At 43.2% G+C, this 68,491-nt stretch overlaps 2 protein-coding genes across 2 annotated transcripts in view; one reads left to right on the top strand and one right to left on the bottom strand.

The window, feature by feature from the left end:
- The window catches only part of BTBD10 (BTB domain containing 10), an 81,744-nt gene extending 75,906 nt beyond the window's left edge, over positions 1–5,838 (top strand). The window contains exon 8 of the mRNA XM_007955340.2: positions 5,528–5,838. Coding sequence (XP_007953531.1) covers positions 5,528–5,838 — 311 coding nt within the window. The remainder of the gene's footprint in view (positions 1–5,527) is intronic.
- A 2,015-nt stretch (positions 5,839–7,853) lies between these two features.
- ARNTL (aryl hydrocarbon receptor nuclear translocator like) lies at positions 7,854–42,170 on the bottom strand. Its single transcript, XM_042782829.1, has 17 exons — positions 42,031–42,170; positions 41,444–41,464; positions 39,788–39,826; positions 39,441–39,482; positions 37,358–37,515; positions 35,537–35,616; positions 30,378–30,470; positions 29,072–29,189; positions 25,159–25,308; positions 22,541–22,787; positions 20,437–20,543; positions 18,692–18,842; positions 17,702–17,790; positions 16,347–16,455; positions 13,603–13,696; positions 8,809–8,911; positions 7,854–8,014 (listed from the first exon to the last, which is right to left on the bottom strand). The coding sequence occupies exons 1-17, from the start codon at positions 42,168–42,170 to the stop codon at positions 7,854–7,856; spliced, it is 1,902 nt and encodes a 633-aa protein (XP_042638763.1).
- Between the last annotated feature and the right edge of the window lie 26,321 nt (positions 42,171–68,491).

Below are 68,491 nucleotides of genomic sequence, written 5' to 3'. Positions count from 1 at the left end.
TCTCAATCCTTTGAAGATACCTAAAGATAATTCTTTTGAATTCCTTAGCAGAGAGTTCCAGTGCTGCTTCTTCCTCAGAGATGTGTTCTGGGTCTGTATCCTGCTCCCTTGTTTCTACCACTTTGTCCTGCTTCATTGTGTGGACTGTGATGGTCTGTTGTCTCCAAGGCATCATGGCATTATTTTATTTAGATCTCTGTTAACTTTTTGTGAAGAACAGCCAAGGGTGATTCAGTCTCTTGTTGGTGGTTTTTTATTGTTGGCCCGTTGGTGGAGAAGGAGGGTAGTGGCTCTCTCTCAGTAAGTGAAGTTGCAGGAGGTGTGGGTGTAGTTGTGTCGTATGGGGACTGTTGTTGTCTCCCACTCAATTAGACACAGATTACAATTGAATAACAATCAAAAAACTAAAAACACATAGACAAAATACACACCGTGTAATCACACAGGAACAGTAGCCAAAAAGGGAAAAAGAAGCAGAAAAAACAAGAAAACCTGTAATATCTGGGGATAGGACACTAAGAGAAAAAAAAGTAGAGAGGGAGAGTAATGAAGGAAAAAAATGGGAAAAATGCAAAAGGAAAAACAATGAATGAGGTTAACCACAAGACTAAAGGCGGGGGGAACACCTTAAATTTAAAAAAATAAATAAGAATAAATTTCAACCAGGACCAGGGTAAAGAAAAATTGCAAAAAACTAGGACCTGGTAGGGGAAGATTAAGAATAATATTAAGAAGGACAAATGTATTAATAATAATAGTTGTTTTAAAACAGACAAATATAACCAGACTAATCACCAGAAAAAAGCAAGCAAAAAAGAAAAAAATACAAAAAGAATCAGTGGAGGACAGGGTAGGGCACCCAGGCTTCATCTGAGCACACAGACTGACTGTGATGGAGTTTCTGTGGGCCCAGAATGCAGGTGGTAGTGGGTGATAGCTGCACTTCTGTTCACCAAGCGGGTGTGGGGTATAAAAGTAACAAGAGGAATGTTGTACCTTTTCAGTCTTGTGGGTCTGGAGTGTCCTTGGGGTTGCTGGAAAGCAGAATGTGTTCTCAAGCCCCAGGAATCTGCCAGAACGCTGTCTCTTTAAATATCCAAAATAGTCACGCCGTTTTTAATCCTTCAAAATGGCGGCATCCTCCTGATGGGTAAAAGTCCACAGCTCAGCCCGCCATTCTCTTCATCTTCTCTGTTTTTTCCTTAGCCACTGTGCACAGTCCTCCTTGCAGTCCCTGGCTAGCAGGGCTGATTTTTTGGTTAATTCTTAGGTCTTACCACCACTCAGCAATCTCCAAGCTGTCTGTGCCGTCAGGATCGCTCAGAATCGCTGCCAGACCGCAGCTCCGTATGTCTCCTTTTTTGGTATTGTCATGTAAATTCTTCTGCTCTTTGGGGTTTAGTCCACTTCTATATCCTTCCCTTCAAGGCTGAGGGCTCCAGGATTATCTTCTGTATCTGTGTTAATTGGTTTCCTGTTCTTTGTTGAAGAGGGTCTGTGCAGTCTTTCTGCCTAGTCCGCCATCTTGCCAGTACTTGAAATGTTCTTTTTGACAGTAAATGTGATACCATTCCTCTTCGATTTGTCCTTCCTGGCATAGTAAACCATATGATTGTCTGAGTCAAATACCAGTTTCAATTAATGCCTAGGATATTTCATTTTTGACAACTTCTAATTTTCCTAGATTCATATTTTGTACATTCCATGTTCTGATTATTAAGGAATGTTTGCAGCTTTTTCTTCCCATTTTGAGTCATGCCCCATCAGCACATGTAGTTCTTGAAACCTTTACTCTATCCATGTCATTAAGGTTGACTCTACTTTGAAGAACAGGTCTTCCCCAATCGTATTTTGAGTACCTTCCAACCTGAGGGGCTCATCTTCCAGCACTACATCAGACAATGTTTCACTGCTATTCATGAAGCTTTCCAGTAGTATATCAGACAGTATTTCACTGTTATTCATAAGATTTTCAGTGTCCAGTTTTTTCAGAAGTAGATGGGCCCCATCCTTCCAAGTCTGTCTTAGTCTGGAAACCCTGCTGAAACCTGTCCACCATGGGTAACCTGCTGATATTTGAAATACCGGTGGCATATCTTCCAACATCACAGCAACACACAAGCTGCCACAGTATGACAAAATAATTTCTCTTGAGACTTGATAAATTCATTTTATCTTCTAGTTCATTTATTTTGTCTTCTGACTGTTGTTGTTTCCTTTGCCTTTTCTACTTCAGATGTTTTTTTTTTCCTCTGATGTTTTCAGTTTCTATATTATGTTTCTCATTTTGTTCCTCCATTTGTTTACTGAATTCTGCTAATTTGTTTTCTGTGTGTGATTTGCTTTCTTTAAATATATTTAGTACTTTAGTCTGAAAATTATCAATGCTTTGCATTATTCTGGTTTATAGGAGAGATTTCCTTTTCTTCATGTTTTGCTTTTGATTGTTCCTTTTTCTGATTCTTATGTTTTGCTAACTTTTTGTGGACGTGGGCCATTTTGTTACTGTTTTTTCCTTCTAGTTTTATATTCTATTTGGAAGAATTTTCTGATTGGGTGCTTTGGTGGTACAGCAGCCAACCACCCAGCTGCCACCCAAAAGGCTGGGGCCTACACTCACCACCAGCTAGCTCTGTGGGAGAAAGATGTAGTAGAACACTTCTACGACTCATAGCTCTGAACACCCCGTGAGGTAGTCTCCCTCAGCTCTGCAGGTTTTCTGAGTCAGAACAACTCAATGGCAGCAGCCTTAGTATCTTCTCCTGACAAGCACTAGATGGCACTCTTACCCTTAGGGTTTTATTTATTTTTTTCCCAGTGCTGGTTCAGGAACTGTATGCTTAGTCTCTGGAATTTAATATGTTATGTACGGGAGTGAGGTGTTAGTTTTTCAGACACACTGCCATAAGCAGTGGAGCTCAGCTTTCCTGTTGCACAGTGGGGCTTTCTCCGTCTTTCCCTCACTAGCACCCCTGCACAGACACTCTCATGGTGTCCTGCTGTATGAGTTGTATCCTTTATCTGTCTAAAGTATTGCTGTTCTGCTGCCTGTGTGGTTCCTTCTGGTCCTAGTGTCTGTCCATCACAGGCCTCAGCAAGATTCAACAGCACTCTGATGCAGCACCACAATTTCCCTTTGCCCCATCACAGTTGTGCAGTGATCAAACTCCCACAACCAGTTTGCACTACCTTAGGTGGTGGTGGTTCTTATGTGCCGTCGAGTCAGACCCGACTCATAGTGACCACTCCTTGGGTTTCTGAGGCAGTATTACTCCGGAAATAGATTGCCCCATCTTCCTTCCAAGGAGTGGCTGGTGGGTTTGAACTGCCAGCCTTCTGGTTAGCAGTCAAGTGTCTTAGGCACTATGCTACCAGAGCTCCCACTACCTTAGGGGGAAAATGAAAAAAAATAAAAATAAGCTAGGCTAGAGCATCCTCAGATTAGTTCCTTTTCTGTGTTTGTGCTGTTATCCAGATCTTTTCCAAAAATGGCTGTGATCAGCTCCCAATATTAGAGGATAGGATCTCCTGGCTTCTGTGCCAACCTCTCTTCCTCCTCTCCCATGCTTCTGGACTTACCCTGACTTTACAGTATCTCAGCTGCTGCCCAGAGTTCTGAGATCTCAGTGTGTGTTTGCTTTTATTTATTGTTCAGTGAGGTAGTTTCTGGGGAAATAAATGCCATCTTGCCCTGCTTCTATTTTTTTTCTGATTTTAACTACAGTCTAACCTTCTTGTTTTTATAAATGATGTCTTATTGGAACATAGACATGCATATTCATTACGTATTTCCTATGGCTGCTTTCATTTTACAGTGGCAGAGTTGAGTAGTTTTAATAGAAACCATATGGCTCACTAGCCTGAAATAATTACTATCTGGCCCTTTTCAAAAACCATTTGTTAGCTCCTGGTCTAAACTAGCAATTCTTGGTAGTTGGAAGGAAGGAGGAACATATAATAGTATATCTTAGGAGAAATTACCTTACTGGTAAATAACTGAAAATTTTCCAAGAAGAAGAATGTCCTTACTGATTATTATTTTTCAGGGTATGATCCAAAAGGAGGAAGGTGTAGTTATCAGAAAAAGCTGCTTTGAAATTCCCAATCTTAGTGAACTCCTTGATTGGGAGTAGTAATATAAAAATGATACAAGTGGTTAAAATACTGGCTTTGCTTACTTAGGTAGGGAAGTACCTAGAAGCAGTGAAACTGGACAGTTCTATAGATCTGTGCCTCGGAAACCCAAGGAGGGTTTCCTTTGAGTTGGAATTGACTCAACAGCAGTGAGGTTTTTTGTTTTGTTTTGTTTTTTCTAACCTCCAACCAAGGCTTTATTTTTCAACTACTGATCTAACTAGTTTCTAACTTTTGCATTCTAATCACCAGTAATTTATCAATGCATCTTGATTGGATATTTGACCACTTTCAGACTGCAGAATCTAGTGAAATCTTCAGTTTTTTCACCTTTGGCATTAGTGGCTGGTATATAAATTTGAGTAGTGTTGTTGTTATATGCCGTCTAGTCGGACCCAACTCATAGTGACCCCTCCTTGGGTTTCCGAGGCGGTATCACTACGGAAGTAGATTGCCCAACCTTCCTTCGGAGGAGTGGCTGTTGTGTTTGAACCGCCAGCCTTCTGGTTAGCAGTCAAGTGCCTTAGGCACTATGCTACCTGAGCTCCTATAAATTTGAGTAACAGTTTTATTAACTGGTTTTCCTTGTAGGCTTATAGATGTTACCCTATCATTTGACAGTGCTGCACTTCAGAATAGATCTTGAAATGTTCTGACAAGGAATGCAATGCCATTCCTCTTCAGTTTTATTCCTAGCATAGTAGACTATATGATTGTCTGATTCATAATGGCTGATACCAGTCCATTTCAGCTCACCAATGCCTAGCATATTGATCTCCAGGCATTTCATTTTTGACAGCTTCTAATTTTCCTAGATTCATATACTTTGTCATTCCATGTTTCAATTATTAATGGATGTTTGCAGCTGTTTTTTCTCATTTTGTGTCATGGCACATCAGCAAATGAAGGTCCTAAAAGCTTTACTCATCCACATCATTAAGGTCAACTACTTTGAAGAGGCACCTCTTCCCCAATTGTGTTTTAAGTGCCTTCCAATCTGAGGGGCTCATCTTCTGGAACCATCTAGGAGATAGTTCTGCTGTTATTTGTAAGGTTTTCAATTGGTTGGATTTTTTTAGAAGTAGATCACCTCGTCTTTCCTAGTTTATCTTGCTCTGGAAGCTTTGCTGAAACCTGCCTATCACGAGTGACCCTGATGGTATTTGAATACTTCCAGCATCACAGCAACATGTAAGCCACCACAGAATGACAAACTGACAGAGAAGTGGTGGAGATTAATGACTAGGTGGGGGGAATGTTGATTTTCTTTACTCAATTTAATTGCCACTTGTTAGGTATCTACAGTAGAAACACTCTCTTTAGGGTAAATTGGGTAAGAAATCTTGTGTTTTGTGCATGTGTCTTCAGTTTTTAAAACCTTTCTCTCTTCTAGGATATCCTACCTACAAAGAAAAAGTAAAGAAAAGGCCTGGGGGCCGCCCAGAAGTGATTTACAACTATGTCCAAAGACCCTTTATTCGAATGTCCTGGGAGAAGGAAGAAGGAAAAAGTCGGCATGTAGACTTTCAGTGTGTAAAGAGTAAATCTATCACTAACCTGGCAGCAGCTGCCGCAGATATTCCCCAGGACCAGCTGGTAGTCATGCACCCAACTCCACAAGTGGATGAGTTGGATATTCTCCCTATCCATCCCCCTTCTGGCAACAATGACCTCGATCCTGATGGACAGAATCCAATGCTGTGATGCTGATGTTTCTTGAAACCATAGCATGCTACTCTGCGCAGTGATGTTGTACTCTCCTCATTCTGCACTGCAAGGCCACTCTTCTTCATTGTGAGATGCACATAACAATGTTTAGGATATTGCAGTGTAGGCTTTTTTAAAGACCAAAGGTAGCTGAATGGTTTTTTTTTTTAAATGAGTACAGCTCTAGCATCCCGAGGTTCCAGTTATATAAATGTATTTGTTTACCAGTAGGTTTGTGAAATTGGTTCTTTGTATGGGGACAGTCCTTTTTCACACATCTAGATATTTTCAGAAGTGGTAGAAGTTGGCAGCTGGAGTACCTTCAGTCTAGATTGATACTGGTCACACCCCAGATAAAACGCCGAATATTACATAGTTGCACTTTATAAATGGTGGTTAAATGGAACTAACTATTCAGGCCATTTTTATAGTTGTCATGCACAACATAATTTAAATAAGTGCTTCTATCAAAAGTACCCCTCCAGTAGTAAGATCTGTATAGTTTGCTGCCCACTGATGAACACAAAATTTGAGTATTTTATCATTGGGCTTATTCGAATGATTGGGATGAGATTCCACACCCATACCATGTCAGTTCAGACATCTCCAGTGCCGTTTTCACCTTTTTAGAGTGGGTCACAAGAAGTGTGTACACCAGAGGTGGTTTATTATCTAGTCTGCCTTACCCTTAATCTGTTCACAGGTATTTATTTACTAATGAGTTTTTTTTCTTAAGAGTGGGACAGGAAACTGAAGTGTTTCGTCTTCATTTACTAAATGATTGTAAATTCGAGTTTTTCATCAAAATAAAATTCCATTGTTTTAATGCTTCTGACCAACTTTACACCTACCTCGAAATTTTCTGTTGGTGCAAGTGTAACTAGAAACCAAGTATCAGTTCAAGACTCCAATTTGGTGTATATGCGATGATGCACTTTGATTTCCTAGTAACTATAAAATATACTATATATCCAAAACAATGTTTGTTAGAAAGAATGTTTCTTAAAGAGAATGTTTTTCTAGTCCAACTTGACATGAAGGGCGAATGACTTTCCTAGGTCATGTGGTTTGAGTCATGCAAGTACTATTTTTTATGGTCTGTGGCCCAGTTTAATGAAGAACTATTTCGGTGCTTAGGGGCTGGGATCACTTACTGTTTGAAGTCATACAATTGCCAGCAATAGAGAGGCCAGTTCGTTGTATCTAAACTTGAATTTATAATTTCATAGGATTTAAAATTTGTGTATAAGTAATTACATTTTTTTCTCTCATCTCACATAAATTAAAACTGCAACAATTCTGAAATGAACTATTTTTTAACAGTACAGCTATATCAGTAGTACAGGGAAATTAGGCAAGTCCCAAAATTGTTATGAAGGCCAGAAAGGCACTGCAAATGTAACTGGTGTGGATTAACCTTTAACACCTACTGTAGAAAATGGATGATGCAGCTCTGTAGCATGTAGGATTTTTTTTTCTAATTATTTGCAATGTGAAGAGTATTTATAGAACAAGGGAAACATTTATTAAAAATATTTAACTGTCTAATACATTATACTTTAACCCATATTTATAGTAAAGGATTCTTACAAGGAAGAATTAACGGCTTTATGATACAATTAGTATAAGAAATATCCACATGGGGGACTTCTTTGTAGTGTAAAAACACCATACATTTGAAATGACCATTTGCATATAAAAGCTACCAATGATGCTTCTGTGCACAATGATTAAAAAATTCAACACAAACAGAATCCAAAATATACAATTAATGCAAGCTATCCACAGCTAGCCCAATAATCAATGATGAGGAGACACTGAAGCAGGCTTAGTTCCACTTTGTCTGAAGTTACATAGAGTGAGATTGACTTGTATCAATGGCTCTAAGATGGCTTTTATGAAGACAGTACATAAAAGCTGTTCTCTCCTTATCCAATAAGCTTCACAGACTGTAAAACTCCACCAGTAATGCACTTTGATACTGTAACTGTTGCCAGAGCAACATGTAGTGTTTACAGCGGCCACGGCAAGTCACTAAAGTCAACAGGGCCACCCAGTCCAGCATCTGCTTCCAAAAGGCTCATGATGACAGCCATTGCTGCTTCATCGTTGCTGGGACTACTTGAGCCTTGATCATTATCTATCATATCTATACCTATATGGGGGTTCTCACCTGTGGGAGAAGATAAAAGACTGATCAGTGATGAAAAGTATCAAAGCATGTTTAACTTTATTAAGCAATTCCTAACTGTGCTTTTGATAAGAGTTACATTTAACAGAGGCTGATTCTTAGGGCTATATTGCTTCCCCCTCCCCGCCCCGCCAACTTTAGCATTTTTCAGAAGAAAAGAACCAACTTTTAAAGAGTAAGAACAAAGTGCTTGAAATTCAGTTAATATTAAAAGTATCTGAGTTGACCTATTTAATATTCTGATAGAACCAGTTAAGGGGAGTGGGTCACAGAAAGACAAATAGAAAGGGTGGCATAAAGACAAGACCTGAGGGGGGGGGTCGCCATAAGTTGGATCCGACACGATGGCAGTGAGTTTGATTTTTTTGGTTTAGAAAGCCAAGTAAAGGGGAAAGATGGATGGGGTAGGGAAAAGCAAACTTTTCATCATTTAATGACTTAATTCCCTCTGAATGCTTATTAATCCTTCTAGGCTTTACCTTTGAATCTTCAGCAGCTCTGTTTCTGAAGAGATTACATCTCACATTGTGAGAGAAAGCCTGTCTAAACTGCTATCGTCTCCTGCTGAGGTCCAGGGACAAACTTGGACCCTTCCCCTAGAACTCAACCATTAAAGTCAACTTTGAAGTTGAGATTTACACAAATGTTAAAGCTCTGCTTTGTTCTTATCAAATATAATTAGTACTGGCTTCTTTGTATAAGTCAGTTCTTAAGCTGACTTTATGCGGGATGGTTTGCAAACACACTGCAATGAAATAAATAATGATGCCACTTACCAAGAATAGAGGAACTATCAGAATATGGATAACCTGGATTCTCCTGGGCCTGCCCTGGTAGTAGGCCACTGGAAGGAATGTCTGGTGTCCCTCCATTTAAAATCTGCAAACAAAAGGGGAAATGTTTGAAATTTCCCATTCATATAAATGTATTGTCAATAGGAATCATGTGCAATGTCACCAAGAAGACAAGCATGTGACAAGGAGAAAGGTGGGAGGAAAACTTCAAATAGCTTCAGTGGAAGATTTCAAACAAGGAATTGGGAATGGTCAGAGTAAGAAAATACCTCAAACTATTCTGTTAATTCAGTTCAACCCATACAAGCAATTTAAAGGCTGAATAAATCCTGACAGTATTACCAAATACCTTGGATTTATGCTGCCCACATGTTTCTTTAGGGCCAAGCACTAAACCTCAATGAGCCCAGCTGAGCAATTCCCCAGCAAGGGAGTAAAACATCTCACAGCAACAGATGTTCCAGAAGCAGCAGTGAGTGGGATGAGAGATACCACCCTACTGAAGGGTCAGAAATTAAGAAAACACTAGAAGCAGCTTTCTCATCATCAGGTATACTACAATAACCTGTGGCGCTTTTTTTATATAGGCCACTGAAAAGCATTGTTAACCATGCAGCAAATGCAGAACTCTAATTTTATCTCAAAAGATCCCGTTCCCTGCCTCCTCATTGCCAATCTCCACCCCTCTCCCTTCTTCAACTTCTCTCCCCGGGGCTGAGTCTCATTATAGAACATCCTTTAAGGATTATTTGGATATGGGTTAGGCTAGGGAACAGTTCTGTGGCCACTAGATTTCAGGAGAGTTGGTGATTTCAGGACTTGCCAGTAGGTGGCTTTACAACTTTTCTTTATCTCTGCAGTTCTCCAGGCCCCTTTAAAAAACAAAAAACAAACTCACTGCTGTTGAGTCGATTTCAACTCATAGTGACCCTTCCTTGGGTTTCCGAGGCAGTATCACTAGGGAAGTAGATTGCCCAACCTTCCTTCCAAGGAGTGGCTGGTGGGTTTGAACCGCCAGCCTTCTGTTTAGCAGTCAAGTGCCTTAGGCACTATGCCACCAGAGCTCCCCCAGACACCTTTACAGGATTAAAAATTATTGAGGACTACAAAGACCTTTTGTTTATGTAGTTTATATTCATCAATACTTACTATATTTGAAATTAAAATGAATACATTTAAAAAATAAGCACATTACATATTAACATAATTAACAAAAAATAACTTTTTTCCAAAGCAGATAAATTAGTGAAAAGATCATTGTTTCATATTTTTGCAAATCTGGCTTAATAGAGGACAGCTGGATTTTTCTATCTGCTTCTGAATTCAGTCTGTTGTGGTATGTTGTTTTGGTTGAAGTTACATGAAGAAAATCTGGCCTCCCACAGACACATATTTGGAAGAGAGAGGTGTATCTTAATAGCCTTTTCAGATAATGGTGGTATTCTTTACATCAAAACTCAGTAAGTGGAAGTAGCTCAAAGGTTAGTTACGATGTGGAATCAGAAACCTTATCACTGAATATTTTGTCATGTGTATGTTATAATTCATTGGTGTATCTTGGCACTTAGGATGGATCTTTTACCCTTGCATGATTTTGAAATGTCTTGCATTGGCTATTTGAAAAATGTTTGTTCACTAAGTTAGCAGATCTTCCAAATGTTAACACATTTCATTATACAACATCAAAACATCACTGCTGTTAATATCACCTATCTCTTCAGAAAAATCTTAAGTTTGGGGAAGCTTTTGAGCTCAAGACTGCAGTTACAATTTTTCTAAAGAATTCTAATTTTTGCTTGAAAGCTCAGATTTTATCATTGGCAAAAAAGACTTATTTTCCTTGAAGTGATATGTTCACTTCATTCATTTCCAAGAATATATTGAGTACCCAATTCTGAATAACCATAGTTTGCCATAGTAAAAATGATGTCCCATAAGAAAAACAACCAGTTCAGGTCACTAGGTAAACACCTGCACAGGTGTTTCATCATACTTCCCATTTTGCCACAGAGAATATTAAAAAGATGTGTACTCAAGGATTTTATGAAAGTAATGATTTTCACTGGTTCATCAAGAGCATTCTGAAATGAAACTGGTTTAAATATTTTTAATTTTCTAACGGCTAGTATGTAGCAGTGAAGACTACAACAACCACGAGTATGCTTGGTGCCACTGCCTTGATTTGTGCTGAAGCACCAACACTTTAATCCAAAATTGCTTTTGTACCATCAGTGCACATGTTTACACAGTGGGAAAATAATGTTACAATATTATTGGGAAAATAGTTTTCACTTTGCAGACCCCTGGAAGGGTTTTAGGGCCTACCCAGGAGACCATGTACCACACTTTGAGAATGGCTACTTTACCTGAACCTGCCTTAATGCTTTTGGATGGCCAGACTCCTGGGACTTAGTGAGACTTACCTGGCCTCCCCTTTTAGCTTTATCCTGACTGAAACAGCTGGCAGACTAAATGGTTCATTCTTGGACCTGCCAAATTTGAAAGTGACCAAGAAGAGGTAGCAGCATTGGGCCATCTTTCCTCTTGTGGGTCTGGTGCACCATTTAATTTTGCTTTCATGTTTAACTCTATCTTGTTTAGACTGCTTTTCCTATTAAATCCTGCTGCTAAAAACTCACAAGACAATATATCTAGAATTTCTTCTCCCAGACCCATTTTTATAAGCCCAAAGAAAAGGAAAAAAACATTCACAAATGTCTCAGAAATACCTGGGGTTTTGGCATGCAGAACACACTTCTGATTTTTTCACAACTGCCAGAGATTCAGAAGAGATCACATTGTAGTTTGTTACCTACACTTATTAACAAATGCTGGGCTAATCATTTTATGTTTGGGAGCCTCGATTTTCCCACCTATAAAATTGTGAGGATTAGGGAAGAGAATGCACATGGAAGTTTCTTGAGGCATATTCAAGCACTATACTGGAGTGATAACTTTTCAAGACAGAGTATAGGGAGTTCCCAACTTACGATGTGTTCATATTTGAGTTAGGATGAATTGCACTTATGACCATCTGTTTTTTGTTTTTTTGTATATATCCAACTCCATGGCAATGGTTGCCTTGCCTTTTATCATCAGTAGTATGTGCTACAGTGTTGCACTGTGCAATGTGCTGATGTTATCATTCTCAGATGTTCATTTGCAGATGTTCAAAGATCAGATTCACAAAGATACTGATAATAAATGGAAATAATAATGAAAACTTTAACAATAATAATAACAAAAAAGAGGTATTTGACGTAAGTCAGAACCACCTTGCAATGCAGTGAAACAAAACCTTACTTAAGTTAGGGACTACCTGCAGTAGGAGTCGTGGTAATACCAGGAAGTCAAAAGGCCTAAGAGTTGAGAAGCAGAGAAGGGGAAACCACCCTAAGATGATGAATTCAATATGAGAGGAAAGACCTAGGAGGACACAACAGGAGAAGAAAGTCTGCAAGCACTAGATAGAGATACCTAAGTCCAGGTTTCATCGAATGGTATTTTCTGGGTTGTTACTGGCCAGGCACTTTCATATACATATCTATAATGTCATTAATCCTTACTTAACCTTGGAGATAGGTACCATTAGCTCCATTATAAAGAAAACTAAGCCTCAAAACCTGTATGAGGTCACAAAGCTAGCACGTGGCAAAGCCAGGCTTCAAACCCAAGTCCATCTTACTTTGCTATGCTCTTATACATTAATTTATTGACTTTCAAACCTTCCAGGGGGAGCAAAACCCCTTTTCAAATAGGAGCTTATGCAGAAGACTCATATATAAAACAAACAAAGCTGCTCTGGTAGAAGCAGCCATCCTGATCTTACCCTTTCCTCTCGCCTGGTGCCTCTCCCCTCATTCTATCGCACAGCACCACAGGTCTGGTAAACTGAGTCTCTGAGGAGCCTGGGTTTGCAAACCTGTTCTGCATTTAATTTGATAACAGTTTGTGCCCTAGGAGCGCCACCTATGTAAATTACTAATATTCTCTGTATTCATTTTGGAAGATGGAGGAGGAGGACTTCCTGTGCAAAGATGCTGGCCCTTGGCTGCCCTAACCTATATTAACATTGGGTGCTATAAATAGATTTATGATTTACAATTAACACAGGCCTAGGCTTGTACATTCTCTGGCAAAGATGAAAATGTATATGGTTTCTAGACCTATTTATAGTCTAGTCTTCTAGCCAGTTTCTCATGAGGTCTGGCAACTGATAAACTACTGTGGCCCATGCCATCACATAACAGGAAACTCAGGTGTCAGATTCCCAAGTGATCCGACGTTGCAAAAGCATGGCCTAATGTCCAAAGCACTGCGAGTAGTAATGCTGTTTCCAGTGCCTGCCCTAGACATGAAGAATGTTTTCTCCCTTCAAAACTGCTGGCAGAGAACGAGATACCTCCCTGTGTGAAGTACTCACTAATCCTTCCCCCATGAGAGCTCCTGAATTGTTCCCTCAATGCAAGGGACTGACTGCTGCCCATTCTGTAAGGGTTTTCTCCTCCTCCTGCCTTTCCCCATTCACATGGACTAAATCTTCTGAGGATGTCAGCACACTGCCCTCATTCCAGCAATGTGCTTTGTACCCAGACTCACACAGATGCATGCATTCTTTTACTTCAAAGAAAACAGGGCCTAAGTTGTTCCAGCAGCAGCCTTCCACCTTTATCAGGGTTCAGTCACAACTGCAATCATCTGCTCTTCGCACATTCCAGAACTGGGCATGAGGCTCTCCATTAAGAAGGGCCTTCGCCTAGGAGTTAGCAGCCTTACCTTCTTGCCTCCTGGAGAAGAGGCATCAGGGGGAGGTGTACTTGTGATGTTCAATGGACTGGAGCCACAGCTAGAAGGTGATGACCCTCTTATCCTGTCAGAGAATAGAAAAGTTGTTACATTGTCTTTTCTGTTTCCAGTGGAATGTGTTTTGCCGATGAGTGGGATGAGGAGATCTAGAAAGGAGCTGGCAAACTTTTTCTGTAAAGGGCCAGGTAGTAACTGATTCAGTCTGCAGGTCATGCAGTCAGTCACAACTACTCAACTCTGCCACTGTATTCTGAAAGTGGCCAGACAATATGTCAATGATTGGGCGTGTCAATTAAAACTTTATTTACAAAAACAGGTGGCTAGCTGGATTTGACCCACAGGCTCTTGATCTAGAATGCAGATACTGGAATCAAGCATCTTACTGTCAAAACCCTGGGATAGGGTTTGGATTTCAGGTTAGTGAATTTCAAGTCAGTGGCCAGAGATAGAGATCTCTTTCCTCATAGAACCTCTATCTCAAGGCTGGAGAGGACATTGGAAGTTCAACCTTAATCTAAAATCCACAGCCTGTGACTTATCCTTTTCCCCACAAACACTGTTTAGCTAGTGTATTCTTTTTAGGAAATGTAGAGTTCCAGGCCCCAGGTGGCTCAGTTGTACCCAGAACACAGCACTGTAAACCCATCAAGCTCTAAGGTAGCAGGTAATAGAAAATGGGTCCAGGTCTTTCTCAGCTAGCATCTCTCTCAGAATAGTAGGTATAGAGAATAAACTTAGAATGTAAATCTACATAAACTCTTGGCAGGGCTGAAGTACCTCAGGAAAGGAAGACATGACTTAGAAGGGCAGCACTGTGTGACTGCCAGGCTCTCACCAACTACATGGATAAGTGCAGCTTTTGGGTCACCCAGGGACCCATCTTCCACTGCCCAGTAGTCTTGGTTCTTGGCCTGTACTGCCTAATTCTGTGGATTTGTGCATAACCAAGCTTTCTCTCTCTCCTGCATTATAAGCTCCTTGAGGTCACAATGCAACCATGCACCATGTACTCTTAGCACATACAGACAGAAGGCTACTAATTGCTTATTGAAAAATTGCTGAATGTCTCCCACATTTTCCTATTTATGTCTATGAAACTATGGTTTTCCCAGATTCCTTATCCTGGAATTACCTTTTCATCATTCCTGATTTCGTCTTCAAAATCCAGTCAGTCCTAAAATTACTGATTCCTCTTTTAGATGGCATCATCACTGCAGGATAGGCCTCACCCCTGGTTCATTAAGCATGCCTACCTTCATCTCTCCCTACTGTCACCCAGCTTCCACAACGGAAGCCCTTTGAACACTTACTCAGCATCCTACAGTGAACAGGGTCCTACAGCTTTCTTTCAGTCCAAACTGCTCAGCATCATTTCTTAGAGTTCATGGTGATCTGCCACCACAGCTCTGAATCTCCTTCCTACAAAGAGGCTGCCCAATTAAATGGCCTGCTCCTTGGCCCTGAACATGTGAGCCACATGTCTGCTCAGGTGTGGGCCTGGCTTTTCAGGAGGCAACATCTACCCTTTAAGACTAAACTCAAGTCTCATAAAGGAAATCAACCTCTCTCCTCAAAGATTTATAAAGTCCTTGAGGTCAAGGAGTTTTTAATACTGTTCTGGGATGTTCTCAAGCAATGCACAGAGCAGGCAGTGACTGGTCAGTACCTGATTATCACTGGACACTCCTCTCTCCCCCACCTCCTTCCTGAAGTAGAACCAGGAAGCCACACCCATCAATTCTGTGAGGTGGGAACAGAAATGGGCTACCACTGGGCAAAGAGCCCCTATATGGCCAACTAGGAAGCAAGCCAGCTTCCTCCTGTTCCCCTAAAAGACTCAGTCCAGTGGCAGCAAGGAATATTACTATTCTTTCCCCCTTTTTCTCTGACTGCATTCTATTAAATTGTGCACTCCCCAAATCAAATGGACCTAAAGTAGCTGCTTCCCTCCCAGTGATTATTCATAAAGACTTCAAACAATTTTTGAGCCTTTGTTGTGTATCATGCTCTGTTTAGGCACTTTCATGGAGTCCCTACCAATCCCAACACAATACTTGAGAGAGATTGCCTCCCTTTCATGATTTAAACCAACAGAAACCAAGACAGTAAGTGAAATCTCTCAAGCACACACTGCAGAGAGGCATGTTCTGGATTCAAACCCAGGTGGAACTGCTTCTAGTCTCTTTCCCCTTCACAGGACAGGAAGATGTCTTTCAAGAGAGCTGCCTCCATCAACAGCTGATCTATTAGTTTCTATTACTAACCCATGACAGCTTCTTGTCTGGAAGCCGCTAATGTTTTGTTAAGGCTCAGAGGACTTCAGCAGGTGGAGTTCTACTTCTGCAGCCCTTCAATGTCAGTGCATGTCTGTTCTCACCGGGAAGCTCCTTGACTCACACACAAAGTGTCAAGAGAGCCAAGCCTCTCAGAGAGCACGCTCTTATTCTAGCCAGTTTTTGGATTAGCCTCTTTGGTTTCTCAACATTGGCACTGACATTTTGGGCCAAATAATTCTTTGTTGTGGGGCTGTCCGATGCAATACAGGATGTTGGGCAGCGGCCCTGCTCCCTATCCACTGAACGTTGAGCAGTACTTTCCCCACCTCGTTGTGACAACCAAAAAAAGTCTCCATTGAAAAATATCTCCTGGGGAGGAAAACTGCCCCAGGTTGAGAACTAGTGGTTTAAGGGAGCAAGGTAGGAAGTGTTACTTACCTGTGGATTTCCATGATTTCCTCAGCAATCATTCGACCTATTTTTCCTGCTCCAGCCCTAGTTCCCCCTGGGATCCCTGGAACAGTGGGGTGGGTCCTCTTTGGGCCACCTACAACAAAGGAATTTGAGAGTGGGAAAGGGGAAAACTAAGGAAGAAATGGCATTATTTGTAAAAATTAAAACCACTTCATCCCATGATCCACCTGAAGTTAAACCTCAAAGTTGTGCCTTGAAGGAACATCAGAGCTATAGCTTGTAGAGGTGAGAAGGCAGGTAAGGAGGGACAATGAGTGCAAGCACAATGACCAGCATGTGCAAGCACTGAGGGAGGGCAAAACTCAGGACACTACCCCACGGAATCATGACTGACAAGGGGTAATAGAAGAAACTGGCGAGGTGAGCACCAGTCAGATCATGAAGGGCCCTGGATGCCACACTGAAGAGTTTGGACAGTATCTAGAAGAGGTTAAGGAGTACCAAAGGACTTTACACAGACAAGGCTCCAAGTTAGATCTGGGTTATTAGAAAGTCCACTGTGTGAAGAATTAACTATAGAGGTGGGCAGGGTGTGGGGAGAGTGAAACTAAAGTTAGGAAGTTATCTGCAACAATCCAGGCAATAGATGAGGAGGGCTAAATAGCAGCAGGAGTGACAGAGGCATTTAAGAGATAGCAGGGTCAGGATTTCATGTTTAGATATGATGGGGGAGAGGCAGGAGTTGAGGTTTCTGGCTGAAACCAACCACATGGGGAAGTGCAGAGAATCAGTTTGGGAGATGCTGGATTTCAGGTGCCTCTGGGCCTCCAGGGGGCTCTGCCCAGGAGGAAGTTGTAGAGACAGATCTGGAGCTCAGGAGAGAGACGGGGCTGGATGGAGATGTGGCTGTGGGAGGCACTGCTGGAGAGGTGGGGCCTTGAGCCACGCCAGTGGTGCAGCCCCGAGGGAGAACGAGTAGAGTTCGGAGAGCAGGGGCCCTGTTGGGCAAGGCACACAACCCAGTGATGACAGACGGCCTCCTCCCAACAATGGGAGCAAGGGACCAAAGAGCACCTCACACCACAACCACTGGGCAGCATAGGAGGCAGAAAGCACAGGAACGAGGACATTGCTATTTCAAGGGCTTCCAGGGTCCAGGCAGCCTCAGGAGAGGCAAAAAGGAGCTCCCAATATCCCAGGCTCGACAGACAGAGTAAGACGAAAGTGTCCTTAATATTCATGGGCAAATCAGCACAGCATCTCCGAGGCCGCCCTTGTTCCATGGAATATAGTGGTGGGGGCCCAGGTCACTCAGGGAGGGTATGTGGCCACAAGCAGCTCTCAGTGGGCCAGGCCAGCACCCGGCAATGCATAGTTACCTTCTCCAGAGGGCAGCATGCTGTCCATGCTGTGGGGGGACGCTGTGAGCTGCGGAAAGGCTGGGTCCCCACCTTCCAGGACGTTGGCTCTGTGAACATCCCAGCAATAAGGACATGTGAGTCAGGCCTGCTCAGAACCAAGCACCTTTCACCTTTGGCCAAGGTGTCCAGTGTCCGCTCGGGACCTGGACAGGCCAGAAAATAAAGTGTCTGAGTGGCTGAACAGGTCTCCTCACTGTTTGGTAACACAATGGAAAGCATCCCGGCCTCTGGCCTCAGTACCTGCCTGGGCCTTCCTACGCTGTGTGGGGTGCGGGCCAACAGAAACTGGCCAGCTTGTGGATATTATGCGTCATATACTACAGCAGCCCACCACCACTACTGCAGCACCTTCTCTCTTACCAACCCACAGCACACCCAACCCTAGCCCCTAGCTCAGCTCTAACCAGAGGTGGGGGTTTGGAAACCATGGGGAAGGAGATGTGGGTTGCAGGCTGGGCCAAAGAGGAGGTACCTTCCCTCCCCCAGTTCGCCTAGCAGGAGGTATAGCCTTTGAGGAGGCATTCACCTGCCTGTGTTCAGGCCACCAGCCTAATGGGCCTGGGTAGCCACCCACCCTTAGCCAAGGCCAGGACGAGCTAGTGCCACTATGAGCCTTTCAAGGATCATCAATCCCCTCCCTCCTCTAGAACAGTAAAAATGGATGCCCAGTGCACGGAGCCTGCAGAATTCAAAGGCTGACTGCTTTCTTTGGAAGAAAATGTTGCTATTTCATGGAACAATTCCACAAGTTGGGGCCTGCATGGTATGAGTGTTGAGGCTTGTCCTTTGCCAGTCCTCAGGCATCACAAGATATTAACAAGGTGATATTATAGAATGTGATACTTGGCTGTATCCCCTTCCCCTGATAAAGAGCCCAAGGCATTTCTCTTTAAAGCAAGGGAGCTTCTGATACAGAAAAAAAAAAAAACCCAACAGCAAAACACTTACAAAACAACAGTGTTGGTGGACACAATGTATTCTACTTCCTTGGTCCAAGGGTTCATGAAACTGAACCATCGACTCCGTAATGTGATGAAAGACCCATCTTTGATTTTGAACTTATAACAATTGGTTGTAATCTTTTCTCTCGTCTGTAAAACTAAAAACACAAAGAAATTATGAACACTGTTGTTTCCTCAGACCAATGTAAGAGAAAGGAACCCCAATACCAAAGATGAAGGGCACCCAGGCTCCGATGCCATCACTCTGTGATAAGCCAAGGGAGAGGCATCACTACTTCAGGGAACAGGTAGTTTCTGAGGATCTAACTCAGAGCCTTTCAATTCACTACTTGACAGAATCTAAGAAACTCAGCTTCTGGGGAGTAACTGACTCCATCCCAGAAAGCTAATTGGAACCAGCTACAAAACGTGCTTCAGCAAACAAGAGGCACTGTCCAAAGGGCCACGTTCTTCCCCTCATGAAGCCTGAGGGCCTACAGCATTTATGGACATCAGATCCAGAGAGGTCACTCACCTATTCAAATCTCATACTTTCAAGTGACAGACATGCAATGAGCACCTTTCATGTGCTGGGCACTGGAAATAGGAGAGGAGACAGACAGGACGTGACCCCTGCCCTCCAGGAGCAGAGTGAGAGAAGCCTACAGAGAATGGTGATCGGACCCTTGAGGGATGAACTAGGAAAGGAGGGAGGGAAGTACCCAGCAGTGTGAAGGACAGGCAAGGCCTGGTGGGGTGTGGAATGACAAGATGGTCAGTGTGGCTGGATCATGGGGCCTCAAATGGCAGGGATGAGATGGGAAAGTGAGGAGGTGGGTTGACAAAAGGTAGAGGGCCTTGAATGCTTGTCAAAGGCACTGGGGCTTGATTCTACAGGCAGGAGGTTTTTAAACAGGCATGTGACATTGTGGGCTCCATCAATAGAAGGATAAATGGGATGGCTATGGAAACTAGACTGGGGGAGGGAGAGAGAGGTGAGGTCTGTTAGGAGTCTGTTGTAGTATCCAGATGGGCACAAGGACTTGAATCAGGGGCATGGCAGTAGGGATGGCAGAGAGAAGACTCTTTGGAAATGCATGTCTGAGGTGGATGGATGAATAGGATCCGGTGGAGGAGGAAGTAAAGAGAGAGGTCAATGTTGGTCTGTCTCTTGTGAGGCTGCATATGTGGTCATACATTAGTCAAGAAGGAAAACACAGGAGGTAGCACAGGTGTTTATGGAAAAGAGAATCTGTTTGGGCCATACTAAATCTTTGCAGAGGAGCTCTGGTAGCATAGTGCCTAAGGCACTTGACTGCTAACCAGAAGGCTGGCAGTTCAAACCCACCAGCCACTCCTCAGAAGGAAGGTTGGGCAATCCTACTTCCGTAGTGATACTGCCTCGGAAACCCAAGGAGGGGTCGCTATGAGTCGGGGCCGACTCGACAGCATATAACAGCAACAACAACAAATCTTTACAGAGACCAGCTAAATCTTTTGAACAAGACACACCTTTCAGAAACTGCTCTCGTCTATACAGAGAAAACTGTCAGGCAGGGGTGAGGATTCTGTAAAGGGATAAAGAGTGATAGAGAGCATCAACTTCCTCTCTTCACAGATATTTTGATCTGAAGAGTACTGGGTTGGCTGATTCCCACTCTGCTGGGGCAGATTCCTCCAGAAGGTTATGTAGACGAGGCTAGAAGTAGGGTGATACTTTCAACTTAAGAGCTTGTGTATAGACCAGCTTACCTTGCCTATGACATTCTGCGAGATGTCCTATGTCATCTTGATGAAAATATTCATAACAGGATGTGCCTAGAAGTTCTTGTGGTAAATATGCCAAGATAGCTGTTGCCCTAAAAAAGGAATTTTTAAAAAAGAAAAAAACCATTAAGATGATTAAGAACAATTTGGCAGTGGATGAGCCCTGCTACAGCTGATGAGACAAGGCTAAAAATTTAAGGGGGAAAAAAAGGTCTAGTAGATTTTCAGAGGATTTATGTGGATATCTTTCTCTAGGCATCTGAATTTAATCAAGGCTCTGGTAGTGTAGTGCCCAAGGCATTTGACTGCTAACCAGAAGGCTGGCGATTCAAACCCACCAGCCACTCCTCAGAAGGAAGACGGGGCAATCTACTATAGAGATACCACCTCGGAAACCCAAGGAGGGGTCGCTATGGGTCAGAATTGAGTCAACAGCAGTGAGTTTGTTTTTTTGGTGTAAGAACAGAGGGAAACAAAGTGAAGAAGCCTTCAAAGGGCTTGCTATCATAGAAATCAAATTTTAGAAGATTTTAAAATGGTTACCGTGTTAGTCAGACAAAAATGTGACCAAATCTAAATGCCAGTGCAAAGCTTTTCTTTTTTTGCTGCCTTTTTTTTTTTTCACTGAGATTATCAAACATCAGTAGCTTCAGCCATCAGGGCCACAATGACCCCGAAAAGTATCTGCTTTCTTTTTCAGTATCTAACAGCTCTCTTGAATAGCCAGAAACGTCATCAGCCTGTGAATATTATTATTATTGTTGTATTACTAGTAATCTTTTATTAATATCACAATGTTGTAAGTTGCCCTTGAGTTAATTCCTACTCACAGCAAACCCATATGTGTGAAGTAGGACTACTCCTTAGAGTTTCCAAGGCTGTGACCTTTCTTTAATTTTTATTGTGATTTGGGTGAAAGTTTACAGAGAAAATTCATTTTCCACACAGCAGCTCACATATACTTTGTTTTACGACATTGACTGCAATTTCCTGCAATGCAACACCTCTCTTCCCACTTCCTCCCCATAACTACCTCTTCCCTGTGTCCTCCTCTCCCATGCACTCCTGCCCCAAGCTGTCTGACTGTACATACACAGCCCTTCTATCCTCCCATGATTGATCTCTCCAAGGAGTATATCTACCTAGTGTAAATGTTCACCTCATGAGACTGTCTTGTTTGGCTGGAAGTCATAGGAATGGGTTCAATTCCAGACCTGAAGGGCAGCTAGGGGCCATAGTCTCAGTGGTTCTATCAGACCAGCAAACTTGGTCTTTTATTATTATTATTACTATTATTTTGAGTTTTGTCACACATTGTTCTCCTACTCTATTATCCAGGGTCTCCTACACAGATCTCCTTTGGCCTATGAATATACTTAAGGGAGATAGCAGTGGGCAGTGGAAAATTAGAAACATCTGGGACCTTAGCCCAGGTCTTCTACCACTAGCTATGAATTGTGCAAGAGACCAGTCTCCAGGCTGGGCGTCAGTTTCCTCATCCATTAAAGTGAGGAGGTTGAACTACATTAGTGGTGCCCAACAGAACTTTCTTCAGTAATAGAAATATTCTACATCTGTACCACTAGCCACATGTGGCTCCTGAGTATTGTAAATGTGGCTATTGAGTCTCAGGAATGAAATTTTTACTTGTACTCAATTTAAATTTATTAAATTCAATTAAATAGCTATATGAGGATACCACAGCCAACAACTACTGTATTGGACAACTCAGAGCTAGAAAACCTTTTCCAAGCCCTACAGTCCAGAATTCCATTCAGAGTAAGGGTTCTGGAACACTCTGGAGATTCAGACAGCATGCTATGCCTAACTATTTCTCATTTGATGATATCCATAGATATCAAACCACCCCACTCAACTGACTGTATGGCCACAGAAGGACACAGAGAACATTTCTGAATTTATGATGATATCCTAGTAGTCTCTCTTTTTTTTTTTTTTCAGCTGAGACCTCATCACCTTCTCTTTCTTTATCCATAGAAAGGCCAACTGATGGCCCATTCTGTTCTGCTTTCCACCACGTTGAAAATCCTCTACCGTTACTGCTCAGAGGTAACATGCAGATTCTTACCTCTGGTCTACAAAAACAAACTTCCCATCTATCGCGTGTCGAGAAACATATTCCATAGATTTCACCCTGATTTCCCCGTTCACTGGCTGTGGAACCATGTGCGAGTGCAGTCGCCCGATTGCGACCAGGCAGCTGAGGTTACACCCTTCGTTGTCTGGCTCGTTGTCTTCGTCCAGCCCCATCTTCGTGGGTGGCCAGCTTTTCAGATAGCCTGTGCTATGGATTGTGCAGAAGCTTTTTCGATCTGCTAGAAAGCAAAGGTCACAGTTAGTGTCAGTGCTAGCTTTGGGGAATGAAAGCATAGGCAGCTTATGGTGGGGTGGGGAGTCAAAAAACAAGAAACAAGGCCTCACTCTCCAGAAGGGAGCATCTCTTGAGAGAGGCAGACAGAAAAATAGATAACTACCATCCACCGTCACGTGGGCTTAGTAGAGCTAGTTTACACCAAGGGCATTACGCACACCTGGAAGGAGGGTCTCAATCTACCTGAGGACTGGAAGGCTCCCCAGAGAAACCAAAATAAGAGGTTGATCAAGAAGGCTGAGCACTGGCTAAGGGATGGGAATGTGGAAAGGTTGACAACATACAAAGGCACAGAGGCATAACCTGTGAAGGAACAGCAAAGAGCTCCATGTGGTTGGAGTGAAAAGGAAGGGGCTGGGGGTAGAGTTGGAGAGAAAGGTTGAGGACAGATCATAAGGGCTTGGATTATTTGCTAACAAATGTGTTGGTCTTTTTCAGACAGGAAATGGAGAGAATCCAAAGGTATTTAGGTGAGGAAACAGCAAAATCAAATTGCTGTTTGGATACTCTGAGAACAGAGTCATGGGTGAACTAGAAATGGGTAAAAGCCAGAAGAAGCAGGAAGGCTGGTTAAGAGGCTACTGGCAGCAATACAGTGACATACAGGGAGGGCGGGCTAAACACTGGCAGTGCAGTGAAGATGAGGAGGCGGCACAGAGAGGTGCACTGCTGGCATTTGGTATGAATATTGGGCTTAAGGGAAAGAAAGCAAAAGGAGAGGACCCAACTTTTCTGGCTGTAGTGTCATTCACTGACTCAGAGAAGACAAAATAGAGGAGGAGAAGGAGAAAATACTTTAATTTGGGATACATCGAGTGTGGTAAGCCTGTGGACTTCAACCACAAACAAACCCTTATGGAGTGCTCACCACACACTGGGTATATGCTGGTTACTGGGATACAGTGGGCAATAAATCAGCCACGCTCACATGGAGCATACAGCCTAGAGGAGAGACAGACACTTAACAAATCCTCACACAAATAACTAGATAACTACACCTGAAAGAAAAGTGCTAGAGATAAAACCCGTGGAGTGCTACAAGGAGACACAAGGCAGCCCGAGGGAGGGAGGGACACTGATGCTGAACTCTGAAGAGTGAGCCGGTGAGGGAGCTGGTGGGGAGGGAGGAGGAGTTCCAATCAGGTGATAGCATGTAGAGAGATTCCAATCAGAGGTGACAATGTGCAAAGAGGCCTTGAGTGGAAAGGAGTTTGAGGCATCAAAAGAAAGTCAGTACGGCTGGAATGTGCTTGGCAGCAGCAGGGGTTATGTGTAGGTCATGTTCAGAATTTTGAACTTTTCTTCAAGAGTACTAGGAAACCTTAAAACTTTTTAAACAGGGGACTGAAAACAGATTTTATTTCAAAAAGACCATTCTGGCTGCTGTCTGGAAGGCTGAAGCATGAGAAGCCCACTGTACCAGGCCTGTGAGAGATAACAGTAGAAAAGTGGAATTCAGTGTGGCAGGTCTTAGTAACAGACTGGATGGGGAGGAAAAGGGGGAGACAGGGCTAAATGTTCCTCCCAGGATTCTAGCATGAACAACTGGATAGATGGTGCCACCGCTTACAATGAAGGAGAAACTCAAGTGATTATTTTGACATGTGCCATGCTTGAGATGCCCTTGAGATACCCAAGCAGGGTAATTTAATAAGCAGTTGATTTACAGATCTAGAGTTCAAAAGAGAAGTCTGGGCTGAAAACAGAACCTTGGAAGTTACTGGCCTATAAAACATATTTAAAGCTCAAGGAGTGGAAGACATGACCAATGGATGGAGTGCGGACAGAAGAGAAGAGCCACCCCAGGACAGAGGGGGAACCAGCCAGAAGGAACCAGAAAGAGAGCCTGCCATGGTGGAGGGCGGAGAGGTGAGCAAAACAGAGCAGCAGGGGCACCCAGGGAGCAAAGCGCCGCAAGAAGGAAGAAGAGCTCAAGGAGGGAGAGCAATACCGTGTCCACTGCAATTTAGCTGCACAAAGGTCACTGGTGAACTCACCAAAAACCAATTTGGTGGACTGGCAGGGTACCCAAGAGGTGGCTAGGACTGTAGCTGAGAGCATTCCTTCCTAACTACATTAAAATAAACAGAATTTCAAAAGAGGAACCCTCTCTACAAATCTCTGTCATCATGAGAACACACCAGGGCTTCTCTGCTCTCCAACTGCCCTAAACTGGAGGAAGGGTCCTGCCAGTAGTCCTGAGCCCTGCAGCTCTGGCCAGCTAGAAACTTCTGAACCAATATCCTGCTCAGAGCTCTACGGCAGAAAGACAGCCTCACGTGCAACAGGATTTTACAGAACTGTTCAACTGTTACCTTTCTTCTTTGAGCAGGTGGAGGGGAAATCCTTGTCTTCAACCTTGACTGAAGGCCTATTACACTTCATCCTACAGAAGAAAGAACGGCGTGCTCCAGAACATAATCGAGACGGCCCGGGGGTTATATCTGTCTTAACTGGAAGTCCAGCTGCAAATCAATACACAAAACGTGATGAACTGAGAGCAGTGGTGTCTGTCAGGAGGGGGGCTGTGACCTTGAACAAAGCCTTTTCTCTCCTGTCTCACTGTTTCATAACGACAGCATGAGAGTAACATTTGACCCCAGTTTAGGCCTTAAAAGATGTGCTATGGACAGGTGTGCTGTCAGTGCCGAAACGTCTACAGATCATGTAGAAAGCCGGTACTGGACGTGAACTAGGTACTATGGGATAAAATGAAATACAGCACGGGGTCTCCGTCTAACAGGAGGTTACGAATGAAAAAGGGATATGGGAGCACACGATGAAAAGATTAATAGTAACATAGGCGATGTATGATTAAAAATCAGCTGCCATCAAGTTGATTCTGACTCATGGTGACCCCTGTGTACTGGAATAGAAATGTGTCCCATAGGGTTTTCAAAAGCTGATGTTTTCAAGTCTATAACCAAGCCTTTCTTCTGAAGTGCCTCTGGCTGGGCTTGAATGGCCAACCTCTCAGTTAGCAGCCGAGCATGTTAACTGTTTGTATGGATATTTGATTAGTGCCGAGTAAGGGGCATAGAGAAGCTGTGTTTTTCACAGGAGGAAGTCTGATACTAGCTGGGGCTCTTGGGGAAAGGCTTCCCACAGGAGGAAGACATTGGGCTAAGACATGGAGGATGGGCAAGATTTGGATATTGGGAGGGAAAGGAGGAAGCAGAAATGGCTTATGTTCTCAACTTGGCTGGAGGTAAGAATCCCTGGGGACTTTATTTCCAGACCATGAGACCCCATGCTGGCGCACCGTCCATGATGGTCGCCGTTAGCTACGTGCGGCTGCTGAGCGCCTGAACTGGGGCAGTTCAGACTGAGATGTGCTGTGTGGAGTACACAGGGGACTTCAAAGACTGAGCAGGAAAAAAAAAAAGACTGTAAAAGACCTCATTTTTTTTTTCTTTTACAATTATTGCAAATTGAAATAATTTAGATATTGGGTTAGGTAAAATATACCATTAAAGCTAATTTTATATTAATTTTTACTTATTTTACTGTGGCCAACAGGAAATACAACATTACATGAGGCTCATATTTGTGGCTGACATTATGTTTCCTGCATTATGTTCTTGACCAACTACATCTGAGTCTCTGGAGGTGGAGCGTGACTATGGTGAAGCAGCTCCCTAGGTGATTCTGAAGCGCACTCCTTCTGAAGAAACACTGGTCACTCGCCAGTGCAGCTGCAGAAGCCGAGGGCTACAAATCATACCCAGGGGAGAACGAGCACCCCACTCTTATCATGGGAGAAACTGTCTAAAGAGAGGACTTCTCATGGGTTTCAGCCCCTCTAACCTGCCTCCCGGGAGCTCTGGTAGCATAGTGGCTAAGGCACTTGACTGCTAACCAGAAGGCTGGCGGTTCAAACCCACCAGCCACTCCTCGGAAGGAAGGTTGGGCAATCCTACTTCCGTAGTGATACTGCCTCGGAAACCCAAGGAGGGGTCGCTATGAGTCAGGGCCGACTCGACGGCACATAACAACAACAACAACAACAACCTGCCTCCCACACTGCCACCTCTCTGATTGTCCCCAGAACACCAATCTGATCTGCCCCACCCAGCTGAGAGCCCTTCACCGTGTCCCCACGGGTGAAAGGGTCATTGTGGTCCAGCTCCACGGCTCCACACATTTTGCTCCAACAGCACCAGGCAAGCCACACAGCTCCACACTCTGCACCCCTCCACAAGTTGTTTCCTTTGCTCATTTCCTCCCTCCATCACCTAACAAAATTAAGTCAACTTTTCCAACCCACCTCAGTTGTCACCTACTTGGTGATGCTTCCCCTTGCACCCACATGAGAATGAGTCATTCCACTCTCTGTGCTTGGTGCTATTTCTACGGCTGCACTTACTATGCGGGGTGCCATCTGTCTGCTTGTCTGTCTATTTGAGAAGAACCTTAAAGACAAGGACCAAACATCATTCATCTTTTCTCCTCAGGTCACTAAAAAATGCCAGGTTGCTCTCAAGTGGACTCATGGTGACCCCATGAATACAGAGCAGAGCTGTCCTATGAAGTTTTCAGGGCTGTAACCTTTTGGAAGCAGAGGGCTCTCTTCCAGGGTACCTATGGGTAGTTTTGAACTGCAACCTTTCAGCTAGTGGCTGAGTGCTTAACCATTTGTACCACCCCGGGAATCCTTGAGCAAAGTTAGTCCACTGCACAAAACACAAGTACAAAGGACAAATACTGTATGATCTCACATTTGTGCACAATAACTTGTGCATTCTACAGTTCTTGCAAACCACACAACCCCCCGTGTGTTAGTTTCCTGAGTGCGCTATGCATGTTATATGCATGTGCATATTATTTACATGTGCATGTTCTATGTGAAAAAATATATAGTATATGAAATGAGCAAATATACAGAAATCAAAAATTATTACTGGCTATTAGGGGTGGAAAGAAGGGGAAAAAAGGGAGCTGTTGCCTAGGGGGCACTGAGTTTATGTGAACAGTGGTGGGATAATTTGCAAACGGATAATGAGACTGGTTGGCAAGTGAACAAGGTACTCGAGGCCACTGAACTACACATGTACAAATCGTTGAATTGATGTCTGTTCTGTTGTGTACATTTTTACCACAATAAAATAACAAAATACAAAAGTGAAGATAATAAATACTCAAATTAAAAAAAGAAAGAAAGCCAGGGCCAGACTCTAAAGGGTAACAGTACCACCAGGGACTGCATTTTACTATTTGGAAGGAGATGATGCCTTAGTGAAAAGGATGTATTAGAGGAGATTACTCTGGTGGTATTTCCCTCCAGGGATTAAAATGGAGATTGTGGAAATAGGAAACTACTTAGGCCAGTCTGTACTGGGCCAAGGTGAAAGCAATTAACGGTTAACACTGACAGTGTGCTTACTATGTGCTGGGAACAGTGCCATGTGCTTTATGTATATTAACAACAATGCAATGAAACGGGCATTGCAGATAAGGATACTGAGTATCAGATAAGGATACTGAGGCACAGAGAGATTAAGTGATTTGTCCAAGGTCACACAGCTAATACATGGTGGAGCCAGGACTTGAACCCAGGCAGTATGGCTCTAGGGTCTATACTTTTAACTGCTGTAGTACACAGCCTCCCTTGGGGCTGAAGGAGAGCACGGCTCCGGGGGCTTCACACAGCAGGTACAGGAGGGGTTACAGGAACAGGAAAATGGCTTGAGAATATGAACGGTGGGTCGGCTGCCACAAGAGGGAAGCCAGGAGGGGGAGCCAATCTAATAAGGAACCACTTTAGTACAGGAACCATCAGACTTAAATATTTGAAGTTTTCTTCCTTTATCTTATAAAGTTTCATGTATGTAACACAGATACATAAAGGTGATAACATCATTCTGTGAAAACAACTCAAACTGGCTTGAGCCCTTTAAACTCAGGACCACAGAACTGGGAATTTCTAGATTCTGAAACAAAAATGACTCAAACTCAGAAAGAATCAGGTCAAAATAGCTCTTCTTCCTCCCAATAAATTTGGAAATTGAATTTTTCCTTCTTTTTGTAAAACAAACACAAAAGAATACCAATAATTCATGTAGCCAAACATAGCACCTGTGACCCAGAGAAAGGACAGGGAGGTAGAAACCCGGAGCCTGAGACCTTCCACACACATTGCACTCTGCTCTGCGCACAGTGGTGGCCGCCAGGGGCCATGCCCGTGAGCATGGAGCTGAGGAAACAGCAGAAGCCTTCTCCTCTACTCACTTTTTGCATCTATGAGCCGCTCCCGGGGTGCGGTGTCGGAAGAGGAGAGCTGCTCCTTGACTTTGGCGATATCTTTAGGATGCAGGTAGTCAAACAAACTCTGACCAATCAGATCGTTCTGTGGGGGTGAAATGTTAAAAATGAAAAGGAAACTGCATGTGGGATATAAATTTTCCAACAAGTACATCCTTTGCCTTTCTTTTGTATTTTAAGCATGATAATTTCAAACATTTCATATTTGAACATGTACATATGTCTAACCACTTTGCCTGGATATAGACACAGTGAATGAGGCAATAGGAAGTGGATTTTGATAACCTATGAGCAAAAAAAGAGAGGGCTCCGTTATATAAATAGTTCATGTTCCTCTAAGGGAAGAATCTTTTGGCTGTATATATTCCTTTTTATTTCTGATTCCCCCTAAAAAATCCTAAGAGCTCAGAAGAGGAATGCAGAATGTGGGCTCTGACTGAAGCTTTCCCATTCAGCCTCTCGGCTCTTAAGCAAGTCACGTCACACTGTATATGCCTCAGTCACCTTGTCTGTCAACAGAGATGATAAAAACTTCCTAACTTTGCTCTGAGAACAAAAAGAGCAAAACAGTTTGAGAAAGTTAAATGCTACATTAATTCTAATTTATACAAATGTTATTTTGATTCTTCAGTTCTTCTTCCTACCAAACTTCCATGCAAACACCAGTTTGTGAATGAGTGAATGGATGAATGAATGAAAACCATGAGGACATAATAGGTAAGAGCTCTGTCCTAGCAGCTTTCATAAATGCTCATCTTATTTGATCCTACAAAAAATCATAAAAGGTCTACACTACTATAATCATTTTTCTGAGCAGACTGAGGTATTACAGAGCTAAATGACTCCCTTAAGACCACTCAGCTGGCAAGTGACACATCACTGCAAACACAGTGGATTCCCAACTGTCTTATTCTCTGATACCGTATTACCCCACCCACCATTCTTCCTTGTCATATAGGCCCTTGACTCTTCCCTCCAGCCCACTAGTTGTGGCATATTTATTTTGCAGCATTAACAAAATTAGGAAGTTGCTGATCAGATCAGAGTCAACACTTCCAATGGGGGGGGGGGAATGGAACATATTAAAAGAGTTTCCCAAGTTTAACTTCTTAACAGAAGTTAAGAGTTTTCTGGGAGAAGGATGTAGGGGAGAAAAACAATACATGCATTTTGCATGTGACTTATATTCTATAATTATTCTGAAAAAGGGAGTGACATTTCTGACTGCTGTGAGGGCTGGCCAACAACAGGAGCGTAGAAGCAGGAACAATACCTGGCTGTAGTTGAGGATCTTAAACACAGACTCTGAGACAAACAGAATCTTCCCTCGGTCACATCCTACGACAAACAAAAATCCATCTGCTGCCTATTTAGGAGAAATGTATAATCAATTTATCACACATTAGGAAACATGATTTGTGATCACTCTATCTGATAGCAAATCAAGGATTTGTTTTCTAGGCATCCAGAGGAACGCAATTATCTGTTTCACCAATATCCCGAGAAAGGGATTCTTAAACCAAACTCCTTGTGAGTATAGTAAGGAGCTCTAGTGGTGCAGTGCCTAAAGCGTTTGACAGCTAACCAGAAGGATGGTGGTTTAAACCCACCAGTATAGTAAGATCCTCTCCATGGCAAATGTATATATACATACATACATCTTCTAATGATTACAGGTAAAGTATAATTCAAGTGAATTCTACTTCAAAGCAGAATCCAGCCTAAATTTTTTTTTAATTGTATGATGGTGTATTTTATTGATACAACAACTCTCAGTAGAATCATAGAATCTCAGGTTGAAAGGACTCTTGAAGATCAGCATCACCTCTCAATATCTCTGCCACCATATGTTCTCAACTTGAACACCTCCATTTATAGGGAGCTCTCTAGGGCAATGCTTCTCAACCCTGGAGTGCTTTCTTATGTTTTATAAATGCTGATGCTTTGCTCCCTAGTGGAGTCTCTAGATCCATTGGTCTGGGTTGAACTGGCATTGTTTTAATACTGCTGCCCCTTCAGGCAGGAACTCTGGGAGGGTAGTGGTTAAAGCATTCGGCTGCTAACCAAAAGGCAGGCAGTTTGAACCCGCCAGCCTCTCCATGTGAGAAAGATGAGGCAGTCTGGTTCCGTAGATTTACAGCCCTAGAAACTCTACAGAGCAGTTCTACCCTGTCCTATACGACACTAGGAGTCAGAATTGACTTGATGGCAGTGGGCTTTTAGGCCCCCTGACGTGACTTTAATGTAAGGGTTGGAGAACCACTGCTCACAAATACCCCTTGATCAGGTGTGTATACTAAGTAAGACAAGAGAAGTTAAGCCCAGTTTTCCCCTTGGATTCTTCTTGCCCCTTCTTCACTTCAAATACAGGTAAAATCTAAAATGCCAATGGAGCCATGGAAGCAGCAGTCAAGAAATCAAATGTCATACTGCACTGGGCAAATCTGCTGCAAAGACTTCTTTCAAGTGTTATAAAGATGCTACTTTGAAGACTAAGGTGTGCCTGACCCAAGCCATGGTATTTTCAGTCACCTCATATTCATGTGAAAGCTGGACAATGAACAAGGAAGACCCAAGAAGAACTGATGCATTTGAACTGTGTTGGCAAAGAACACTGAAAATACTATAGACTGCCAGAAGAACAAATAAATCTGTCTTAGAAGAAGTGCAGCCAGAATGCTCATTAGAAGGGAGAAAGGCCAGACTTCCTCTCACCGACTTTGGTCATATGGTCAGAAAGGAGCAGTCCCTAGAGAAGGGTATCATTCTGGGTAAAGTAGGGGGTCAGCGAAAAAGGGGAAGACCCTCACTGAGATGGACTGACACAGTGGCTGCAATGATGGGCTCAAGCACAGCAAGGATTGTGAGGATGGCGCAGGACTGGGCAGGGTTTTGTTCTGTTGTCCACAGGGTCGCTATGAGTTGGAACTGAATGCATGGCACCTAACAACAACAGCAACAAGACAAGACAATATTTGGTCCAGACTGAAGCATGTGAATACCAAAGCTAAAATATCTGACTTAGGATGTTTTTTCTACCTGTACAAGAATCCTATCCACCACTTTCAGAATGGACAACCATTCAGCTCCGGTTGAAACAGTCCCTGCTGCAGAGGAGTGCTGGCCTTCTTTCACATACTTGCTCTTAGTAGCTCCAATCTGTCTTGATTCACTAGTCCTTAGTCTTTTTAAATAATCTAGAGCACTTGACTGTTAACCAGAAGGCTGGTGGCTCAAACTCTCCAGCCACTCCTCGGAAGGAAGAGGGGACAATCTACTTCTGCAGTGATACTGTCTCGGCAACTCAAGGAGGGGTTTGCTATGAGTCGGGTCTGACTCAACAGCACATAACAACAACGATAGAGAAATCTATGACCCTTTCCACAAAAAAGGCCTTTGGGATATACTTTAATTCAAAGAAATAGGAAATGAATTTCTGTGTCAGATGGAAAAAGAAGGGTACTTGCAATGGGCTGGATAAAAGAAGTGAGGGAGAGAACAGATTCACTATTGCTAAAAAAGATAACAGCAGGCTACTCAGCTAGAAGGAAAGAAGGAAGCTAGGGCTGATCCTTTCCAAAGTTAGGTCTCTAAACTGCCCAGGGGCAAGGGATGCAGTGAGAGGGAAGCTGCTTTCCAAGCACCATCTGCTGGAAGCCTCATTCTGTCAAAAAATAGGGTATTAATAACTCCCTTCCTTGCCTTGCAGACAGTCTTATATTTAACAAGAGAAGTGTTTTGAGGTTCTTCATTGATGTAGTTATGTGGCATGAACGGCACCTAGGAAGAAAGTGACTGTGACATTCTAGAGGGAATGGCAAGTGGGAGGAAATGCCGGACAGACTCAAGCAAGAAATGATGACATGGGCAAAAAGAATTTCAACACATCCAAGGGAAAGACGTAGGTTCTAGAGGTCAGTGAATATGGCCAATGCACAGCTACAAATCTATGAAGCTAGCCCTGATGGTAGCTCTGGGGACACTGCACACATAGTTTGTGTCTTAATTTCAGCAAATCCTCCCTGAGACCAAGAAACATCTTTAAGAAAACGATGAAGAGCTGAAGGCAGACCTGAATAACTGTGTCCTGACAGCGGTAAGCAAAAGACTGTCACAACCCCACTGGGAATCCTCAGCCCTACCCTAGTTCAAGTGCTTATCATGGATTTGGATGTTTTCAGAACAGTGCCATGCATACAGTAAGCACTCAAAAATGCTTGTTGAATTAGTTAATTAATGAAAATCAAAAGACACAGAAGACACGCCTATCATAGTTACAAGTCACATGAAGCTTCAAAAGATCATTAATGACAAGCTGGAACATGGGGTCATCTAATAAATGGATTTTGACAGAGATAAAAGAGAAGACCTATGTTAGGTTCAAAAAAACTAACTGAACCTATACAAGGTGGTAAAAAAAAACTGGTTGAACAATAATTATGTACAAGAGAGTTGGGGAGGTACAGTACTACAGTTGCTCCAAATGTGGCATGAGTAAGATGACTTCAACAGCAAGGGAGGCACCAGTCCTCTCAAGGCCAGGCCAACCAGACCACAGCTGAGGGCCTGTACTGCGCTGAAGGAGCCACTTCTGCAGGGAAATTTAGCAAACTATGTGCCCTCTGAAAGTGTGTGTGGAAAATACCACTGGCTGGCCCAGATAGCACCTATTCTTCACCCTCTTCTCTCTTGACTATTTCCACTATGGAGACTCACAAACCTAAATACTTGCTTCTGTAACCTGCCCTGCAGCCTGGGGTGACCAGATGACATGATTTTGGAAAAAACTGAAGTCTACTTACTATTGAGCTTCCAGGGAAGTGTATCCTTTCCTGATCAAAGGGACACTGGTCTGGAGCCTTCACTACTCTTTTTTTCTGGCTGGTGGTTACCCAGACCTGGCACAGCCATCTTGTTACTTTGAGGAAATGAGCTAGCATGCTAGCTTAGGATGATGGTGTGAGCAGATTGGCAGAGCCTGGGTTCCTGCTCACTGAGCCACCACACCCACCCTGCACAGCCTGCATCAGGGCCTGCTCTACCTGAGAAACAAACAAGCAAATAAAAAACCAAACTCACTGTGGTCGAGTCAGTCCTGACTCACAGCAACCCCTCCTTGGATTTCCCAGGCAGTTACCACTACAGAAGTAGATTGTCCAACCTTCCTTCTGAGGAGTGGCTGATGGATTTGAACCACCAGCCTTCTGGTTAGCAGTCAAACAAAATACTGTTTATTTATTAGGCCTTGTATTCCTTGTAAGGAACTCTGGTCATGCAGTGGTTAAGACATTTGGCTGCTAACCAAAAGATCAGTGGTTCAAAATCACTAGTTGCTCTGCAGAAGAAAGATGGGGCAGTCTGCTTCCATAGAGATTTACAACCTTGGAAACCCAATGGGGGTTGCTCTATGAATTGGAATCAACTTAGTGCCAGTGAGTTTGGTTTCTGGTTTGTTTTATTCCTTGCAGCTGGAAACCTTTCCAATTTGATATGAAGCATCGTGAGGGGCTGGGAAGAGTCTCAGGGTGAGCAGGCAGACAAGATCCTGAAGGCCCTGAAGCCAGATCGAGCTGACAATGGATAGCTATGATGCAAATATCCAGTTGGACTACCCTCGATCTCCGGGCTTTGCAAACTTCTGCTCAAAGAAAGGTTCTAAGATTCTGTGGGGGCTCAGCCAGTGAGATCAGTCTAAGCAGCGCAGAGGACAGGAGTGGGTATCTTTCCTTAGAGTTACTATGTTGTTGTTGTTGTTTTCCTTTCTCAGAATTTGCTCAAAGACATGTTTCTGAATCTCGTTTCTTACTATCCATTTCAAGTTAATCTCACACTGTCTACCTAGAAGCAGGCCTTGGAACCACACACAGACCTAATTCTGCCCATAAGCCAGAAGTTCCGATGATGCCACCTTAACTGTCCCTCTGCAGAGACTTAGCAAGAGAGAGCACTAACATGAAGCAGGTAAAAGCTTCTACCATCCCCATTTCTTTCCTCTTTGGCCCACCAAATCTTTGGGAATGTTGTTTTGATGGGATTTTGTTGCGAAGATTTATGTGGACTTTTTTGTACCAGTGGTTAGCTCAGGCTAAGAGTAGCTCTTGACTGTGTGAGTTTGCAATCCTTTCCTAAAACCTTCATGGCGGAATGTGATTTTTAACTACCTCCTACTTTTTAAAAAATCTTGCCTCTTCTGTTTAAAAGTCATAGTAACACAGACTTTCAGTTTTGCCAAAGAAAAGTTAGATGAGGAGGGGAGAGGTCTCGCAGCAGGCATGTGAAGGCTGTCCAAATACTAAGATAACGGTGGAAACCTGAAAGAAGTGGGCCTGGAAAGGTTCAATGCTGAGACAACAAATTCCCACATTCAAGTACTTAATTCTGAAATGCATAAAAAGAAATATTGTATAAAACAATCCTGTTATTGCAACATACCCTGAGAATGAGGTGTTTCAATTCATCATCTGACAGAAAAGTTGGTTTGTAGTTTGCTTCTGTGTATGGATTGGTGGCACCTTGGGGGGAAATAAAGGAGATAGCACTAGTACACTTTATATTCAGATAATGTCTCATTCCATTTCACTGCATCACACTCTCCATATGTGGCCAAGTCTCTACCACTGGGACTTAAATTTTATATTATTTTTCCTTAACTGAGGCAAGGCTAGATCTGACTTTGGACAGAATTCTGTGAGGGTAAAGAGAATCCCATTGAAAGAGAACACTGTTGCCCAGAGGAGATGTACTATGCTTGCTTTTCTCATTACAGGAAAAACCAAGAGATAAATGAACGATGTTAAACATCTCCTGCTTCTGAGACAGAAGACAGCTTGAGAAGCAAGGCAGTAGCAGCTTCTGAGAGGAGTCTCTTTCCAAGATCTGTATTAAATGGGTTATCTAGCAGTCCTTCAAATCACCACTCCAAATATTCTTGGGAAATCATTCAGTCTGCCTGGCCCTGAGTAAATATGTTGTGGAAGGCACTTAGTGCGAGTTCCTCTTCATCAGGGGTGAATTAAATGAGCTTGGCAACCCGGCCAAATGCATTACTTCAGTAAAGGCAGCTCCAGCTCTCAGGACTAAAAGGGGCCAAGACTTGTGTTTAAAAGGCTGTCAGTCTGGCATCTTTCAGGAGAACAATAATTTAACCGAGAAAAATGTCAGCAGTAAACGACTTGGTATCTGCAGAATGGTTACCAGAATAATGAAAAACTAAAACGCAACCAATCCATAACAATTCAAAGTACCAAGAGGAAGCAGGTAAACAGGATGTGTTTTGTGACTTTTAGATCAACTAACCAGGCACATATTGATCCACATCCCTGATGTTTATTATAGTTGGAAACTTGCTACTGTTTTCCTTCCAATTTAATTTAACCTATACCCTTTTCACTAATATGAGTATTAACTGCCTTCTCTAAGCACATGATACATTTATATTTCTGAATAATTATCAAAACTCAGATAAAACCAGCTACTTCTCATTTCTGATGGGTTTGTGAAATAAAAGATGTAGTTCTTTTACCATGCAGGTCAGAGATTTGACTGTCCACTTTCCAATTTCCTCAAACAATACAAGACTAGCCGTGGAAAATTCCAGGAACAGGATTCACTATAATGCCTGATATATTTCAGATTTCTTCTGTGGTTTGGATAAGTCAGTTCTACTTTTCTGCCTCTGTTTTCTCACCCTCCCCACGATCAGAAAAGAAGGAAAATACTGTTTCCTCCTTCACAAAAAAAAAAAAAAAAAACTGGTTTGGGAAAATTCCAGGAAGATGAAAATATCATCAATGTTCATTCCTGATAATAAATACAGCAAGAACCAGCAACCAGTGACTCACTCTTCAAAAGAATCATGAAGAATGTTCTTCTTTAAAAACTGAAACTGATTTTTTTTGTGTCACTCTGCGCACTTACATTTCTGAATTGTATGATGGTCTAGGTGGGATCTGGGCTCACATATGTGCAAGATGGGGCATCAGCAGTGTCCTCTCTGCTCTGCCTTTAGCCCAACTACATGCACCTATAGAGGTGTGCAAAGGACACAGCTTGTATGCTTAGGGATGTGGGGCTGCAAGATTGCATCTCAATACCCACATAAGCTCAATAATCACTTCCTTTGACATCCTGTTTATTGCTGAAAATTACACACATATTTCCCAAAGCTATATATGTAAGTGATAAACATTTGTCTCAGAGATTCAAGAATACTGTGGGTGAGGACATAAAGGACAATAAAGCCCAAGGTCTCACCTCGTAATGTTTTCATGTGCTGAACAGCCATCCTTAGCACGGTAAGTTTATCTAATTTCCTGGACATTGCATTACATGTTGGTACCAGAGAAGCCAATTCGTCAATAAAACTGTTCATTTTATCCCGACGTCTCTTCTCAATCTGACTGTGAGCTTCCCTGAGCAACAATAAGAAAAATGATCACTCACAAAATATAGTCAAGGAGTCAAAGGAAACAATGACAAAGAGAAGTAAGTTTTATCTCCTTTCAATATGCATCTGACAAGGAAAATTTAGAATTTGCAGAAGGTTTCCAATTAGACTTGTCTACTAAAGTCATCAAGAAAGTGGTCCCACTTCCAGGCCAGTGTTAGTTGTTTTATGTTTACCTTGTCCGTAGAAGTAAGAAGAAATATTACAAGAATTATTTTTTCAGAGTAAACAGTTATTTACTTTTCCACATTTCTTGTCCTCCCAGCCTTTGTAAAATCGGATTTTAGGATGGGGGGCGGTTGGGGAAAGAAGGGAGATGGAGGCTCCCCAGAGGAAACACCTGGCTTAGCCAGCATCAAGGGTCCTGTGGGACCACGGTGAGCTATCTCCAAGGTTTCTGAGGAGCCCATCATGTGGCCAGAAGAGCGGCTTTACTGTTTTCTTGTTGGAGACTTACTCATTGAGTCACTAGGTAACTAACGGTGCCATCTTTGGATCAACCACAACCCTATCCAGAAGCTGCAGATGCTATTCTGTTCCCTAGAGCTTCCTCCTAAGAATGCCACACACTCCTATCTCCTAAGAGGTGCCACCTGTCAAGTCAGGACGACACTTCCGGTGGCACACTCTTGTCCTGACTGATTTGCACCTGCCATATGTGACTGTTCTCCTAAGGAGGTGTGTCAACTGGAAACGCAGCTCCTGTAGCTGCTGGAGCAGCAGAGGCATGGGACCTCCCTCAGAGAGGCTGGTCTCTGAGGGAGAAGATAGAAGTCTCAGGTCAGCAGAGTTCTGCAGTCCCCTGGTTCTGTGTGTCATGACACTGCCTCAGACAGCCCGGCTGCTAATGGTGGGAAAGGCTGAGAACCCATATGGAAAGGGGTTAAATGTGGACAGAGGCAAGAACGACCAAGTTAGAGAATCTCGAGTACACGGCCATCCGCCATACTAGAGCCTTCAGCTGCAACTAGCAGTTAGTTATGGACTGAATTGTGTCCCACCAAATCACTGAACAAGTCTTAACCTCTATTCCTGCAAATATGACCTTGGAAGGAAGATTGGGCAATCTACTTCTGTAGAGATATTGCCTTGGAAACCCAAGGACGGATGCTATGAGTCAAACAGACTGCACAGCAGTGAGTTTGGTTTGGTTTATTTGGGAAGTAAGGTGGGTTTTTTTGTTTGTTTGATTATAGTTGTTAAATTATTAAGGTCATACTGGGGCAAGGAGGTCCTAATCACTTCTGAGAAGTGTCTTATAAAAAGAACAGAATAGACACAGACAAATAACATGGGGAAAAGACAGACACCATGTGAGGACTCGCTTATAGGCAGGGATGGGCAGTCAACAGAAAGTAGGCAGGAGGACCTGGAAGGAATTGACCTGGCTGAGACTCTGATTTGGACTTTCAGTCTCTGGAACTGTAAGATGATAAACATCTGTTCTTTAAGGCACCCACTTGTGATATTTTTTGTTATGGCAGCACTAGGTAACTAAGACACAGTCCAATAAGGGTCCTTTTCAAAGGCAAAGTGCAGCCCAGGACTTGAACCACTGAGCTTCGTCTCCTGTGGAGGGCTCTGAGTCAGGAAGGAGTAACCTGCTAAAGACTGAGGGGAAAATTTAGCCTTGGGCTGTCTTCTGCTGTGTCCAAAGTCCCTTTCAGATTAAACATGCTTAGCAAAGAGTGGAAGCCAGCTGAGCCTAGAGGGCACAGAGGGGCAGAAGGCCACAAGAAACCAAGGCCCATGCAGTCTTTCCTGTTTCCTAAGGACATGACAGTACTCAAAAGGATGATTAGACAGACAGATACCAGGCACACACAGAGCCTCCCCCACTGCCCTCTAAGCAACCATAACTCTGTAGACAAAGTGAAGGTCCAAGTTTACCTTGCGTTTTTTATCCTCCCTTGGTGCTCTGTGTATTCTAACCTGGAAAGAAACAAGCAGAAAATAAAAACACAATCCTTGGACATTAATGGCAAAGTATGCATTTCTATTTTCTTCCCTGCTTAATCCCTGTCATCTCTCTCTCTACAGATACCCAAGGGCTTCTGGTTGGTAGTCACATGGGGGAAGGGCATGGAGACAGTCCTGAGCCCCAAGCTCACATCCTCCTTGTTTATCCCCAGTTGAGGACACTGGTGGGACCTGTCCCATGTAATAGAATATGTAATTATGCCAAGAAAATGGCTATAAGGACCCTGAAGTTCAAATTACTAAGGATACACAGGTACCTTCCATGAGGGTCGTCTTTGTCTGTGTCCATGCTTTCTCTGAAAAGAAACAAGAGAATGTGATGACTTGTTAACAAGCACACACAGAACAGCTTCTTATCATCATGATATAGAAAGTCCCCATTTATCCAGAAACCAATCAACTAGAAAGCTCAAATGGCCACGGTATTAACTAATGATATGTAGTAGTTAAAAATTAAAAAAAAAAGAAAAAAATGATCAATTTAACATATAATACCTTCATGGCTTTCCAGATCATCAAACAAGAGTATCCAAACAACAGTAACACTGCACTCCCCTGTCATTCTGGATAAATGGAGTGTAATCTATTTGCCAACCATAACAAGCATCAAATATATGTGTGCACACATATATATTTGCTGAGGGGAGTGAAGTGAGGAGTGGGAAGTCAAAGCACCAACAAAGAAGTCCCAAGCAGAGCCCCGAGGCAGCTTTTCAAAGGCACTGCTACCAAATGTTCTGGTTCCCAACTGAGGTGGGGAAGCCCTAAGCTTGAGGAACTGGAATGGAGAGGAGCAGGGGCTGTGGAGTGTGGAACTCTATTTGGCTACAGAGGGTCCTGGGGTGATGGCAGGAATGTGCCTCCCTTTCACAGACCCCAGAGATTCAGGTTTCATGACACCTTGGGGTTCAGTAGGAAACCGACCTAAAACCCTTACAGGGAACCTGAGGTCAGTTCACTCCTTCCTTCCGCCTCTAAATCAAATGGGTGCTGACAGCTGCCTCAGCCTCTCCTTCTTTCTCCTTTATCCCAGAAGAAAGGAGGGATTATGGCCCTTCAATGTAATCTTAAGAGCAAAAAGAACTGAGTCACATCAGGGACAATCTAGAGCAGTGGTTCCAGCGAGGACCCTTGATTTCCTCAAAGGTAGAGTTGCTATAGCTAGTCCTAAGGTTCAGAGGAAACCATACAGGCCATGTGGGCAAACGAACCCCACTTCAACCCCCTCCCTTTTGTCTAGAACTGTATCTGCTCATTGAGGCCAGGCTGATCATCTCAGGTGAACAGAATATGACTTTAGTGCATAAAAGTAATAGGGAAAGGAATTATTAATTCCTTACTTAATTAACATAGTCTCCATGAATTAAAGAAGGTTTGCAAACTGGGATACATGAAGAAAGCTCGAAGGTCTTGGGTGGTGACAATGTTGGAAGCCACAGATCTAGATAACAGAGGTCTCAGAACATGTCAGTGCTCCCTCACCACTTGCCCAAGACAAGGGGTTCATGGAAAACACCACCTGGTCTTTCTGTTGGAAAGTTACTACTAAGGCAGAACACCCTCATGGTCCTCACACCCTCTCCATCCCCTGGGCGTTTGCTCTCTTGATTATCTGGGATAACTTACATATTAATCATAGCATCTCCTAGTGGGCATCTGACCTCCAGTCACTGTGCTCCCCAAATTCGACCTGTGAACTTCAGCAGAAAGGACATCTGCTGTAGGGGGGATACCTCCTTGGAGATTTTCCCTCATTAAACAACAGAAAACCTCTTAAATGGACATTTGGATAAGATTCCACGCAGTTGCCTCAACAAAAACAAAATGTGCCTTCAAATACTCTAAGCTGCCTTATTCTCTAGGTGTTTGTACAGATAGAGAGGAGTTGACTGTAAGTGTGAAAATTTACTTACTCAAAAGAAAAGTCATCAAGTCTAAAAAGAAACAAAAATACTATTTAATATAACAAGTACATACTAATTTAAATTATGTCTAAGGACAACATCAATGTTCTCATATTGCTTTCAGAGACAACCTCCATTCATTCATTCATTGCACAAACATTAATTAAGCACCTCACGTGTGCTATTTTCATCAGAGAGAGGCCCCAGGAAAAGTTCTCTTTGGAATCACTGAGATTACATACATAGCCTTAGTCCTCTTGCTCAAAGGAGCAAAGGAAGGTGAAGAAAAGGGTAAAAGGCAGGCTTGACTCTAAGGCTGTTATTTTTTCCTTGATGTGGAACATTTGGGACTGGGGAGGGGATAAGGCCTCAGCAGTGCTAGAGGCTCCTTCCTGGCTTGCAAACTGGGAGCTGGGGGTGGGGTGCAGGGGCCAGAGTTAAAACAACCAACCAACACTTCAGCCACCTGGAGTCTGATCTGTTATTCCCATCCCTTTCCACAAAGAGGATCTCATCTTCCAGGAGAAAGAGATGCTCCATGCCCATGAACTGATACCAAGTTTAAATAAGAGGAAAAGCAGAGCTAAAGGTCTTACTGGTAGTCAGTGGAGCTGCCTTTCCGTTTGCGGTTGCAATCCATGCCACTGGTGCCGAGGGAGCTGGAGAGGAGGTCAGTGGGACCGGGAGATATGAAGTCACTGATTGTTGAGGAAATATCCATTCTCTGGTCTGCCATATTTGGGTGCTCTGGAATGGTTACAAGGGGGCACAGAGGCACATTTATTTCAGAGGGCTGGTGGGGTGGGGCTGTTTAAGCACATCTTTCACATTTGTCACCCAATAGATGCTCAATAAAAGAAAAAAACAGCAGCAACCCACCCACCCAGGTGTGTTTCCTTCTTACCCACTCCTAAAGACAGTCCCTAAAGGAGTTGCTGGGTGGTGCAAATGGTTAATGTACTTGGCTGCCACCCAAAAAGGTGGGAGGCTTGAGTTCACCCAGCAGTGGTCTATTTCCAAAAAATCAGCCATTGAAAACCCAGTTCTACTCTCATACACACAGGTCAGTGGGAGTCAGCTCAGTGGCAACATTTTTTTTCTTAATGACTTTCCAAGAAAAGGGCAACATACACCAAGGCTGGTCTATGACCCAGCATGACCAGTGGGGAGTGCTGCTGAAGCACAGGAATTCAAAGAAGAGGATGGAGATATGAAACTGCAGATAAACCAGAGTTCAAAAGCCATGTGAGGGACTAACCCTGAGCTGTACTGAGGTCTCTGAATCAATCCTGGAAAATATCTAGCAAGATGGAAAATCTTACAGAACGAAATGAATATACTGTAAATGTATTTGCAAAACATTTTGAGAATTTATATTTTAAAAGCTCAAGGCTTAGTTGGACCCAAAATGAGGTTGACAAGTACCTTGCAAGGGACTCCAACTCCAAACCACGTTGAAAAGGTCTATGCACCACCCGCAGCAGAGGTCTGAGCTCCACACACTATGACTGGGGCTGTCACTCCCTCTGTCTGGGCCCAAGGATCCTCATCTGCAAAACAAGAGAGTAGGGCCAAAGACTGTGATACACCTGCCAGAATGATCAAGGCTTCTGTCCTCCTGGCTCTGCTGCAGGAAGGCAAGGAGGACAGAAGACTTGATCTTTCTGGGGAGATGAAAGTGAAACTGTCTAGGCAGAAAATCTGTGTCAGTTCCCAGTTCATAGATCTCAAAACAAAACAGAGAAAGAAGAAAACTAATACAAGTCAAGAGGACAGGGAAGAAAATGTGGGACTGTCGAAGGAGACGTGGAAAAATAGGTTTGGGCGGGGCAACCGGAAAGAACAAGGCTGGAGGAAGTGGGATCCAAATCCAGAATATCACACTTCTCTTCGGAAGTGGCATGGAGTGGGAGTCAGTAAGGATATTTGGACAGCTCCAAAAATTAGCCAATGAAAACCATATGGATTACCTATAGTTGTAATGCTAGCCTCTGGGTCAGAAAGCACTATGGATTGGCAGCAACAATGGACTCAAACATGCTAACAATCATGAAGATTGTTCATGACTGTGTTGATGATGACTGGATATTTCATTATGTTGAACACAGAACTATCATGAGTTGGAGCAACTAACAACAGCATCATTTTTCTACCATGCTGTCTTTAGTATTGATGGGTCTCTCAACCACGTTCATCTGTACACTTGAATATGGTTGAGAAAAATGTAACACGCTAACTGTTCTCACTTTCAATCCATGATCTCTCACTTCATGAGAGATGCTCACTGCTGCCAGTCAATTCTTCACTTCCCTGATCTATTTATTCTCTCACTCTATCAAAGACTTAATACTTTCTCTCTCCTCAAGCTTTCAACATCTCCCCAAACCTCATACTTGGCTGATAACTCTGTCTCCTATCTTAGTAAGAAAAGAGACCAGTGATCATGTCTACCAACCTAACTAGTTCCTCCTGGTTACGATCACCACCTGTAATTTGTACCTAGATTCCATTTCTCTTGTCCACTCAAAACTATCACTCCAGTACCCTCCACCCCCTGCATCAACTTTCCCCACTGCCATTAGAAAAAAAATATACAAGTTTTGAAATAATTCCCATTTGGAGAGAACAAAAAATTTATATCCCATTTGCTTCCAGCTGGAGCTCCTGGGTGGCACAAATGGTTAAGCACTGGACTATTAGCATAAAGGTTGGTGGTTCAAATCCATCCAGAGGCTCCTCGAAAGAAGCCCTGATGATCTGCTTCTGAAAGGCAACAGCTGTGAAACCCTATGGAACAGTTCTACGGTGCACATATGGGATCGACACAAGCTGGAATCAACTTGACAGCAACTAATACCAACAACATCCCTCCAGCCACTGCCCCATTTCTGTCTCTAATTCCTTTCCTTTTATTCTCTACAACCCAACTCAAGGCCGGCTTTTTTCTCCATCATTCCAATACACAGTTTTTGTTAGGTTTACCAGTGACTTCCCCACTGCTAAGTCAAATGGCCAGTTCTCCATTCCCTTCCTATGTTACCCTTCAGCAGCATCAGAGAGATATTAGTTTCTCCCTGTCACTGTCACTTGCCTTAAGAGTCCCCACTTTCTAATGGTCCTCCTTCTATTTCAGGAATCACTTCCTTTTGATTTCATAAGCTGGTTCCTCCTTATCCTCCTGGCCTCTAAATGATGGAGGTCCTATAGAGGTCTTTGGACCCCCTTCCCATATACTCACTTTCTAAAAGATCTCATCTAAATTTCATTGCTTCGAATACTATTTATACTATGCCAAACCATCCATAATCCAATCCTGCTTCTCCCCACACTGAGCCTCTTAGTCATTCCCTTCTCTCTAAGTGGCACTTAAATCCTTCTAGTTGCTCAAGCACCAAACCCAGAAGTCATCCTTGACAAAGCTTTCTCTCACAACCTGCATTCAGTCCATCAGCAAATCTATCAGCTCTACACTTGAAAGGCATCCAGAATTCAACCACGTCTTCCTTTTTTCCTTCATGTTTATGTTCAAATGTCACTTCATCAGTGAAGTTTCCCTAAACACCCATGCAATATAAACCCTCCCTTAACTACTCACACTGCTTAGTTTTCCCCTCCATAACCCTTACTGAAATTTGACCTACTTTAATTTACTTCTATATTTATTTATTAGGTGTCTTCTTCATTGGACTATACAAAGTAGGAAAGCAGGAGTTTGGTTTTGTTTACTGACATGTGCCTGGAGTCTAGAACATTTTTCAGCACACAGTAAGTACTCAGTAAATACATACTGAATTAATGAATAAATAAATTCATATTTTAAGGTTATCAATTCTTTGTAGACAATATTATAAATACTTTTTTTTCCCTTTTAGTTTTGTTTATGGCATTTGTGCATGGTACTCTTTAATCTACTTGAAAATTATTTTTGTATACTCTCTAAGGTTGTGAACTTATGTCCCTCCAATGAATAGACAATTGTCCCAACACCACTTACAGGACCATGCATTCTGTTACCAATAATTCGAAATGCCACCTTCATTGATTTATTGCTAACTTCTAGACTCTCTCTTCTGCTCTTTGATCTAATAATCTCTATTCTAGTACCACACTATTTTCATACTGTAATTTTACATGACATTTAATATCTAGTAGAACAAGTCCTTTCCCTCTTACTACTCTTCATTCTCATAAATTTCATGACTATTCTCTGATTTACTGTTCAAGATGAATTTGATTTATTGTTCAAGACCCTAGTGGGTGGCTGCCATTGTTATTCTTTTTATCATTACTAACATTAAGGAGCAGAGAGTCAGGAATGAGAATAGAGCCCTACCTTCGGGGTCTTGGTGACTGATAGAGCCCCGATCCCTCTAGGCCACATGCCAGACATGGGTGCTACCACTAGTCCTCATTTTTTTCCTGAACAGCCAAACAACTGCCTGGGATGAAGCACTCCAGATTTCAGGATTCCTAGAAGTATCTACAGTTCCTGAACTGCCATCCATGCTGCCAATGATCAGTCAGTTGCCAAGCAAGACAATTCATTTATTACCTGAAGTTATGGTTCTTACACCCCAGGTCCAGTTTGGGAGGAGCAAGGGGCCACTGGACGTGTTGGTCACCTCAAAGAGACTTTCATGTTTTGTAGTTCCTTTTAGGCAGTCAACTTCTTCCAAAAACCTATAGTTGAGAATATGGGAAAAGAAAACCCAGACAGGTCATCTTGTGTCAATAAATGTAAATACCTCCATTAGCTAAGGAAGCTGGGAGAGTTCACGGTTCCTAACTGTAGAGAGCAGCATTGGGCAGGTCCATGATCCTGTCCATCTCCACAGTCTCACTGTACCCCCACCCCCAGCAGATAACAAGGAACAAGGAAAAGCAAGTCTTCAGAAAACATTCAATCAAAATGCCAGCAGAACCAATACCAAAAAACTAACTGCTAGGAGAGAGCTAAGTTGTGGAAAGAAAATGTCCATGAAGCTGTCTGGCAATCATTCAGCTCCTTGTTAAACCTAAATTGCAATAGTATGAAGGAATCTGCTAGGAGATATCTTCTGTGATAAATTAATGTTTTTGTAGCTACTAAAATGGATTTTTGGACATGCCATTAAGAGAAGAAAGATAACTATGTTTTTCGTGTTTCCTACTGGGTCAAGTAATAAAAAGAGTAAACACTTAGTTGAGTGTAACTTTGCATCAGATACCATTCATCTTGCTTTATGGGGATTAACTAATTTAATCCTGAAAGTAACTCTGTGAGATAGATACTATTATTTTCTTCATTTTACAGATGAGAAAACTGAGGCACAGAGAAGTTAAGATATTAGTCAAGGTCACACAGTAAAAAGTGGTAGGGCTACAGAGGATATACTCACTGATAAAGACATCACTCAACTCCCTCTCTCAAGCAGAGCTAGTTACCTGAATGCAGTTACCCAACAAGGAACAATATAAAACAAATCTTCAGAAAACATTAAACCAAAATGCTATGAGGGCCAATACCAAAAACTAATTGCCAACAGAGAACTAAGATGTTTGTTTGTATGTATGTATGTATGTATGAATCAATCAATCAATCAATCAATCAATAAAAGCCCATGAAGCTTAAGTACATCTAGACACACATGAAGCTAAAAGAGAAATGAATTCTGAAAAGGGGTTGTGTTCACAAAGTGGCAGAGCGTCCCTCCCCAGCTTTTGCTAACAGGAGGGTGCAGTGGTCTCCTCTCTGTCCTTCTGACTCATGTCAATGATTCTTACATCTGAGAGAATAGGCTCCAAAAGGAAGAAAAGCGCCTCACATATTCCATCCCTTCTCTGCTTGAGATGATAAGACTTCGATTTTACATGGGGCTTTCCTGCCCTTGCTCAAGTCAAAATTCTAGCATTTCTCATACTGCTAGCTAGTCTTGCAGAAATTTAGCAGGTTAATTATTGCAGCTTTTGATTATGTACCTTTGTCTTGACCATGATAAAGGTCTTCAGATGACTATCCAGGAACAGAACTGATTCTGTCTTCCTAATTTACTCCTCTTTGCAATCTGATTCAGAAAGTGGGAGAAGCAATACCTTCACTGCCTGGCTCTGGTAACTCTGGTCTGGGCATGTACAAATAATGTGACCAGGAGTTTTGGACGTCTAGTTCCTAAGTCTCAATTGATAAAGCAGTGTGGCAAATGGATGCAAAGTCCCTGGGGGCAGCACTGGAGGATTAACACATGTAATTCCATCTCATTGCGATTCCCCTCACTAGGTCGCACGTGATCCTCCCAGCACCCTGCTTCTGCACCCACATTTTTGCAAGTGTGGCTCCCCTTTGCCCATCCCTTCCAGCCTCCTGCTAGCCTCAGCTCCTTCACTGTCTGCTTTCACAGCACTGTGGCCACCCCTATGCCACTGCAGCCACTGTCTGCTTTCATGCTTGTCTCCACTACAGGACCATGAGCACTGATCTCCTGGGTGCGCAACAAATGTTAAATGAATGAACAGACTCATGTCCTTTCTCTTCCCATTTCCCCGAGATGTAGATGAAGGTTGTGCTAACAAGTCTCAAACTCTGTATGAAATTCCATATTTCGATCAATTATTCTAATACTCAAATTATTCTTGGACATCATAATAGTAAATGCTAATATAGAATCTGGCACTATATTCTGCAAAAGAAAAATCAGAGGGACTTTCTTATGTACTCAGACAAGGTAGGGAGACTGAATCAACTACGACAAATCATTATTTTTGGAAAACGGTTACTACTCCTAGAAGGTGTGTTCTTAGATCTAAGACTAAGAAAGAAAATAAAACCACCACCACCACAACAAAAAATCTCTTTCTGTGCTACTTCCAAAGGACATTTTAGCTGAGGGAAGAGTGGTTCAAAAGGCCAAATGTACCTGTGGGAAGGGACCCTTGTTGAGAGTGTGGACTCAGGGCCAGCCCTGGAGCCACCACTGAACTGATGCACAGTGAGGATGCTCTTGGGAGAGGCTGATCTGTGGGCCTGGACTCTGGGGCTTCAGAGGTCCCGAAGGGGTGTGGGGAGGTCTTGCTGGATAGTTGGAGAAAGTAAGGAAGAACATGGGGGCACCTTCCATGCCATATTGGTTCCCCATGCACCCTGAAGCACATGAAAAAGAATCTCAGTGGCTCCACCCAAAGGATCAAGGAGACTGGAAGGGGAATCAGCTTAGGCTGCCCCTTCAAAGAGATGCCTCAGCTGTGGAGGCAGAGGATGTCAACTATAGGGAGGAATCAAAAGGAGGCACAGCTGCTCCTATTAGCTGAGCAGGATGAGGTTGAACACTGCCCCTTACATAAAAGCTACCTAGCATCTACTACACCAAGACTACCATATCAAAGACTGCCTGTTGCAAGCCTTTCCCTATGCCCTGCTCCAAATCCAACGCCGTCAAGTTGATTCTAACTCATAGCGACCCTATAGGACAGAGTAGAACCGCCCCATAGAGCTTCTAAGGTAGTAATCTTTATGAAGTAGACTGCCATATCTTTCTTCCACAGAGCAGCTGGTGGCTTCAAACTGCCGACCTTTCCACTTGACAGCTGAGCACTTTAACCACTGGACCACCTAATCTCCTTCCCTGTTTCAACACCTAAGAAATGCTGGGAGAAAAGAAAGGAGAGTATGGTAGACTGCATTAAATTTCAAAATACTGACTGCCCCAGATGATGGGAAGATTGTAATTGCAGCCCCACTGATATCAGGCCTAGCCAAGAGACTTGCTTTGACCAAAGGAGCAGAAGTGCAACTTTTAAACAGAACCTTTGATGTGTTTTCTTTTACTTGTGCTCAAGACCAGCAATTTTCTGGAGATGGGCTCCTCCTTTAGTTAGGGCCTGGATGGAGAGTAGCATGAGGAACAACTAAACTGTTGCTACTGTAAGATGCTGAAATTGTTGATCACAAGGGTGGTCAACTCCTCTGTCAGTCCTGTTGTAGCACTGAAGTCTCACATCCTGGGAACTGTCTCTGTCCCAGACAAATCTAGGCCATTGGTCACCTTCGTTATGACCACTGTATAAGTCATCCTAAGCTGATCAACACAGAGAGGAATAAGGAAAGAAGGACTAGGATCCTAGAACTACTGATCAAGCCTGACAGGGGACAAGGCAACAGAACAACGGCAGTGTTAATCAGGCTAGTTCAAGCTTCTGTTAATCAAGATCATCACCCCAGTTTTCCAGGTGAGAAAACCAAGGACTGAAGAGACAAAGTTATCCTGCTGAAGAATGAACAAGAAGCTAGCAAGAGGATTGAAGCCCAGGGCTGTCTGGCTCACTGCCAGTGCTTCTAACTTACCTGGAAAGTAAATCAGAAGGCCTGGGAAAGGAATGAGGTGGAACTGTAAGAAGAAATCCAGGTTTAGGAAAGCTATGGAAACAGAGCAAAGAAATTCTCTCTGAGATTCCTGGCAGCCAGGGCCCAGAGAACAACTCAGTTCTCACTGTGTGAGACCAGGAAGTATCTCAGTTTATGAGGACAGACTTGAGCAAGGAGAGTTACCTGTTCGGGAGGTTCTCTCTCTGAGGCCTCTATGAGTAATCCTGTGCCAAATGGCTTGAGGAAACAAGCTTTGTAAAAGGACAGGGGGCTTCCCTCTGTTTTAAACAGGATCTCAGTGAAAGCCTGCCTCCCCTCCTGTCCACATCCTCAAGTGCAACTACCAAATAGTGTGTTGAGACTACTATGTGGCCCCAGGATGTCACTAGGGTAGTGGCTTTCAATGATGTGAATTAATAAAAGGACATGGCTTTAAGAAAATATAGACAACAGTGAATCAATACACTTGACTACCCAGTCTGGTTCTATGTTTAGTGATCTACTTTTCCACAAAACTCCCCAACTCCCGCAGGAAGAGCCTCCTGTTGTTATTGCTGCACCTTCGCAACCTGCAAGGAGCTGGCCCTGAGCAAAGCATATGCTAAGTGAGCATTGCCTTCTTCCCCTCCCCAAAAAGCCCATGGCAGATGGCTCCAGCCCCATTCTCTACTACACCGTTCTGGTGCCTGACTCAATGTTTGCTGATGGAATGAATAGTGAGCTGCTCCAGTATGGTGGGCTTAGAGCAGAGGCAATAGGCTGATGGGGCCCCATCCCCTCCACAAGTCTCCCTAGGGACCTCCACCCCCATGGTTATCCTAAAAGCTTTCGGGGAATGTGGCTGCCTTGCCTTGTAACAGACAGATTTAGAGAACGTTTGCCTAGTGGGACCACGTGTCTTGAACCTAAGGTAATGGGTGTTTGGACCTGGGTCATTCACTGAGCATTTCTCCTTCCGCTAGCCATGCCAGGGCACTGGGGACACAGAGAAAAATCAGCAGTCCTTATGTTCAAGATGCCATCAATGTAGTAGGAGAGACACTGCTTAAATAAATAAGTGACAGCACGATCAACACAACAGAGCCCTGCTTACAGCTGCACAACTCCAGGAGGTGCCTGCCTTGTTGGAAAGCAGCAGAAACTTAAGTCAACTCTGACAAATTTCCAGCAGGTGGCAGTCAACTGTCTTGAGGAAGGAGTGCTTTTTCCCAGCTATAGAGTATATTTAAGATTAGAGGAGAAAACACTTAGCTCATTGGTGTGTGTGTGTGTGTGTATGTAAGAGAATGTGTAATGGAAGGAGAAAGGACCAGGGAGAACTTTAGACTTCAATTCAGTCTGGACTGAACGGTCAGAAGTGCATTCTGAGGATCTGTCTGCAGTGGTCCCCCCAGCTTGAAAGGCACTAGTAGTCAGGAGCCTGTGGAGAACCCTGGTTGGGGCATTTGTGTGCCCAGCCTTACTAGTAGCTCTAGATGCTTGGGAAACCTGAAATCAAACAGAAATGAAGGAGACTGCATTCAAACACAGTGGTTTGAAGGATCAGTTGAGAGGGTCTCACAGAAAGGTAGAATCCCTTGGAAGTACTCTGTGAATTAAACTAGGGTAGTCTGTGAAAAAGACCCCCAAACACCATTGATGAGAGTCACACACAACAAAGCCAGCCCATAAATTTCCCAAGGGTAAGCTCCTAACCCAGAAAAGGCATTCAATATGTGTTTGTTGAATGGAAGATTAAAAGGGATTTCTTTTTAAATCTTTTACTAGTCCCATCACTGAGATCTAGAATGAGAACAAGCCAACCAACAAGTTCTAACGCCACTGACTCTTGGTCCTGGATGTGGACATACAGAGCACAGGGATGGATCAGTGTGGGAAATGGCCTAATTCCAAAGGACAGCTGAGCAGCTTGCCAAATTGGGGTGGACCAAGATGATGAGGTAGAGCAAACAAAATGGCCATTAACTGCAGCCACTAAGTAGATATGCAGATCAAGGCCATATGCTCTCATGTTGTTGTGATGTGCCATCGAGTCAGCGCGTAGCGACCCCTCCTTGGGTTTCTGAGGCCATATCACTACGGAAGTAGATTGCCCAACCTTCCTTCTGAGGAGTCGTGGGTTTGAACTGCCAGCCTTATGGTTAGCAGTCAAGTACATTCTCATAGTTTTGATAAAAGAGACTGCAGAATGACTCAGAGGTCCCAGGAACCTTTACACCCCCACTAAAGTATCTATGAACCATTTGAGCAGGCTGGTTCAATATTTTTAATGTACTAGGCCCTTTGTAAGGAGCTCTGGTGGTACAGCGGTTAAGGCATTTGGCTATTAATCAAAGGTCCATGGTTCAAACCTACAGCTGCTCTGAAGAAGAAAGAAGGGGGAATCTGCTTCCATAAAGATGTACAGCCTTGGAAACCCAATGGGGGTCACTAGGAGCCAGAATTGACTCAACAGCAGTGAGTCTGGTGTGGTTTTTTGAGGCCCTTTATAATACAGTGGTTAAGAACATGCTCTCTGATGTCAGAGTTACAAGTTTCAAGTCCTGATTCTTCCATGTATTACTATCTAAGGTTAAAATCTCATTTTTAACATATATCAGCTGTGAGACACCGGGCACAACACTAACTATGCGTGCCTGGTCTATAATACAAAGGTAAATAGCACTACGTATGTCAAGGTCATGGTGAAGAATAAATTTTATATATATATATATATATATATATATATATATATATATATATTACATATATATATATATATATATTACTCAGAATGGTATCTGGCTCATTTTAAGTCCTCTGTGTTTACTACTATTATCATCATCTCATCACAATAGCCTATTAGGCAACTACTATCATTCCAAGGATTTCATTTTACTTGGACTCACCATGAACATCTATGGAAGCAGTGGTTAAGAAATCAAATGACATATTGCACTGGACCAATCTGCTGCAAAAGACCTCTTTAAGTGTTAAATAATAAAGACGCCACTTTAAGGACCCATGCCATGGTATTTTCAATCATCTCATATCTATGCAAAAGCTGGACAATGAATAAGAAAGACCAAAGACAAATAGATGCCTCTGAATTATGGTGAAGGATACTGAATATACCATGGACTTCCTGAACAATGAACAAATCTGTCTTGGAAGAAGTACAACCAGAGTGCTCCTTAGAAGTGAGGATGGTGAGACTTCATCTCATGTACTCGGGACATGTGATCAGGAGGGACCAGTCATGCTGGCTAAAGTAGAGGGTTGGTGAAAAAGAGGAAGACTTTCAATGAGATAGATTGACACAGTGGCTGCAACAATGGGCTCAAACACAACATCATTGTTTTTGTTTTGTTTTCAATGCTGCAGAATAAGAGACTGGTTCTAAGGACTCAAGAGAGAACAGTCTTTCTACTAAAATAAAAAACTTACTGCCTGAAGTTGAAGAAAATTCTGGAAAACATCTGCATCTTGTTCTAAAGGAAACAAAAGAATGCACTGCTGTTATTGGTGTTATTTGCTGGTTTCAGAAGATAGGCAGCCTTTAAGTTTTTGGTGGAAGAGTTAGAGACTGTTGATGGAGACAGGCTGGGACAGGCAACTGGGAGTGGACCCAAGGAAAGCTGAGACACAGAGAAGAAAAAGCATATGCCTTCTTCAAGAATGTAGGGAAAGTTGAGAAGAGGACCAAAAAAAATGGAAGACTATTTCTGCAGTGGCAAGAAGTGATTGATGGATTTTATATGAATGGCCTTCACATTTCTGCCATGGTAAAGGGCAAAGCCAACTACAAAGTGAGGGGGGAGACCTGAGGACAGGCACGGAAGGGGTGTGTGCAGAGCAGCAGAGGCCCCCAGGTAAGGCCAGGAAGCAGGCATTTATCCAGAGCCCGCTGACCAGATGTGTGACCTTCAACAACAGCAGAGGATGAGACTGGGGATTGTCCCCTGGGTCTTGGAACAGAAAAGAGAGCATGGTATGTGGAAAAAAGGGTGAGAGGATTCTGGACACATGCAGGCCAGGGTGGTGATCACGCAGGGCCCTCTGAGCCAGTCAGTGTGGCCTCAAATCCAGCTCTGCCACTTCATAGCTATGCACTCTGGGCAAGTTACTTGACCTCTAGGTGCTATAAAAGGGCAGGATTCCTCCTCACAGTTGTGCAGACTGAATGAGCTTAATATATGCAAAGCACTTAGAATACTTATCAGCATTAACTTTAGTTATCAAAACAGTGACCTCACAGTGGTAAAAAATGGAGGAGATGAAGGCTATGAGAAAAGTATGCATTGCTGTCCAAGAAAGCAGACTCAGATGTGAAATCTTGGAGAGGAAGGAGCTGGGGCACAGAGCAGAAACATGGCAGAGATGGAGCGAGGGCAGCGCCAAGCAAGTGGATGTGAAGGAACTTGAAGATGAAGAGATTCAGGGCAGAGAGCTCTGGGAACTGGAAGTGAGACCACGAGGATCACTGTGGGGACAGTCAGAGAGAGGAACCCTGGGAGCTGGGCTGGGAAACAGCCCAGAGGGCAGCATGTTTGTTGCAGCAGGAGCATTGAGGACTCAAAAGAATTTGAAAGGTGAACAGGATTTTAAGAGTCGAACCCTTTCAATCTTACAGGTAAAAAAACTACAGTATAAAGAAATCACTCCTCTGTAGCTAGGTTTAGGGGAAAGTTTGGATTAGGATAATGAGAAAGCTGATGAATCAAAGAAGCTTGGAGTTGCCCAGGGAGATGAGATGGAGGGAGCCAGGATGACTGATTTCCTCACCAAGATGGAAAGGAAGAGGGACCCCTGCTGCCGAGAGTTGGGCTGCACTGGGGTTGAGGTAGTGCAGCAATACATAACTAAGAGATTCTGGGGACAGGAAAGCAGATGTTCCCCACCAGACCCATTTCTAGCTGACTAGTGAGGAGACCTAAGATAGGAACCTCTGTACCCAAAGTCTTAAAGCTCTCTGTCTCATAGCATTTATTTAGTACCCATAAATGCCAGGCAATTTCTAAGGTAAGAGAATTGGTAATTGGCATAAATTTCCCCCATGAACTGCATATGGCAGCCAAATTTCAATTCAGGATGATTTTGTAATAATGAAGACACTGTTAGTTTGCTGGCCCACCATCATTCATTAATCTTTCAACAAATATTTACTGAGGGCATTAAGTGCCAGGCACTGTTCTCCAGGGCAGTGGTGGGCATGGGGGTGAGAGGCAAAAATCCTATCCTCATCTGGAATGTATTCTGGTGAAGAAAGGCAAACAAACAAAATGAACAAGTATGCTATACAGGGTGCCAACTGGTAGTAAGGGCTCGGGAGACAAATCAGGAGGGATGAGGAGTCTTGGGGGATGAGGGCAGTCAGGAATGTCCCCAGCGTCAAGATGTGAGGAGGGAGAGGGAAGAGATAAGACCATTCCAGGCAGAGTTAGTGCAACGAGCTTTGATGGAGCTGCTGGTATGTTAGAAAACAGCAACCGGACTGAGGGATATGCTGGAAAGAGATGAGCAGTGGGAGGAGCAGGCCGAGAGCCAGGGGCAGATCATGTACTGTTGGTGGGCACTGTAAGGACTAGCCTTTGACTCTGAGTGAAATAGGAAGTGACCTAATCCCACTGAGGATTTTATAGGACCACTCCGGCTGTTGTTGTGAGGAGAGACTCCATGCATGTGTATGTATGTATGTACAGATGTGTATATGTGCATGGCTATGGTGTATGTGTATGTATATGTGTGTGTGGGGGAATGATGTAGAGAACAAGGAGACCATTTAGGAAATGACAGTAATAATCCAGGGGAGGGATGCTGTGGCTCAGCCCTCAGTACTGGGAGGAGAGGTGGTGAGAAGTAGCTGAATTCTAGATCTATTTTCAAGCAGGGTATGCTGATGGAAAGGATGTGAGGGCAAGTCTGGAAAGAATAAACTGTGGTAGTAGTGAAATGAGTGGTCAAGGTGGAATGACAAGATTTGTTGGATTTTGAATATGCCCTTAAGAAACAGCCAACTCCTGACTGCTTAGATGTGGGGTAACATATGGCCTATAAACTACAAAGGTGTGATAAGGGGCAAAAATCCAAACTAGGCTCCACTTGCCAGGCAGCAGGTCCTGTGTGACAGCTGGAGGAAGGGTGTTTTATTTGTCATTCTTCTGTCCAGGGGAGGTACCATCAGTTTGGGACATGTCAACTCTGAGATACCTAAGGGATATTTAAGTCACACGCAGTACACACTGCCAAGTGGAGATGCAGCAGAGCAGATGCCATCAGACCCTGGCTTTCTGTAACAGCCACCCCTTTAATGAGCACTGAACATGTGTCCAGGACGGTGCTGGGGCCTTACATATCTCCTTTAATCCTCAGCCACATTTCAGGGATGGTATGATTATACACATCACGTGAAGATGTGAAGCAACTGCATAGCTGGTGAGGGCTACAACAGGGACTGGAACTCCAAAGCCAGGACTCTGTGTATGCTTTTCTGCTTCAGTGACTCAGAAAAAAAAAAAAAACCCACAAAAATTGTCCTGAGTAAGAGAAAGAGGGCAGGGCAGGCTCATGCCCATCCCTCCTCCCTCCTCTAGTTCAAGGCTTCCAAAGCTATCTCACGAACATGAATTAATCAGAGAACTAGGCAATGAGCTAGCTAAAGGCTAACCAGATGATCCTTTCTGTTTCAACTCTTAATGACTGACAACCTTTCTAAAACTACTCATCCACTTGCCTGCCCTGCCAGCACAGTTTGAGGGACATTATTTGATCTCTCCTTGAGGTCCCAGAGTCTTCCAGTGCCCCAGATCTAAGGTGTTGGTCTGAATGTATCTCAACCCTGCAAGGTCCTCTTCTAAGTGAAATGGAATTGACGTTTTTCTCTCATTTGTCTCTTTCCTACAAGAGGAATTTAAAAAAAAAAAAAAATCAGTGTTTTCAGTTTCATTTCTCTGAGTTTTTGTTACAGGAAGCAAATAAATGTTCCAAGTCTAAGGATCTGAAAACTATGGGTTGTACAGCTCAAGGCAATGTTTCCAGGTTTCCAGGAAAATACTCAGTAAAGGAATCACAACAAAATATCACAACACAACGACCACAGCAGCAGAAACCACACACCCAGCTTTTCTTTTGTGTCAGGCAGTGTTGTTTCATGTGGGTCTCAAAGGAAAAAGAACTGATGTTCAGGGAAGTTAACTGCCTGAAATCCCTCGGCTCACATGTGGTAAAGCCCGGATTCAATCTCCGGTCTGTGTGACTCCAAAGCATTGTGACAGGTGAAGGAGACTATCCTTTCTGAATTAAAAAAACAAAGAAACAAAAAAAAAACCCAAAACTTTCTCTAAATCAGTAGAAAGGCAATCAATACCTTAGTAGAAAATAAGCAACGTATATGACAGGCAATTCACAAATGGTAAAGCACAAAAACAAACAAATACATAAAAACATGTTCAACCTCATACTGATCAAAATATAATAGACATTGAGGTGGCCACTTTCACTGCTCATATTAGCAAAGATTATATGGTAGACATAATACCCAGTACTAGTGAACACACTGCAAATCAGAATATATTGTTGTTGTCATGTGCCATCAGGTCAGACCCGACTCATAGCAACCCCTCCTTGGGTTTCCGAGGCAGATCACTACGGAAGGAGATTGCCCCATCTTCCTTCCGAGTAATGGCTGGTGGGTTTGAACTGCCAGCCTTCTGGTTAGCAGTCAAGTGCCTTAGGCACTACGCTACCAGAGCTCCCAAATCAGAATATAAACAGGTACAAACCTTTTGGAGAAGATTTGACATTATACATAAAGATTACAGCTGAGAAAACCCTATAGGGCAATTCTACTTGGTCATGTAGGGTCATTATAAATTAGAATTGACATGATGGCACCCAACCACATAACATCAAAACCTTTAAACATGTGCATAGCTTCTGACCCAGTAATTTTATGTCTAATTAAATTTTATGTCTAAGAACATCATCTAGTATACAGAAGTAATTTAATAACTATATCAATTAATATACAGGCATTTCTTATAGTATTTAATAGTGGATAATCAAAAACATCTAAATGTTCAACCAGAGGACTAGTTAAATAAATTGAGTATATTCTTAAGATGACATAAATAACCATTCAAATTAAACAGTTAAAATAACATGGGAAATAACCTTGAAAAAAAATGTTTAGTTAAAAAAAAAAAGATTAAAAATGATATATGCAATATATTACAATCCCAATCTCATTACATATTTATAGAAAAATGAGAGAAACTTCATCAGAATATTAAGGCTACTGTGTCTAACTAGTGAGATGGGTCATTTCTGTTTTATCATTACCAAAAAAACAAACTCACTGCCATCAAGTTGATCCTGACTCCCAGCAACCCCTATTGAGTTTCCAAGCCTATAAATCTTTACAGAAGCAGACTAACCATCTTTCTTCTGTGGAGCATCTGGTGAGCTTTTGGTTAGCAGCCAAATGCCTTAACCACTCCACCACCAGAGCTCCTTCACAGTTACTGGATACTCTTTCCTATGTTGTTGTGTTGTTATGTGCCATTGAGTCAGACCCGGCTCATTGCATCCCCTCCTTGGGTTTCCGAGGCAGTATCACTACGGAAGTAGATTGCCCCATCTTCCTTCCGAGGAGTGGCTGGTGGGTTTGAACCGCCAGCCTCCTGGTTAGCAGTCAAGTGCCTTAGCCACTATGCTACCAGAGTTCCTCTTTTCCTATAGAGAATATGAATTATTTATGTTAAAAAATGTGGGACAAATGGAAAGATCTGAAAGGAAGTAAACCAAAATGTTAACAGTAGTTGTCTCTAGGGGCTGAAACAATGTGTATTGGTTTTCAACTTACAGTTTTTCAAGTGGTTTCATACTTTCTCTAATGAGCTTGAATTCCTTTTGCATAAGCCAAACAAACAAAACTAGAAATCTTACTATTAAGTATTCAAATCTGGTATAACCATAACAACATCATAAAAGAGACTTAACTATTCTCAAGACATACATACCAAAGATTTCCAAGGATAGGGAAATTTTCAAAATACAAGTTACACTAGGTTCAATACAAAAAAAGTGCTGTGGAATTAAAGACTTACTGACAGCACACATACTAACTAACCACCCAAGTCTAAATTCAACAACTGGCACATTAGAGTTACTTCCATTCACAATATGTTTGTCTTTTAGGTGCTGTAATGGATTGAATTGTGTTCCCCAAAGAGAAATGTTGAAGTCCTAACTCCCAGTACCTTTGAATATACCTTCCTCGGAAACAAGGTCTTTGAAGATTTTATCAGTTAACATGAGGTCCTACCAAAGTTGGGTGGGCCCTAATCCAATATGAGTGGTGTCCTTATAAAAGAGATGAGACAGACAAGGAGATAACACAGGGAAAATAGCCATGTGAAGATGGAAGCAGAAATTGGAGTGAGAAATCTACAAGTCAAAGGAGGCCAAGGAATGCCATCAGCTCTGGTGACGCAGTGCATCTAAGGCATTTGACTGCTAACCAGAGGGTTCATGGTTCAAACCCACCAGCCACTCCACAGAAAGAAAATTGGGCAATCTACTTCTTTAAGATTATATATTTTCTAAAAGAGGTATCTTACTTCTCTGAAAAATAATGGATGAGACAGCCCACGGGGTGAAGAAACTGAGTGCCTCTGGCAGTTAAAAGTTCTGACTTCCACTACACATCCTTATGCCTCAGAAATCCAATGGGGGTCACTATGAGTTGGAAATTACTCAATGGCAGTGGGTTTGGTTTTAAAGGAGGCAAGGAAGGATCTTTCCCTCAAGCTTCAGAGAGAACATGGCCCTGCTGGCACCTTGATTTGAGGCTTCTTACCTCTAGAACTTGTGAGGCAACAAATTTCAGTTCTTCTAAGCCATCAGTTTAATTAGTATTTTGTTATGGCAGTACCAGAAATCTACTACAGGTGCACAGTCAGGCACAAACTTATGGCTTCATGATATCATCAGTGTGGGCCAGTGCACCCCAGAGAGATAACTGTTCCCTCATGAGGACTCTCCTTGACACCAGACCCGAGGCCCTCCCTGTGAGACCTCAGGGTTTCATGGATGGCCCATGTATGGAACAGGAAGCCTTAGAGGGATCCAGCTTCACCTATCCAACTTTGGCCTCTGAGTCAGTACCTGGGGTACTACCTCAGGAACCACCATTTCTTCCCTACTTTTACCTTCCTGTCTCCCAGGGAGGTCTGATCCACACTATGGTGCAGGTAGAGGTCACAAAACAATCAAGACAAGTTTGGTAGAGAGCAAAGAGATTGCCTGGTTTTCCATTCTGTAAAAATTTATACAAGGACAGTTTAAAAAAGGTGTGCACTTGTGGAAAGGGTGAAAAAAACAGAGATGGTATGAATTACCTACTATGGCTCTTTTAGCCAAGGTCTTTGCGACTCCCACCAGATGACTGTGTGGGACTATGCAAATGTGAGGTGCTTGTGTCCCACCAAGGGGATTGGATAGCTTGTTAATAATGTAAATAAGGTACATGGCACCCTTGTGGGTGTGGGATCACAGAAATAAGGTATATGGAGCCGTAATGTGGGGATTGCTCAGTTTTGCCATCTTGCTAGGCTTAAAAGGAGTCATCTCAGAGGTGGAAAAGGGGATCTTACCACCATCAAGAAAGAAGAGCCCAGATCCCTTGGGTCCAAGCTCCCTGCACTGAGATGACAGAGTAAGAGATGGCAGAGAAAGAGAGGGCAGGGAGACAGCAGCAGGAGAGGCAGCGGAACCAAGGGACCGGCATGAGACAGAGCAGTGGGACTCTCAACCCACAGAACAGGGAAGCGAGAGCCTGTGGGCAAGAGGCCTGCTGGTGGGGAGTGTGGCGTCTCTCTGGGCACCTATCTGGAGAGATACAGAGCTCTGTAACATTTGCCTGAGCAGGGCAGAGGCCAAGGTGGCACAGGGCCAAGAGGCCAAGGCCAGAGAGAAGTGTGCCTATGGCACAGCTGAGAAGAAGCTATCCTGATTGAAGAGCTGTAACCTGGCTTGTTTCTGATCCTGGATTGTAACCTATTACTTCCCTAATAAACCCCATAATCATGAGTATTATCTGTCAGTTCATATGGCCACTGCAATGGATTACTGAACCCAGCAGACAAACAGAGTGCTGTGGGAGGGAGAGTTGATGTCAGAAATGGTAAAAAAAAAAATTTTTAAATGGAGGGTGGCAGCATGTCTAACCTCCACCTCACAGGCATCATCTTTGGGCTACTGATGTTCTTGTCCCTCCTTCCCTCTTGTGAAGTTAGAAAAGGTCAGGAGCCGCCCCCATGCTCTTTGCACGGTGGCAAAGACAAAAAAAAAAAAAAGGTGATTGTAAGAATTCTATTTCAGACTATTTAAGGTTATATATTTTCTAAAAGAGGTATCTTATTTCTCTGAAAAATAATGGATGAGACAGAGCAGTGGGCTTCCTGGCCCACGGGATGAAGAAACTGAGTGCCTCTGGCAGTTAAAAGTTCTGACTTCCACTACACATCTTTATGTAAAAGGTCATTTCTAAGAAAATGAAACGATTTCTTTTTATTTCAACTGTCCTAAGGTTTTTTAATTTTTCAGCTATTTTATATGGAAACTCTCTCTCTGTCTCTGTCACACACACACATTCTTATAGTTTCAAAGATTCAATACAAATTATTTTTAACACTTCTTTCAATCTCTTGAAAAGAAATCCATAAATAACATATCATGTATTGTAACTTCAAAAACAATCAATATAATGTTCTGTCATATAAAGAAGAAATGAAACAAAGTTAGTTAAAATAAATTCTGTAAATCAACATGCAAATGTTTGGGCACAGCTATAACAGAAGACACACTGAAAGACATATCAGATGCCTGTACCTATTTCTAGTAAATAGGTAAATTTTATATATTTGGTAGTTGTGCTCCTAGAAATTTCAGTATTATATAAAAAACACACAGAAATTATTTGCATTTACATGTAAAATGGAATCAGATTCCAGGCTCAGATAATTATAAACAGGTTTTCACTTACATGAATGGTTGGATGTTGGACAATATTAGGAAGTTGTGTAGGATGTTGGACAATCCTGTTCACCATTACAGGGTTCCCCCCAATAAAAGCCAGTGACACCTCTCTTCATCATTGACAATCAAATCACCCCCACAAATTTCTAAGCTGTCCTACAGGGGGCGATATGTTTCCATTCAGAACCAGCAGTATGTTCCATATTATGCTGTTCTACAAAGAGTGATGAGGCAAAGTCAATGGAAAGTCAATGGCATGCAGGACTAGAAAGGGAGAAAGAGGGAAAAATATAAATAATTATTTTCATGTTTAAATAGGTTAATTGCAGGGTATTGTGCCAGGTATCTTTTGTTATACCCCACAGGATCTCATCTAATTCTTTTACCAATCTTAGGGGTTAATACTACTATCCTCATTTTTCTGATAAAGACACTACATTTCAGGGAGGTTAGGGCCATGGTCAGGGCCTCATTTGGTTAATGATAAACCTGTTGCTGTTGTGCTGATTCCAATCATGGTGACTCTATGTGTCACAGAGCAGAACTGCATACTGCCTAAGGCATTTGACTGCTAACTAGAAGGCTGGCAGTTCAAACCCATCAGCCACTCCTTGGAAGGAAGGTTGGGTAATCTACTTCCGTAGTGATACTGCCTCGAAAACCCAAGGGTTGCTCTGAGTTGGATGAGACTCAATGGCAATGGGTTAACCTTTGAAGTAGCCTTTCTTCTGTGGTGTCTCTGGGTGGGTTCGAACTGCCGACTTTTCGACCAATCAAGTGCAAGCCACTTGTGCTAACCCACGGCTGGTAAGGACAGAACTGGATTTTACCCAGTGCTCTTTCTATTGCTTCAGCTGCTCGCCCTTCTCCACATGCCTGGGTCCACACTTTGGGAACAGATGCCTCACTTTGCTGCTTATGCATCCAGTCACTGGGATGCATGTTACCTGAAAAGCAACTCACAGAGAGAAAAATGCTCAATCTCAGCTTCTCAGCCCACAAAAGCCCTCTATTGGGACAGCAGCTGGTGAGGTCCCGGAGTCCCTGAGCACAGGAAGCAAAGGCACTTGGGCAAAGAGGTGAACACTGTCTTTCCCTGGACCGCTAGGGGCCTGAACTGCTACGGTCACGCAGGACAGTCAATATAGGAGGGTCCTTGGGGACCATTGATGCCCCAGAAGGCCCATCTCACCACAGTCTGATCCCATATTCCAAAAGACAGTAGATAGCACAAGGGCTGGGGCTCAGGTGGCCTCAAATTATGATGGGCCAGGCAGAGTAAACAAGGGCTTGTTTACCAAACCTTGAAGTATCAGATCTGAGGAACACTAAAAATCACCACAGCTTCATGACATACCTACCTCTGCTCATTTACCCTTCAAACATCCCTGTGAAAACATACTATTACTTCTATTTTACAGAAAAGAAAAGGAGGGCAGAAGTGATTGCACCAAGTTACACAGCTACGGAGGGGCTGAGCCAACGCCCAATCCCAGCTCAGGCCAGCTCTAACCTATGCCCTTCCCCCCTACTCTGATCCAACTGTAAACACCCTTCCTGATAGACCCATTTAGGAAAATGGTCTACTGGGTGTAAGCTTTTAAGGGTATTTAGCCATCATATTCTTTTACCTCGTAACCTCTGGGGTTGTTCTGTGAGACTGAATGGGTACTTGAAGGAGGTGACCCAGTTTTACAATTCTTAGGCACCTGCTTTCCTTCTACTTTCTGACCATGAAACCATGACTAAGCACTTTAAACAAGAAATCTATTGCAACAGACTTCACGTTCAAGAAAAGAAAATATTAATAGCTCATATTTGACACTTTGATCTGAAACCACCACTTTGCATGAGACCCGTGGAGCCTGGCAGAGCTGGAAGAACCCAGCTGTTAGTGATGGTATAAAGGTCTCTGCCTAGCAACCCATTCTGTCCAAACATACTCTGAAGAGGTTTCACAGAAAATGGTTCAACTTAGGATCCAGTCTAATGATTTCCTGCCCTCTGGAGTTGTTTTCAGCAGGAAGCACAAAAGGTTGTGAGGCATCATAGCAGCGGGCCAGAGCACAAGCTCCGGAGGCAGACTGATGTAAGTTGTTGTGGGGTCGATCCTGACTCATGGACACCCTGTGTGTGCAGAGTAGAACTCCTCCATAGAGTTTCCAAGGCTCTGACTTCTCATAAGCAGATTGTCAGGCCTGTCTTCCAAGGTGCCTCTGGGTCAGTTGGAACTGGGTAGGTAGTCCAGCATGTAGCCAGTTGTGCCTCTCGGACTGGAGGCAGTCTGCCTAGGTTCAAATTTCCACTCTGCTACTTACTTGGGTGATTCTGGGAAAGTGGTTTAACCTCTCATTCCTTAGTTTCCTTATTGATAAAATGAGATAATGATAGTACCCACCTCAAAGGGAGGCTGTGAGTAGTAAACAGAATGATTCATGTAAGGAGCTTAGAAGAATGTTTGGCACATGTTAAACATTTAACAAAAGCTATCACTAATATTAATAGAGAGGGAGCTCTGGTAGCATAGTGCCTAAGGCACTTGACTGCTAACCAGAAGGCTGGAGGTTCAAACCCATCACCCACTCCTTGGAAGGAGGATGGGGCAATCTACTTCCGTAGTAATACTGCCTCAAAAACCCAAGGAGGGGTCGCTATGAGTCGGGTCTGACTCCATGGCACATAACAACAACAACAACAACATGCCATACAGAAAGGGCTGAAGGCCCTGGAGAGTATCAGGCCTGGCAAGGGAGATAAAGTAGGTGGAGAAAGGAAAGAGAAAGGGTTCCATAAGCACTATTTTCAATCTTCTAAAGTGAAATCATGCTACGCCCATAGACCTTTGTTCTATATTACTACCAAGGGCAGAACTAGGTCAATGAGGAAACATTGCCAAGAGGCAGTTTTGGGGTTAGCCTAAAGAAGGGTTTTCTAATAGGCAGAACTGTCCATAAAGGGGAGCAGGATGCCTGTTGCATGGGTGGCCAAGTGGGGCTAAGGGGATGCCTGTCAGGAACAGTGCAGATGGGATTTTCCTGGACAGAAGCATGACCAGAGGAAATGACCCCTTCCCACTCTACCATTCTATCACTCTGATAATGAACAAATAAGTGTTGATAGCCAGGGTGCGGCTGGTCAGCCTGAAGGAAGGAGGATGGACTTTGGACCAATCTTAACATATACAACCTTCAGAACTTTAATTAATGTTCTTAGAACATCATTTGGTGGTGGTGGTGGTGGTGGTGATGGTGGCAGCAGTGACCAGATATTGCTCAATAAACCAAAAGTGTTTCTTGAACACCCACTGGGTCTGGCACAGAATGTGTAAAATGACTGTGGCAACAAGCTATCCACATTTTCTTGCTTTGGAGAATTAAAGACTATGTGAATACTAATGCTATTGTTATCTGGGGCACACAATAGGAGCAGGTCAGCCCACTCCCTAGGCTGTAACTGAGGATCATTCCAGTACATAGCAACCTCCCCTCAGACATAGATTTCAACATTCTTTACCACCAAACCTTATAAGTCCATGCTAAAAGGACACAGAGGCGATGGTATCCTCTGACCTCCCCTAGCTTCACAAAGGGAGACAGAATCACCATCAGCAGCCCAAGGCTTATTTCTATAAGGCCAGACATGCTGCCACCCTCCAGCCTTTTACCAATTCGGACACCAACTATCCCACCCACGTGGTTGTTGTTGTTATGTGCCGTCAAGGCAGACCCGACTCATAGTTACCCCTCTTGGGTTTCTGAGGCAGTATCACTACAGAAGTAGATTGTCCCATCTTCTTTCCGAGGAGTGGCTGGTGGGTTTGAACTGCCAGCCTTCTGGTCAGCATTCAAGTGCTTTAGGCACTACGCTACCAGAACTCCCAATAGCACTCACTATTTCTTTGCTGCGTTCAATAATTCGTTGCAGTGGCCACACACAACTCACAGACAATACTCACAATTATGAGGTTTATTAGGGAAGTAACAGGCTACAATTCAGGTTCAGGAACACGCTCAGGATACAGTTCTTCGATCAGGACAGTCTCCCCTCTGCTGTGCCCTCAGACACAACTCTCTGGCCCTCAGCCTGGCCTCTGTCTCTAAGGGCCAGGTAAGCCTGCTGCTCTATTTTGAGCCTCTTGGTTCCACTGCCATGTCTCTCTGCTGGGGTGTCTCTTTCAGCCAAGGAAGTCCAGCACAGAGATCTCAGGTCCATGGATGCACCCCACTTCACCTCCAGCTCTTCTCTCCTAAAGGCAGTGAAATCCCCTCTCTGCTTCTAGGAGGGCTCATTTTAAGCCTGGCAGAGCGACAAAACTAACCAATCCCAACATCAGAGTTCTACACACCTTATTTGCATGGTCCCATCCAGTAATCCAGTGGGAGTTACAAAGACTATGGCTAGAAAAGCCATACCAAGTAATTCACTGCACTGCAGTCCACAACCACCTGAGCTGGGTTTTATTTTACTTTGTCTCCTGGGCTGAACTGCACACAGGGAAAAGTGTTAGATAACAGTGAAATGGCCAGGAGTGGGGAACAAGAGAGAGAAGGAGGAGTATGTGTTCTTTGAATTTTGTTCAGAGAGGAGTCACCCAGGAGGCATCCTTCATCATAAACTATAAAAACTAAAAATATTTTAAAAACTAGACACTATTTTAACAACAACAACAAAATTACTAGGTTGTACTGAAATTACAACACAATCCAAGAAAAAAATGTAAAATTCCCAAATGAAAGGTCATCAACCATTTTTCAAGTATTTCCTGTTAATCTACTACTGGTTAATTATACATATATTCTCAACTCTGAGAATTCAAAAACAACTCAGTGGCTATAGGTATCAAAAGGTTAAGAAAAAGGTCATGGAGGTGACAGTGGGGATATTCTATGTACTCATTTAATTGTCTGCCATCTGGAAATGTTTGAAATCCACTGTCTGGGGTGGCTAGGAACTCAGTGTCCAAGCAGATAGACTACCTCTTCTCAGACAAAAATGTACTCCATCATCCAAGGCTCCAGTCAGAGTAATTCAGTCTCCCAAGCTGCTGGGATCTGCCCATGGCCCTGGTTCCTCTCCTCCCCACCATGAACCTCCTTGGCAGTAGGTAGGCTCACGTCCCAGCTCATTACTGTCCCTTCACTCTCCAGTTGTCCGTGTGTAGTTAAATTCCATTACTTCTTCCTCCCTGATAATCACTCATTTCCCACCTACCCTTCTCTTTGCTGACTGCTACAGCCTTAATTTAGGCCCACATCACCCCCTCCTGACCTACTCACTTCATCTAAAATCACTAGCCCCAGCCTTTCATTCACAAGAGTTGACTTTTCCAGATAGAGGCTTTCACAGGATATCATTCCTCCTAAAAATTTTGCTAGGCCTTCCTGCTCCCTCCCAGCTTCAAAGAGACTTAATACTGAGAGCCCACTGGACACAGAGCCCACACACAGTGCCAAGCAGAGAGCTCAGGGCAAGAAAGAGATATGGGTTTCACCTTACATGCCAACTCGATCCCATGGATACTGAGTCCCAGAGTGCTGGGCAAAGAAGAATTCTGAGAGCCAGAAAACAGACCACCATGACCAGATAACGGGGGTTCAGAAACTTGGGAATGGAAGCACACATACTACCCATGTGCTATCCCAGTAAAAGACAGGGCATTCTATGGGACTCAGGATCTTGTGTCCTTGGCCCGTGCCCCATCTATCACTTCCTTTGATATTCCTATGAAAGTTTCCATTGACCCATTCCTAGGGATCCTCCAAAGTTGGAAAGTTTATTTTCACTGGCACCCATCATAGTACCATGCTTTCCCTCCCACCAACACTCAGCAAATTTGCTAAACCTTTTTTCATTAGAAAACTTTACAGCAACTATAAAACTTCATCAAGTGGGCGAGAGAGCAACTGATTCTACCTTTGTCTTCTTATTCTAAAACACAGATTCCCAAATAACTCACTCTCACCATCTCCACCCTCAATTACTCTGTCTGTTGTACACTAAAACTTCATCTACCTATGCATGCAGTGATTATTTGACTATCTTCATGTCTGCCTGTCTGTCTGAGACTATGAACTCCTGAAGGTCAAAAATCAGATGTTTAATTTACTGATTTTCTGAGCTTCACACAGCAGAGCACTGCCACGGCAAAGTACAGAGATTTCAGCCTACCTCTGCCATGACTCACTATGGGACCTGGGCAAGCTGGTCCCCTCTTTGAGCCTCAGTTACCCACCTACAACAAAATGTAGTTAAACTAGATGGTCTATGAAGTCCCATTCTACTCTAACACACTATGAGACTATAGGCAATAAAGCACTGTACTCATGTCCTTTCATGAAAACATGGATAGTGATCACTCAGTTGGGCTCAGCAAGATACTAAAATACTGCTCCTGCAAGTGGCTTAGAGCAACCATTGCAATGAGTGGAAACCCTCAAGTGAGGATTTCATGCTATGAGGTGTATGTTTGTGCTGTTGTTAGCTGTCCTGAGTCAGTTCTGACTCATAGTGACCCTATGTACAACAGGACGAAACACTGACTGGTCCTGCACCATCTTCATGATTGTTGCTATGTTTGAAGCTCAACATTGCAGCCACTGTGTCGATCCATATTGTTGAGGGGCTTCCTCTTTCACTGACCCTCTACTTTGCCTAGTATGATGTCCTTCTCCAAAAACTAGTCCCCCCTGACAACATATCCA

This window comes from Orycteropus afer, unplaced genomic scaffold, assembly GCF_000298275.1.
Source record: "Orycteropus afer afer isolate SDZICR_OR568_19922 unplaced genomic scaffold, OryAfe1.0 scaffold00014, whole genome shotgun sequence".
NCBI lineage: Eukaryota > Metazoa > Chordata > Mammalia > Tubulidentata > Orycteropodidae > Orycteropus > Orycteropus afer.
This window is presented reverse-complemented; position numbering and strand designations above follow the sequence as displayed.

What these genes read in the sequence shown, in the direction of transcription:
- ARNTL (XM_042782829.1), bottom strand. Translation starts at nt 42,170, where the DNA reads ATGGCAGACCAGAGAATGGATATTTCCTCAACAATCAGTGACTTCATA. An exon ending in TTTGTTTTTGTAGACCAGAG is followed by an intron (nt 20,544 to 22,540) that starts GTAAGAATCTGC and finishes TTCCTTTTTTAG; the next exon opens with GGCAACAGCTATCTTGGCAT. An exon ending in TGATAGTTCCTCTATTCTTG is followed by an intron (nt 8,015 to 8,808) that starts GTAAGTGGCATC and finishes CTTCTCCCACAG; the next exon opens with GTGAGAACCCCCATATAGGT.